Consider the following 72,089-nt stretch of genomic DNA (forward strand, 5'->3'; position numbering starts at 1 on the left):
TTTATATTGATAGTAAAGATATATTTTCTTGAATGTCCTTGCAGTGTATATTATTTTCTCTCCTTTTCGATATCTGCAAAAAATAAATTACAAAATGTTTGTTAGTTAGGAAGTGAGATCTTGATATACATCTAAGTAGATATAATATGATGTGAAAACTTACTCATTTCTTGTTAAGTTGGAATACAAAGGAGCATGGTAGTTCAATGTCTTCATTTTGTAAATCCATCCTCACTTGATGTAGCGTACATGATTTTTTGATCTTTAAGATTGCAATAATATCCTCGTTGAACCAAATATCAAGATCCACTATAGGATCTTTGCTGAAATCATTAAGATTCTGGTCTAAAGCAACTAGACTACTACCAACAAAATGCCATCGACTATAGTAAAAGCTAAGGATAAAATTTTGAGTAGCAATCATATATTTACAAGCTATAGAGTTTTGATCTATCTTACATATAATTTTTCCTTCTCTCCTTGTATCCCATTCTTCATCAACAAATTGTATGATATGATCATAAGTTAGTCTCTTCTCACTGAAAGCATGATTTTTGCTATTCTTATCTCCATATCAGAGAAGAAATCAATAAATATATTAATAGGCATAAACAAAGTAACTTTGCTTAGCCTACTTGAGATATTAGATTTTATTGCTTTTTGGATCTCAAAAAATATCTTACATCTATAGCCCTCACTAGTAGCTGGACTTGGCAAAGGCCACTCAAAGCTTGAAAAATCTGGCAAAGGAAGGAGGTTTATTGATCCCCATTGGCAACACCGCATAGGAATAACATAAGAATGGTCATAAAAGAATATTCCATTCTCTGCAAGCTCTGTCTTTTTTTTGCCTCTATACATTTCTTCTCCAATTGAACCATGTATAACATCAATAACATCAATAATAGACTCCACTGGTTGCCATTCCTCAAGATTAGAGGGATAGACATCTACAAGACAAAAAAATATTATAATGGAAAAACCTAAACCATGTTTAAGAAAGGAAAAACTTTAAGAATCAAATTCTTACCATTTGGTCTATGCATTGGAAGCTTTGAAGATCCAGGTTTCAAACATAGCTCTCTATGTATGAACACATGTTGCACTAGTATCTCTTTGATGCTATTCTTATTTGCTCCAAGCTTAAAATCTCGGATTCTGCCCTTCCAAGCAGAGATAAACGAGCTCTCATGTCTTTGCCTTTTTCCATGTTTTGCTTGTTGCATGGTGATCCAACTACCTTTGCTAATGATAGTAGGAATCCATCTTCCATCAGTTTGGAATGAGTTAAACACTGATATGGATGTGATTTGGGAGCTTGGACGCCTTGTTGAAGGTCAAATTTCTGTATCCATGGTAGAAGAGAGAGAGACATGCACAGAGAGAGAGAGAGAGAGAGAGAGAGAGAGAGAGAGAGAGAGAGAGAGAAAGAGAGGACTAGTCTACCATAACGAAGGGAAAAACAATACAGGAATAAAAGAAAAGAGGGAAAAAACCTGAGCGCCATGCTTTTCACTAATTTGAATTTCGATTACATCAGTCATTATCATTAATCTAGAAACATCATTAAATAAAAGTTAGCTGAGACTCTGTGCCATTAATGCAAAAGATGTCATAGTCACGAATATAAGAGACTAAAAATAGATAATAAAAATACAAATTCGTAATATTATTATATTTATATATTTTTGTAAAATAATTTTTTAATTTTTTAAAATAGAAGTTTCGTTACGGAGGCTTTGCTCTTATTGGTCTAGAGCACTCTCTCTCCACATCCTAAAAGGCATTTTCGAGACCTCAAAACTCCCCTAATGCCTTATGACCATCTCACCTTACAAGTTTGTACGAAGGATTAAATGAAAGTTTCATCAAATTCAAGGGCATCGATTTCATTTCAAAAACCTTTGCAAAGTTTTTACGAGGCAATTTCCAAATTTTACCACATTGATCAAAGTGACATTTAATACAATCAAAGCATTTGGAGAAGAATCATAACCATTGGTGCATGTCATCCTTCTTTATCATAGTGGAAAGACACTGATTTGTGAAACGAAAAAATACAATGTGGGAAGGTGAAGCAATATAGTGCAAGTTCCTTTTCATGCGATTTTGTTCATTTGGTGTGACATTCTAGAATCCCCACATGAAGATGCTCTTATTTAGGTTTTGTGATAAATAAGATTGGTAGAATTATCATGTTGAAGCTTTTGAAAATGTAAAACCTTCTAAAGTTGGAAGCACAAATAGAAATTAAAAAGTTTGCATATAGTTTCTTTCCAACTACCATGTAGGTTTGAAAGAAAAATGGTGATATGGTGTTTTGCTTTGATTTTCTAATCTTACTAGATATTCAAGTATATGTATTGTGGTCTTTTTTACTCCATTATTACAAGAGAAAAAATTCTTTATTGATATTGCATCCTTCATATTTTGTATTCTCTATTGCCAAAATTGATGTCTTCATATCTCACTCATTTAGTGTGATTTTGTGAACCTCTTTCCTCCATGAGTGTGGCTTCTCTCACAAATTTATCAGTTTCAAAGTGAAGAAAACAAAAAAGCATTTCAACCCACACATGTGTGTGTCTATGTGAGAACACACACAAAATTTCTCTAACACATTCTCAACTTTCAATCATAATTCTCTCCATAGCTAGTCTAGAAATTCTTTTTACGATCCTATATAGTTTGAAAAGTATCCATGAATCTTATAGACAATAATATAAAAAATCATTAATACTCAATAAGCTTAGACATGTTAGGAACCCTTATATATGTTAGGAAGCCTCCACGAAAACTAGCAAGGTAAAACACCTAACATCACTGATCCTAGGCCTTACTCATGTTAGAAAGCCAAATAAGCAATATATTAAACTATAAGGATTAACCTAAATGTGCTTACTTTCAACTCTAGAAGTGATTGGGAGACTCAGCTCATGGTAGCTTTGGGCCTATCGAATGGCTTAAAGGACTACAACATGGTAATCCCATCCCCATTGACTTATGGTACTCATGCCATTATGGCTATTGAGTTTCTAATCTCTAGTTCATGATTAGCAAGGCTAGCATATGGGAAAACAATGAAGTTTGTTCTAAGCATCTCAGAAAAAAAAAGGCTCTCGAAAACTTGCTTTTTGCCACGCATGCTCTAATATGCAGAAAAACACATAAGAAGACATGGTTCAACAAACACATCCAATGACAAGACTTTGAGCAAGGTGACCTAGTATTGCTTTACTTAATTAAAAAACATAAATAGAAGATGAAGTTTTGTGGACTAGGACCCTTCTACATTCACAATAATAGCATTAAGATGATCAACGTAGAGTTTGAAACCTTAGAAGATGAGTGCATGATCTATTTTAATGGTAGTCATATAAAGAAAGATTAGTCACCTAAACATTCAAAGCATAAGTTACCAATATATGTGTCTAACAAGGAAGTCAAAGTTGTATAAAGACTTATGCTCTCATCGTGATGATAGACATTATTTTCGTATTCTTACCTACAAGAAATGGATGAAAATCTGACAACCTGATTTAAATATTTTTACCTACAATGTATGGAGAAAATTGGAATAGCTTGAACTTGTGCCAACAAAATACAACTATCAACCCATATGAGAGATCACAATACTCTTTTTTAGGAAACTGTAAGATCCTAATGTTAATAAAATTACAAGCATTCCTCAAATATTCAATGTAATTCAAAATTGCAGGAATATTGGGAAGACATCTAGTTGGGAGAACTTCCAAGTTGATAACTAATTGTGACACCAATTTTTTAAGACATACACCTTAGCCTTCGTAATGTCATGATAATAATTGCTTTCATTATAAGTAGACTCTACTTATCCCTAAAACAAAGGCAAGAAAATTATATTAGGATAAAGCACAATCTCTAGCACAAGGAGGATAAAGAAGTGCCTGAGAGCCATTGAAGGCCCAACCAACGGGAGAAAAAGAAACCAGTCAATCGATTTCTCCTTGAAAAGAGACAAAGATGAGCATTAAGTGAGTTTCCCCAAGCTTTTTAAGAGCTTGTCAAAAAGAAAAAATAAGTGACCCCACCAATGAAATCAAGAAGGCCAAGGGCTTTTAGCCATAGCTACCAAACAAAGAGTCATCATCTTGAAGGGGTGATGGTTCCCCAAAACCATATTGTATTCTTCGGATAGTGTGTGAGCAATCAATGGGTTTGGATATCCTAAACATATAAACCAACTCCTTCTACACCAAAGCCCAATATGATCATGACCTTAGCAAGAAATCAATGGGTTTGGATACCTTGAACATCTAAGCCAACTCCTTCTGCACCAAAGCCCATTATGATCATGACCTTGGCACAAGCTTCTTCCAAACCAAGGAGCCAAAAAGATAAATCCATACCCAAACAAACACCTCTAGTTAAGTCAACTCTGGGATTAAAGGCGTCAAAACCAAGAAACTTGTGGCCAAAAGACATGTGTTGTTTGTCGAGGAAAGACACCAAAATCAACCAACACAAAAGAGCAACAACTCACTAGAAGAGCTAGCTACTAATCTATCTACAAAACCATTAGTTTGGAGGGAATTGACGCCACTACAAAGTTAGAGACAAAAACTAGTAGCAGCCCTATGTAGTTGCCCAGTCCAATAACTTGAGTCCAAAAGGAAAAGTAGTTAAACCATAAAAAGGCAAACAATGTCATGTTCAAATAGATGTTCATTCATCACACAAAACTTTTAAATAAACTACTACTTCCAAGCCATCCATGACAAGGATGAAGTCATCCTTAATTTCTAATAGTGATAAATCCACAAAACTAGCAATTATTGCATTCAAATCTAGAGTGGGATCAGAAGTGTCACAACCCCCAACTATGAGTCCTACCTCCAACTTAGCCACGAAACAAGCTTCCATAAAGTTGAAGTTGTGAAAGAGACAAAGTGTTTATTTTGGTTTGGTTTTACAAGCAAGAAATAAGTGAAGTTAAATTGAAACCCAAGATCACAAATTATATAAAGTTCCACCAATTTTAGAATGTGGACTATGTGTGGATGACAAATTCAAAAGTAAAAAGCTCATCATGGAGTGTAGTATATACTACTATGGTAGCTCTTGAAAAGTACCATTGATCATTGAATGTATACTAAGTTTCTTAAATCATATAAGATATCTAAGAGGATTGAATATGTGTGTGCAAACTCTAGAAGCTTTGGTCGAATAGCTATCATATTGATGGACATTGTAGAGGATGCACTCGGCCTAAGGAGTAAAAGCTTGCAACATGATCAAGGCCATACGGCATTGATAATCAACACTACAATGGTTGGACCTGCTTCTTCAATTAATCAGGATAGGTTGTTCTTTTTAGCTATATAGGAGGAGGATCAAGGTACAAGTGTTCTAGACAATGTTTTCCATGCTATAAATATATTCTTAGCTACACCATGATAGGGATTAAGCTTCCCTAAACTAAAGCTAACATAGCCATCTCCTTTACACTTCTTTTAAAACATATTAGCATTTTCATTTTAAAAAAAATCCGTGGATTGATCAATTTTTTAATTTTCATAAATTTGTTAAATTGGAAATTTTAAAATAATATATCTTTAATTGTTCTTGAATTGCAAAAGACCACATGAATTGTCAGTGTGAGACCTTTTACTTTAGATGGATATTACACTTAGGCTCAATTAAGAAAGGGTAAATAGATAAAAGTGTCAACAATATGTTCTCCAAGTTTTGTGTGAATAACACATGCAAAAGAACTTTTCCTAACTATATGCATGGTTTACATTGGCAAGACAAGAGAGTCATCATTTTCTGTCTACCTTTACAAATGCTTCATGTGACACTTTGGCTAATCCTCTCTTGCCGCATCAAAAGCTTGCCCTCGTATAAATGAAATGTTAGGATTCTTAAATACCCATGAACTATTAGTTACGAATAAGTTTGTATTAAAAACAAGGAACTATTGGTTCATGTCCCCTAGGAAACAAAAACTTGATTATTTGATATATGATGAGGGTGATGATAGTCCCCACAACTTCTCTTACATGTCAAAAACAACAAGGCAAGAAGGTTCAGATTTGTTCTATAGCCCTACCTCCATGTACAAGGCTTCTCTAATGTTACAAAGATGATGATAAGTTGAACAAGTTTTTGAAAAAAACTACAAGTGTACTTGCTGATAAATAGAAATGTGTGTGTGTGTGTATGTGTGTGTGTGTGTGTGTGTGTGAGAGAGAGAGAGAGAGAGAGAGAGAGAGAGAGAGAGAGAGAGTGTGTGTGTGTGTGGTGATGAATGGAGAAAGAAAAAATAATAATTTAATTATTTACATGACCAGCCATTTTAGCCTAGGTCCTCTTTCCTATTGCCTTCCTATTTGCATTGTGTCTTCACCCATGCCCGTCTACATTTACAAATTGCATAGGAGGGATCCAGGGACTTTTTTACAAGGATTTAGAGTGAGCTTTTATATTTAGAATGCGCCTTCCCTCTTTTGTACACACGCACACACACACAACACACACACACACACACACATAGAAAATCCAACTTTAATAATGCATAATGTCCCCATTCAAGAGAAAGAGACCCATTCCCCAATGGCCAAATACATCATTACCTAGCATACTCTCATTAACTCCATGTATGACGTTACAAAAACCACTTTTTGCTCAATTTGGAAAATGGTTAAAAATATAATGGTAAAAAGCAAGTGGATCCTTAAGGCCTTGCTAATGTAGGCCAAAACAACTAAAAATAAACTACACTAATCACACTCAAAAGAAGCTTTCTATTGAAAATAAGATCAAGGATCCATAGTAGCTTTTGTGCACAAAACTCCTACTTCTTGCACCAAACAATAACTTTTGTAGGGTATTGTAGATTCGAAGGATATCATGATGAAGACTAGTCATCAATAATGAAAATCAATGATGAGCAACATCTAAAGAACATCACACAAGATGGGAGCACAATGAGACAACTTCAACTGTAAATGACATTGAATTCATGAGTGACTCAAGAGCTCACATAAGAATCACCTAAAAATATGAAAATGGAATCACAAATATTAGGAGTATAAACTTGTGATATGTGGCAAATCATGTATAATAAAAATACGGTATAATTCCACTAATGCATTAGGTCACATGTATGCTCCTTATTTACCCTAATCCAACTCTCATCAACCAATTCTTTGGCCTTTAAAAAGTCAACAAATAGAATCAATATGAAGGTTCCTAAGCATACAAAGTATATAACATATTTGAGGCATTGCCTTGTTAACTAGTGGGTCACCATGGCCCTTCCAACTTGGCTTTACAATTGTTGTGGGCCCTTCTAGCCTTACCACCAACCATAGTCCCCCCAACCTACTTAAAGAGGGGACTACCTTGGAATGAATGCATGCATGAAGATAATTAAATAAGGAATCCAATTGTAAATGTGCAAACATGCAAGGTAGTATAAACTATTATTTAGAAAATGAAAATTTTCATTGTGTGCATTGAAATTTCTTTAACAACTAATACCCATGCATTCCACTTGACTAACCAAATTCCTATTTCTTATAGCATTGGTGTGCCTCTCATACACATGAACTTCCCACTTAATCCCAAATACTTGAAAGACTTAGAATAGAGAATATATTTTCTTATTAAATATAATAGATTTACATGCCACCATAAATGAATGAGGGAGGGGATGACATTGATCAAATGTGACTCTTTGATGTTGAGCTTGGTCCTATATCCAAGTACAATCAAACTTGCTTTTTTGGTTGTGTGAAGGAGCTAAATTTTTCATAGTGTTTGGCAGACTTTTGCATTGTAGTGATACCAAAGAGTAAAATACTACATTTCATGCATTATTCCCTAGTAGAATCATTCTATGGATGGGTGTACTTGACAATCAGATAGGTTTTCCAATTTGAGTAGTTTCGCACTAATGCAGGCCTAAAATTTAGTCACGGTTTTAAGGGAGTGTGATGATGGCTATCTCCTACTTGAGAGGGAAAATTGCATCATCATCTATTAGCCAAGTACAATATTGACCTGCCCATGCAATATCCCAGGGGCTTGGCATTAACATAAGATGAGCTAGCCATTAGCATTGGACCACACTACCCTTTTGAGGTATTGATCTGCCCATGCAATTTGCAAGGGGTTTGGCATTAACGTCAAGTGAGTTTTCCATTAGCATTAGATCACATTGTCTTTTTGAGGTAGAGTCGAGATATCAAGGTACCCCACATGAATGGATTCTAGACCTATCTTACTGTGGTCCAATTACAACTACTCAAATTGAAAAAACTAACATGAGCGGATTCCAGACCTATCTTATTGTGGTCCAATTGTACCTGCTCAAATTGAGAAAACTATCAAAATGATGGGATGCACTTATCCTTGAAATGACTGGATTGGGAATTATCCTCACTTTTCACCTGCACACACAAGGTAATTTTAGTTTTCCTTATTAGGGAGATTATACTAGCACGCCTATTTGAACATTTACAACCATGTTGCTAGTGTAATAATTCTTAAGCATGTGTTCCCGCCAAGAAAATTAGGCAATGGTCCAAAGCAAGTTATATGATTACGTCACCTATTGATATGCCCAACACTGGCCTTTTATTAGCCGCTATCTGAAGTACGCGTTAAATCCATGAAATTTGGTTATATACATGCCCCTCATCGTAATCATCATCATCATCATCATCTCTCTCTCTGTCTCTGAAATGGCGGGAAGCAGGGGATACAGAGCGACAGGCTACAGCGATGGAGCATCACGGGCGAACCACAGAGAGAGAGAGAGAGAGAGAGAGAGAGAGAGAGAGAGAGAGAGAGAGAGGTCATTTTTAAAAAGGTTTTTTTTAAAATAAAATGCAATCGAAGGAGAGAGAATAAATAGCTGGAGAGAGAGTGTACCCGGAGTGGAAACCAGGTTGCTGGATTCAAGAGCTCAAGCGAGTGATAACCACTACACCAAACCACCTGACTATCAAAGGTCCTACCCGGCGTGGAAACCGGTTCGCTGGATTCAAAGCTCAAAGTGCCAAACCAACTACACTACACGACCTGGTTCAAAGCTCAGAGTGCCAACCACTCGACTAACGTATCCGCATTCTACGTAGTGAGACTTGTGCACGTGGCAGAACTGATCTTACCAGGATTTGAACCTAGGTCGTCTGGATTTGACGGCCCGAAAGTGCGTCGTTAGTCCCTAGAACTTATCATAATTTGTTTGTTCTGCGATTATTCATTCGCTCTTAATCCGCATTGCCGTGCTCGTAATTCTGTGGACGAGGAGCATAAAGTTCGCTGCTTTTGTGATGTGGACATCGATCTTTCTGTCAAGATTATGGGCGACAAAAGTCCATTCAGAGCAAAACAGGATCAAACAACTTTTGATTTAGATATTCGCATACCATACAATTTGCTTCAGAACTTCAGGCAGATATTGACTTAGTTAAACTGGTTCAGAACGGTGGACATGCTGTAGCGTAAGAACGTGCTGCCCAAGAGGATTGCACAATTCAACGGATACTTGGCTTACAACATTTGAAACTCAATGTCCAGGAAGAACTCAGAGTCGAGGAGCAGGAAGATATGGATGCAGCTTACAGGAGATGGGTGGCTGTTGATATACGACTGACGCACACCTTATCAAGATTGCAGCAGTCATTCCGTAAACTAGAAACTTCTGACCATTCCATTCAATGTCAAAGCGATGCACCTCGTACGTGAAGCCCAACCACTTTACCTCCTCAATACAGTGCTTATCCTGAAAAGAGCACCACAACACCCATCCCAAAAGACTCCATATATAAGCATAAACTTTAAAGAGAGCCATTGGTTTTCCATGAGATTGACCTCAAACAGGAATTTGAATCTTAATATCCATGACCAAGATACCAAAATACTTGTTTACACAGCTTCTGTTAATTTGTTCATCACGATTTCTCTTCATAGAAACATTGAGATGTATAAGCATTTTGTGCATCTCATTGAATTAGTAATTTACAAGACTAGGGGGTACATGTACTCGCTATAACATTATTAACTAGTATAAAACAGAACCACAAGGTGCTTGTTCTATTAGATATGCTTAATGCGCCACCCTCGTAAGGTATCACCAATGATCTATGGTACTCAATGTTATAAGGCCCCCATTATGAGAAGAAGCCATATGCGGCCACATTGGTTGGATCCTAACTTGCATGTGAGATGAGGTCTAGGTGATCAAATGGCAAAAAGGTGATATTTGTGGCTCTAGCCTTTGGGTTGGATAAAGTAGTTGATCTAGTAGCAACTTGAGGCACACTACATCGAGTTGCAAGGTGCGAGAGTTATAACGGATCCCTCTTTTGGGATCTAGGGGTTCCAAAAACGATCTCTGATTGGGGGATCTCAGGGAGGCTAGCCAATAGCCCCCCTAATGAGGTTTCGAGAATAACACCCTTGTCCTAATGGTAAAGGAAAGTTCCTTAGAATACTTCCTAGCCAACCAAAGAAGGTTCATAATATGGTCGGACAAATAGACTAGACCACCTTTCTAGGCTATAAAAGGAAGACCCTTCCAAAGCCATCATCTATCTGTCTTTCACCTAGTCAGAGTTCTTCCAACTAGTCTTAAACTCTTCACCTATCATTTGTCTAGATCACCATCTAAGGTTCATAGTGGAACCGTAGAGATCAACATAGACATCTTTATATCAATTTGTTTGGAATGAGAGAAGTTTTTGTTCTTTTCATATTTGCTTATTCCTTGCTCAAATTCTATTTGCTATGTCGAGTTCAAAACTACACCTAAGAAAGCCCTATATTAGCCTTTCCAAGTCTAGCTTAGTCTTCTACTACTCCATTGAACATGGATGTATTCACATCTAACTCACAAATGGCTTGTATGAAAAATCATATACCTACACAAGATGACTAGTAAGGTTAGCACTAAATTTGTTTAACCCAACCCATTTCAACTTAATAACTTAAATATTGATTGGGAAAGCATGTACATCTTAGTGAAGTGTGTAGGAGGAGATGAACTATGAGTGCAAGAATGATGGAAATTGTAATGAAGACAAATGCAAGACTGGTTTACAAGAAAGGAGCACAAACCTGGAGAACCGTGGCCAAAGATCATATTGCAAGTTAGCTCCATAATCATGGGCACATTCGCTGAAGTTGAGCACTCAGTTTTTGCTATGTGTCATCCTTTAGGTTAGACCAGTGTGGTCCTCCATGAAGGTTGTCCATCTTTTCTCTCAGTTCTAATGCCAATTTATAGGCGGCCACACTTGTACATACTTTAGTTCACTCTTCAATATCTTGTACCTAGGTCCACAGTTTGGGAGTCTTGTTCATTTCTAACACTCTCCTGCATCCAGTCTCCTCATTGTTCACTCACCTTTGTGCCAGGAAGGTGCAGAGTTGTCAGGTACGAAAGGTATGATACGGTACGGTATGATAAAATATGGTACTAATTGGTACCTTATGATTTTATAAGGTACGGTACGATATTAGTACAAAAAAAAAACAAAAACTTGGTTATTTTGGATTATAGATAATAGAACACATGTTTAGAGCTAAAATAGCAATGTCACTTTAGTTAATAGGATGAATACGTGAGGATAATTGGGTGAAACCTCATGCACAAAATGTGTAACGCGCTACTAGAAGATAGATGGGAGTGTATATGTAATACATCATACAACAAAGTAAAGTGTAGGGTGGATGGATAAAGAGGCTCTTCATTTCGTATGTGTGTGTGTGTGTGTGTGGGGCGGGGGGAGATGCTCTTGGAATTGCATATTCATCTTGGAAGTTGGGAGAGAGAGAGAGTGAGAGAGACTTGAAATTGTGATAATAAACATAAGGCTTAGGAGTTGGAAGATATTATGTGGTCTAGTCTTCATAGGCCAAAAATAGCCTATTTTTTGGTATGAATTGGTATGGATATGTTCAGTACAAAACGAAGTTGTCCGTACATAGTACGAATGCGTTGGTGGAAGCGTTGCCATTGGGGCATGCCTCTCTCTTGCATCAGGAGACCTCACAATAAAGAACTTGATCATGTTCACAGATGCAACTACTGCTAAAGTCTGCTGCCACAGAAAACACAGCAGCTCATTGCCTCAAAATGGAGACACACCACATCAATTGATAGGGATGGTTGCCAGTCACATCGGCAATGTTGCCACGGTAAGCTAGATCTGAAATCTGCTGCCACACAGAGAGTCATCAGGGATGATGGAAGCACACAAAACTGGTGATGTCATATAGACCATTCTTTTGTGTAGTATTCATCTTTTTGTACTCTCCTTTTTCACCAGAGAGCTCCTACCTTTTCTCTCGTTGGCACCTTCTTTCCAGCTGTTTTCAGCCCTCCCATCCTTCCCTCATTGTTGCAACTGCAGTAGCCCCATGCATCACAAGTGCAGCATTTCACTGCAGCAGCCCCAAGTGAGATCACCAGTGCTGTGTTTTTCAATAGCAGCACCACTGCAGCACTTGCATTTTGTTGATCGACCCTGCATTTTGCAGGCATACTTTTATCCAAGATGAGCCTTTATATGAACCACTTGTGATCCACACGTGCGATCAATGCAACTGTCACAAATCAGCACTCTTTTTTGCTAATGATTCCTCACATGCCTAGCTCTTCAATGGACTAGTTTCGCTCCAATTGCTATGTCCTTAGTTGTTGCCACCAACCTTGATCAATGAGCTTTGAATCTATCTCAATTACACCTCAAACCAATGTGTCTTCAAGCACATAAAGATCCAATCATTCCAATGTTGACCAACATGACATTGAAAAATGCATCCATGGTCTCTCACTGCTCCCACATTGCAATCAATGAGAAATTCGTACAAATTTGAGTCCTAGATTGATCCAATTAGTCAAATGAGCCCAACCAATTGAACAACAATCTTGGAGTTTTGCCCCAACCAATGAGCCCTCGGCCTTGATTGTCCAACAATCTTAGACTTTTTCCCTACCCAATGCTGTAGGGACCGATTAGACACGGAGATTGAGGCAGACAGTCATTACATGCAGTGAGAGATAGAGAGAGTGTGAGAGAGCAGAGTAGAGAGTGAGCATGTTTTCAAGTACAATGACGAGTCAGCACCTTTAGGTTTTTAGATAGATATATATGTGTAAGTACAAGTGCTAAGGGTGTGTTCACACCCGAGTACATTTAAAAGGCACGAGGCCTTTATTCCCAACAACCTTCCACCTAAAGGCAATGTGCCTTAAGAGGAGAAAAGAATCAGCTAATTCTAGGTATGTACAAAGTTGAAATACATATATCTATCCAACTCCCATCCTCTGCGGCAATGAGCAAACCGCTCTGCTGGAAGACCCTTCGTGAGAAGGTCTGCAGGGTTATCATCTTTATGCACTTTGACAAGCTCAATGCTTTTGCTGTCAAGTACATCTCTAATGAAGTGGTACTTCACCTGTATGTGCTTTGTCTTTGCATGAAAGATAGGATTCCGTGCTAGCATGATAGCACTCTGACTATCACAATGGAGAACAAGTAACTCTGTGATGCCAAGCTCTCCCACCAGACGTGAAAGCCATAAAGTCTCCTTGCATGCCTCAGTGGCAGCCACATACTCTGCCTCTGTAGTAGACAATGCAACACACTTTAGTAGCCTGGAGATCCAAGAGATTGCTCCTCCTGTGAAAGTAAACATCTACCCAAAAGTAGACTTCCTGCAGTCCGCATGACCAGCATAATCTGCATCCGTAAAGCCAACAACAGATGCCTTCTGCTTTCCAAAGTAGATGCACAACTCCTTTGTGACTTTGAGGTATCTCATAATACCTTTCACTCCATCCCAATGCTTCTTGCTAGGGGTTGCCATGTATCTGCTAACCACTCCCACTGCAAAGGCAATGTCAGGATATGTAGCAACCATAGCATACATCAAACTGCCAACAACTGAAGCATATGGTATCTTGGCCATTTCAGCCTTCTCATCATTAGATGTAGGGCTGTCCTCCGCACTAAGTTTCACATATGGAGGCAATGGAACTCCAATTGTTTTCCCCCCCTCCATATTGAAACGCTGCAAAACTTTGGAGATACACTCCTGTTAAGATAGATAGTGTAAGCCTTTCGATCTATCTTTGAGTATTCGCATGCCAAGAATGTGATTTGCATCACCAAGATCCTTCATGTCAAAGCTGCCATAAAGACTTTGCTTCAATGAATCCAAGGCATGAGTATCCCTGCCAGCAATCAGCATGTCATCAACATACAAAACCAAGATAATCAGGCTGCCATCTGCGGCCTTCTTGGTGTACAAGCAGTGATCCACTTGACTTCTATGAAAGCCTTGGGACTGTATGAATGTATCAAACTTATGATACCATTCTCTTGGTGCTTGTTTCAGCCCATACAAACTCCTTTTGAGTTTGTATACCATTTTTTCCTTCCCTTGTTCAACAAACCCTTCAGGCTGTTGCATATATATATGTATCCAGATCACCATGTAAAAACACAGTCTTTACATCCATCTGTATGAGCTCCATATCCTCAAATGCAACCAAGCCCAAAATGGTTCTCAATGTAGTCATCTTGACTACAGGAGAGAAAATCTCATCAAAGTCAATTCCATGCTCCTGCTTGTACCCCTTTGCAACCAATCTTTCTTTGTACTTTAGTAAGGAACCGGAAGTGACCTTCATATTGTAAACCCATTTGCATGGAAGGGTTTTTTGCTCTTTAGGCAGCTGCACCAAGTCCCAAGTGCCATTTCTTTCAAGAGATTCCATCTCTGACAACATGGCTTTATACCGTTTCTTGCTGTCATGTCTATCCATTGCTTCCTTGAAGCAAGACGGTTCACCACAGTCTGTCAGCATGACATAATTAGCCACATTAATTGCACTAAGGAACAAACCTATCAGGTTGTCTAGTAGCCCTAGACGATCTCCTAACCCAATGGTCATTGTTTGCTGCTTGTTCCTGCAAATTTCCATTTTCAGCATGCTGTCCTGGCATTTCAGCCTGCAAATCAACATTAACAGCTTGCTGTCCTGGCTGTTCTTACACATGTAATGGCTCATTTTCATGGGCAATAGCTGGCTGATCATTTTCAGCATCATTTCCTACATTTACAGGTTCATTTATAGCAGGTATTTGCTGCTGTACAATAGGCTCATTTTGTTGTCCAAAAGGTATTTCTTCCCAGAATACAACCCTATGTACCTCCTCACTCTTTTCGGGCTGTTTGTGCATGCAATCTTCCTGGAAGATAACGCCATTGCTGCGTACTACTTTCCTTTTCTCGAGATCCCACAATCTATATCCCATTTCACTCTCGTCACCATATCCTAGGAAAATGCATTTATAGAACTTTGGCTCAAGTTTGCTGCGTATTTCTTTACGAATGTGCACAAAAGTCTCGCAGCCAAACACTTTCAGATGAGCATATGAAGGTGGGTTGCCTGACCACACTTCTTGGGGAGCTCTCCCCCCCAAAGACTTGTTTGGTGACCGATTAATTAAGTGAACGGCTATGATAACAGCCTCTATCCAAAAACCATGGGGTAATGCACAATGAGACAGCATCGTACGGACCTTATCTTGTATGGCTTGATTCATACGCTCTGCAACTCCATTTTGGGGTGGATTATGAGGGACAGTGAGCTCCCTCTTTATCCCTTTGCTATCACAAAATGCCTGAAAAGCCTTGGACACATATTCCCCACCATTGTCAAAGCGAATACACTTAAGTGTCTTATCTATATGATTTTTAGCCAATGCCAAGAATTTTTTAAACTTATCAAGCACTTCATCCTTGCTACGAATGGGATAAACCCATACCTTCTGTGTAGCATCATCGACAAAGGTGACAAAATATTTCTTTCACCCTAAAGATAATCCTGGAATTTGACATACATCCGAATGTACTAACTCTAGAGGAAAAGATTTCAAAGAAAGAGACTTTTTGTGAGACGTCTGTTCATGTTTGCCATAAATGCAATGATCACAATGCTCAAAATCAGCAAAATGAAGACAAGGCAAGTAACCCAAACAAGAAAGCACTTTCATTCCTATTTAACTCATGTGTCCCAACCGGCCATGCTACAAAGAAATGCTTGGTTGTTTGATCACGGCAACAACATGGTCACACACACTAGATACATGAAGTGGATACAAACTATCACTCTTGCAACCTTTGGCAATAACCCTAGATCCCTTACAGATATTCCATTTTCCATCACCAAAGGTGGTATGAAAACCATCATCATCTAGCTGCCCTGTGGTAATCAAGCTCTTCTTGAGCTGAGGTATATGTCATACATGCTAAAGTGTAAAGACATAGCCATGCTGAAACTATAACTGCACACTGCCAATACCTGCAATCTCATATGCATAGTTGTCCCCAAAATGGACAACACCATGTCGACCCTCGATATAGGCAAAAAACCACTCACGATGAAGGGTGACATGAATGAAAACATCTGAATCAAGAATCTAGGTATGCATATCATCATCTGTATCTGCAAGTAAAGCACGTGCACCAAAGTGTGAAGAGACAAAGAGTACATTACTCCCACTGTCACTATCATGAGTGACTACATTTACCTCTTCAATTTTTACACTGCTCTTCTTAGGTTGACTGTCATTCTTCTCTTCCTTGCTATCATCTGTCTTATTGCCTTTTCCTTTCTCTTTCTTTCATTTGTAGCAGTCACGTTTAAAGTAACCCTTCTTTCCACAATGATGGCATTCAACATCTTTGCCACGTGATTTACTGCGTCCCTTGCCATCATATTTGCCCTTTTGCTGTGATCGGCCCCTAGTATGCAAAGCACTGGAAGACTTGCTAGATGCATTGTCCTACCGATTCATCTCTTCCATAAGTAGAGTACTCTCTACATTAGCATACAACAGGATTACATTAGAATTGCTCATAGTAGTCTTAAATGTACTCTGGTAGAGTGCAAAGCAAGAAAGTAGCCTTAAATTCCTCATCAATCATGAACTCAAGGCAATTAGCTGGCTGAAAATGAAGTTAAACTCACTCAAGTGAGTAGACATTGCTGTACCCTCTTTCATATGCAAATCCATAAGCTTTTTCAGCTAATACACTTTGCTTGCAGCACTCTTCTGTGCATACAGTTCTTCTAGCCTAGTCCATATAGCATATGCAAAATCCAAACCTTCAATGTTGAAGAGCAAGGCATCAGAAATCGATAGCTCTATGGTTGAGCGTGCAAGCTCATTCAACTCATCCCAATCGTTCTAATCCATGTCCACGAGCTTTGCCCCTTTGGTTTTGATCGGCTTTGCCTGCTTCTTTTGTAACAGGATATTGTAGCACTGCTTTTGCTAAACTGCAAAATTATGTGCGCCTTCAAGCTTCTTTATGTGCATCAGATTACTGTTGTAATTGTTGCCAGCCATGATTTCAGCCCAAATGTGACAAAAAACCCAGCAAGTGTAGGCCCAAACTGTCACCCAAGTGACCAAGGAATGACCACGCAGAAGTACAGATTTTAGATCTGTAATTAAATTTTCAAGAGCACCAAACCATGTGCTACAGCATTATCCAATTGATTACAATTGTTCCAAGGGCATATGCATCACATTACATGAGAAATCCCAAAATTTCAGCTGCAATTTCTGTTATACATGTACCCACGGGCATAAAATTTGACACGAACAGTCAAAAGCCCCAAAATTTTGTGCTCAAAGCATCAAACACACATCTGCATTTCCTCTGTCATGCATAGGACATGCCAATTTTGCCAAAATAGAGCAATTTCAGCAAAACCCCCAAATTCTACCAAGTGTTGATGTCCAAATTGTGCGGAATTCAACCTGCATGTACATAAAATGACCAAATGCTGCACAAATTTTGCCCAAACTACAAAGCCCCAAATTGCACGGGGTCCAGTGTGCCTCAATGTCGAGAAATTGGGTAAATTTCAGCCCAATTTGTGCATGTACATTAAAAGCCCCAAATGTCGAAGGCAAGATTTCACAAATTCCTGCAATTTCTGAGACAAATTTTCTTGTCCTGCATCATATTCTCTAAATCTAGGAAAAGCCCCAAATTTTAAGAAATTTCACTCAGATGAGCAAAATTTCAACAATTTTGGCGAAATCCCCAATTCAAATGCGCACAATGTCTACAATTCCGACGCAGATGCCTCAATTTTGCATGAACAGTACTCAGTCTGAAGAAGCCCCAAATTTCTAGGCCAAAATTGCACAAATCTAGCCTTTTTGTGCCTGGCACGCGAAACCCCGTCAAAAAAGGGGTAGAAGTTGAATTTTTGGTTTTTAAAAAAATATTTAAAAAAAATGTGACAAGGTCTGTTGACCCTGTTCGATTGTCCTGCCACACGCGACTTGTCCCGACGAAACAAGCTGCACGCGCTGTCCGCGGGACCTATCCGTCGGCTGCTTGCCTGTAGCGTCGTCGTAGCCTGTGCAGCGCAGCACTGTGTCCCTGTTTCGCACAAGCCTACCTTTGTGTCACGCAGCAGTAGCCTTCTTGTTCGTTAGCACTGCAGTCGTCAGCTCGTTTGCAGCGTCGCCTGGTGTTTGTCAGTGCTGCAGCCCGTCGCACGCCTAGTCCATGCCTGTTGTTGTTGCCTGCTGCAGTCGAGTACTGCTCCCATGCCTGCAGCTCACGCCTCTGACTCTCCTGCTCGCCTTTGAGCTGTCTCATCACCACACTGGTCTTCTACCTCAGCCTGACGATCATCTGCATCACCTTACACTCTGATACGAGTTTGTAGGGACCGATTAGGCACTGAGATGGAGGTAGACACTTGTTACGCGCTGTGAGAGACAAAGAGAGTGTGAGAGAGCAGAGTAGAGAGTGAGCACATTTTCAGGTACAATGACGAGTCAGTACCTTTAGGTTTTTAGATAGATATATATGTGTAAGTACAAGTGCTAAGGGTGTGTTCACACTCGAGCACATTTAAAAGGCACGAGGCCTTTATTCCCAACAAATGTACTTTCAATTCACTGTCAAATTGAAGTAAATCAGACATGTAAACCTATTGTCCATATATCCTAATCTATGACATGCATTTTCCTAGAGATTGGATGCCGAATTTAATGCTTTCAATGACTGAAAATCAGATCTGCATGTCTAAATACATTTGCCCCTAATGTCTGCCCCGAATCTTCCATGATTTGGTGACCCAAAACAAGAGGCCAATTCGATGTTTTGTTTGAAATGTCTGCGGCAAGCAATTTTACACCCAAAATGACTGATTTTTTGCCAACCCTAGCCAATAATCTACTGTAAATGGAAAACCTAATTCTAATTTTCAGAAAAATAGAGCTTTCATAGCCTGAGAAAGAGAAAGAAAAAGAAAGAGATTGATTCTAGGCTGTCCAAGACCTCAAAATGGCTGGAAAACACTCTCCTCTTGCTGCTCATTGTGACAATTGCCCAAAAAGTATGATAGTTAGTACTGTGTTAAGCATCTATACAAAACTGCACACAATATACATAGTGTCTAGAACACTAATCATAGTAGATCCCAAAGCACATATACTCTTAGCATCTAGTACCTTAGGTAAACATAAAGCACACAAAGTAGCCATTAGATATTTGAGTGTATCTAACCGGAAGGAGTGGAAGTGCTACCCCCCTCTTGAGCATCAAGCAATGCTCCAAATTTGCATCATGTTGAGCTTGATGGAGTTACAACCAAGGTTGGCTCTAGCTGAAATGCCACAAGATAAAGCTGCAACCATTGAGGTGAATTTGCTAAGTCACCCTCTTCCATCTACTTCACATCCAATGGTGCATAGTTGTTAAACTTCATTAGGTAACAACATGAAACTTTGCATTTAACCTTCCTTTCCTTACCTGCCAAAATTTGATTAGGAATGAGGATCTCATCCAATTCCTCAACTTCCAACTAAACCTCATCAATAGCATCCACATGCACATCCCTATGCCAAGATCTCAATAGACTCCCATTAAATGCATTGTGAATCTAACAATGAACACAAAGCCTCCCTTGAAAAATCAAATATAAAATCCATGGCTATGATTTCCCATAGTCTATGATGAATAGGCAAAGGCTGTAACAAGCCCATTGCCTTTTAATGGTTAAATTTGACCTTTTGATAGACAATGCATGTCCCAACGTCTCGAAGCTGACCAATAAAAGAAATGTTTAGCTCCCTTAACAATAGCATCAATGCCCCTATACCCTACATATGGTGAAGCATGGCTTTCAATTCAGAGATGTGCCTATCTCAAGATAGATTGAGAAGTATTGCTATGGACCACCGAAAGAGATTTGGGATTATTGCACGATGACAAAAGTGACCAGCATGGCTCAACTAATTGACAATGCAACAACAACAAATGCATTGCTTCAGCAATGCAATAATCCCAAATCTCGTTGGGTGGTCCATAACAATACTTCTCAATCTATTCTGACATAGGCACATCTTTGAATGAAGTAATTGGCAATAGTGCTGCCCAAAACCTTCAGTCGTACTTCTCCAAGTTCTTAAATCCTTTAGCATCTAACTTATGCCAATCTATCCATTAATTGCATCGCAAATGTGTTTATCAACCATACAGAAGAGAGAACTTGTTTAAATTGTATCCAAGTGTTCAGTGTCTTCCCTTGCATTAAAAAAATGCTCCGCCACTATAATGCATTACCCTTAAAAAAGATGACTGCCTTGCATACTTTTGAAACTTCATGAAGTTGCACCCTGAATAAGCCGCATCAAACTGCTGCAAGAAAGTCAATGCTTTTAGCTTATCTTTCATACCATTGAAAGGACTCAAACTTCACTGTAGCTCCATCCTCATAATCTTTAGCTTTTTCCCTAAGAATGAGATTGTCATAAACTGGTGGCTCCAAATATGGAGGCACCAATCCTACATTTGCATTAGCGACACCCATATTGGGGTAAAGAAACTTTGCATTCCACACTATCCTACAAGGCCTCCCACATGTCCATACTAGCCTCATTGCAATCCTAGCTGGATGCCAATCTTTCCATGCATGCCATGTTGCATTTTTGGTTGTGCATCAAATAAAAGATTACCCCATAATTGCTGCTGCAAACTAGGCTGTCAACTGGCACCATAAGTTCCTTGCATACTAGGACCACCTCATGCATTCCCTTCCATGGCTTGAAACACTAAACCACCTTCGAAATAACTTGGATGTGCAAATGGTTTTTATATACTTGGCTGCCCAAATGCATGCTGAAAATTATTCCATTGTGCATGCATACTAACGCCATGGCCATGTAAAGACTATTGAATTGGATCCTCCTATGGGCACATTGGGCTATTGCCTATGAAATAGCATAGATTGATGCCGATGTAGATATGATCTTCTAACATGGGGTCTAAGGATTACATCAGAAAATTTCGGGTGTTGAGCAACTTGTGCCAGTACATTCACTGTATTCATCAATTGCACCTAAAGCATTGCATTTGTATCATCGTTGTCGCGTGACTTAAAAGTTCCACTAAAGGAGAGATTTACCAATGTAGTATCAATTTCATTAGTGTGCTATTGTCCAACATTGACATAGCCTTCAATTAAACATGCACGATGGAATAACTACTCCTCAACAGAGTGTTGGGGGTTAAAGGCCACCTGTGCCTAGCTGCCTACATTTATCTTGTACTTGCTGCCCGCACATATGTGCATTGCAAGTGGCAGCTTCCCATCATTGTCACTTTATTCTTTATTCTTTCTATGACAATAGAATAAGGGAAGGTTGGTCACACATTGTGACCGTTGGAGTTCCCACATACCATCTCTCTCTCTCTCTCTCTCTCTCTCTCTCTCTCTCTCTCTCGTTTGAACCTCCATAGCTCTTGCTTCCACTTGTGCTCTCACTCTTACTCCACCTTTCAACTAGTATCCAAGTAGACATTCGAGGAGCGTCACACAGACATTGATCATAGTCACTTTATTCTTTATTCTTTCTAAGATAATAGAATAAGGGAAGGCTGGTTACACATTGTGGCTGTTGGAGTTCCCACATATCGTCTTTCTCATTCTTGCTTGAACCTCCATAGCTCTTGCTTCTGCTTGTGGTCTCACTCTTGATCCACCTTTCAATTGGTATTTGAGCGGGGATTCGAGAAGCTTCATGTGTTGAGCTAACATAAGAATTACATGTTGAATTAGCCACTTAAAAAACCCCAAAAATGCTTAACTAATGAAAATTTTAAATTGGTGTGTGGTTCAAGAGAGTTTTCAAACGGTGTATGGTATGAGGTCCGAAGACTTTCTATAAATAGGCACGTTTCCCTCCATTCAACCCAAGCTCCTTTTTTTTAGATTTCAAAGGTCTCTAGCTTCATTGCCCACACCCCATTCGAGAGGATATCTCATCCGAAGCTACCCATTGCTGGCGACATCAGTCTGGCATATGTTTCCAACCTCCACCCTATTGTTCTCTCGCCTCTTCTAGCCATTGCCTTGTTAGTCCAGCTAGACAGTTGGTGCGTTCGCTGCTTGGAGACCCCTCTCCATAGTTGGCAACTACTTCTTGACCACTTCCTGCTGTTGACAACCATCCAAACATTGTCACTCTATTGTTTTTGCTATCGCTTGGCTGGGAGGACCACATCAGCATCTGCATTTTTCAGTTTTCTACAGTCACCTAATTTTTCTCTCTCCTCAGGTACCTGTGTTTTCAGTATTTTTCTCTCCTCACTATTTGCCTACATCAGATCTAGTTTTCATAGCTGTGTTTGTTGGTGTTTGACTATTGAAGGCTACCTTTGTTGTATTTCGGGATCCCTCATGAGTACGACGTACTCTCTTTCTCAGCACCTTTGTCTCGTGTTGAAAATCAAAGTAAGAGTATAAAGTTGTATGCACAAGAGGGAGAGAGAGCTCAAGTACAAGAAGGAAATCTTGCTTAGTAAGTTGCCCAAGATACAACTGGTATACTCTCTCTACACTTGGGAATGACCTCTAGGTTGTTTATATAGCGTCACCGTGGGTTAGGGTTAGGGTTTCCCTTGCCCTTTAGTTCATTCACATCTCACCTTCCCTCAAGCACCCTTGCTTACTCAAGGTTTCCATGCTACACTTCTAACACCCCCTCAATGCTAAGGATTACATAGTATATAAATGGTTCCTCCCCTCAATGAATCAATGGGATGCCTTTATAAAATAGGCTAAAAGGATATATATGGAAAGATGATACAACACATACTATGAAAGTCAGTCATTAGATGCTTTGAAGACATAATTGGCCTCCAATTCTTTGGGTACTTCAGGAGATTTTGAACATTTACTAGTGATATGCCTTGTTTATTTACATTTGTTGCACTTTGCTTTGTTGGGATATTTTTTCCAATAGTTGCTTACAATATATATATTTTTAAAAGGAACATTTAGTAGTCACAATATGGACTAAGATTTGGTGAAAACAATTAAGGTGTACTCGGACAAATAGATTAGATTAAGAGAAGTAAATGGTCTATGTGTGTATACCTGACACATAGAATTACAATGATCAACAGTGAGATGATGAGAGTTAGGCATTAAGGGGATATGCTTAAGATGAACCACTTAAAGACATAAAACATCTTCCACAACTAAGTTAAACCAAGATTATGATTAAGAAGTGGAGCATTAGTCCTTACAAGCACTCATCTCAATTTTATGCCTCAATTGAGATGTGAAATGTCGCGGTCTTTTAATGGACTTATTAATGCCTATTAGTATGTCCAGCCTGAAGAGGAAGCTTCTAGGTTTGAGACAACCTCTAGAGAAGATTAATCAATGATTAGAATCACTGTTAGTGACTTCCAGCGTGATTAAAGTTGGGAGTGGGAAAGCTTGAAGCTTTCTAGCTATGGCTCCTAGCAAGGTACAAAGTGAGGGTTTGCTCTATGTGAGCAACATAGAAGGAATTATGCCAAACCCATTTAGGGTAAGATAGCCCACTTGGAGGAATACAAGTGCCCCATGAAGACTCAAGGGATTACGCCCTATGCTACTTGCGCTACAGCTCGAATGCTCACACTGTCAGAGAATGCGCCAAATCTGCATTTTCAGCAATGCCGCCTTCTGACATGGACAATGTTGGCCTCTAAGGTGCTATGCTACTGCGCCTTGAGGTAAGAAAGAGACCCCCAGAAGAAACTGGGACCTAAAAAGCTCTCTTTTGCTCTCCCCAAGTCATCCAATAGAGCTAGATATGGCCTCGTGGAAGTTACTATACGTATATCCTCTACATCACGTGCGTTCAAGGCCAATTTATAAATATCCTTATCTATGAATTTTTCTTGAATAAAAGATAATCCTTTTCTATTCAATCTGTAAATAACCCCTTTGTATTACACCCTTATGTATGCAAAAAATGTATAAAAACGTTATTTTAAAATTATCTTATTTTGAACCCACATGATGCACACATATATTCATGAGTAAGTTACCTGAGGGTATGATAGACAACTATGGAGATTAAGAGATATGATGAAGAAATAAAACTCTCATGTGCACTTAGTGTGAGATGTGGATACAGGAAGCTCAATGGATCAAAGGTGGCTTTGATACCATGTTGGGAACCAGAGTGACTAGTGAGAGTATAAAGCTATGTGCACAAAAGGGAGAGAGAGCTCAAGTACAAGAAGGAAATCTTGCTTAGTAAGTTGCTTAAGGTACAACTAGTACACTCTCTCTACACTTAAGAGTAACCTCTATGGGCAAGGGTTAGGGCTTCCCTTGCCCTTCAGTTCATTCACACCTCACCTTCCCTCGTGCACCCTTGCTTACTTAGGGTTCCCATGCTACACTTCTAACACCTCGGTCCTCAAGACAAGAGTTCGGGGTACGGTTTTCATTTCTACATGGTTTGTTTGCTGCATGAGCATTGTATATTTAGTATTTAATCAATCATTCAAATTTCACTGTATTCATACATATATGAGATGTCACGAGCCGAATACGATCTCATCCTCATGTATTGAGCTCAATAGCAGATCAAAGATAAATTTGAGTTTTCCCCTTTAGATTTGGTGCACTAGTCTAATGATTTTACAAGAAGGATGGAAGCTCCACAAAGGACTAATCACCCTGACATGGAGTACAAACCATTTTCCTCTCTACCACAATCATCTCCCTCTCTACCTCTTTCATCTTTTCCATGCACTTCTCCACATTCATTCACTCCTATGTAAGATAAGCATGCTACTACTTCTCAATCTTTTGAGTCTACTTCCTCCTTTTGTACAAGATATTGGTGATGCCCAGGATGAACTCACTCTCCGTACTAGGTATTGGTTCATAAGCCCTGAAGAGGACATATTTTTCTTTTTGAACTCAAGAAAAGATAAGCAAAAGTTGCAAAAATCTATGGTAAGTGCTCATTCGTCTTTTCCTTCTGCTTTTACATCTCATGGTCAATATGATTTTAGTGATTCATCTATTTCTTCATTTGCATTTAATGAGAAAGAGAAACCTAACACATTTCCCACAACAACCCAATGATAAGTCCATTTAATCTGCCACACATCCCACCCACTAGTTCCAATGCACCTTTCTTTCAACCTCCACTAAGTATACCATACATATCTTCATGCATCATACCAAGGGGTCCTTCACCCTTAGGCCCACCTTTTAGGACCTCATCTTTTCCCCAATAATTGGGTAGTGTCTCCATGATGGAGATTCATCCTACCATCCCCACACTTTCGGGTTTTTCACGGCTTGAAAATACCACTCAGCCCACCACCACCAAGTATAGATCTGTTAGTACCACGATTTGCTTCCATGGTATTATCTAGTGGGCCTTTTGGTCATTTTATTGTGTCCCAACCGACCATTGAAAAGGGCTTACATGTCCTGGTGCCTCCACCTCCACCGGCACTTTATGCAAACATTCATATTCTAGTGCCTTCACATCAATCGATACCCATTGGATACTATTAGCCTATTTCTGCCTACCCACCTCCCCCTTCTAATTATTCCCCTCCCTCACCTCTTTCCTATTCTACTTACCCAACACCTCATAGTTTTTCCTCTTCATTAGCTAAACATGCCTTTAATGATAAGACACGTTTTAATGGGTGACACTTCACTACTTAGTCAAACCTGATGAGACATGTCCATGACTCCCAAAATCTATGGGATCTTCTGTAGGGGTTGAAACCCTAACTTAATCCCACACTTTTTTCATACGAGGTTGTCCACTCATGGAAGGCTAGAAAGGCCTCTGCTATTGTCGAGCTGATGCAAGGTCCATTATCTGAGTTCATTCATAACTTTGACACTTTGACTTAGCATCCCATTGTTGGGCACACTTGATTGATCACTATGCGACTCGGAATAGGACCCATTGCATCAATTTGGATCATTAGCTCCAAAAATTTAAAATCACTGACCGGGATGGCTTGAAAGTCAAGTTGGCTGAGTATTGGTTCATTGTGGTTTCATCCGCCTTTGCAAAACTTGGTAGGCTATTGGGCAGCCGATGTGCATCCTTTGTTTGATGCCTTGGCCTCTCTAGGGTGACCACTTGGACTCCCTTGACAAGATAACCATGGCCTCTATGGTCTTGGTAGGCCATTGGGCAATCACTTTGCACCCTTTGTTCGATGCCTTGGCTGCGTTGGGGTGGGGTGCCTAGGGGTGAAAACAATATGGCAAACGTTGAAAGAGAAGAAAAACTCAAAACATAGAAGAAGATGATGATGAAGCACTAAATCATGCTAAGTGAACCAAGCTCATAAATCGGAGAAAGCTCAAAAGATGACCGCATCATCCTGTTTGAATCAAAAGGTAATATCTAAAAAAATCTAAAGGAAATCTGCACTATGAACGGAGTGAAACGCAATCCTTCGGGTGGTAGGCTATTAACAATGACTAGAAGTGGAGAACAATTGTCAAGGGAGTAATATGTAGTCCTTTGAAGCCGTCACAAAAGATTACCAACTGTCGAAGACTGATGCCAAAGCCAGGAAGTGTATCAAATTCCCAAATGCAGCTAACAAGATGATGCTTGGAGCAGGGAGATTGCCGTCTGATGGAGAGGGGCCTCTAAGTCTGCAAATGTAGGATAGAAGCACTGATGCCAACTACTATGGAGTGATGCTAGGCGTGGAGGAGCCAAGAGACCACAAAATGCAAATCACAAATCAAGACAATCTCTAGAGATGACAACAAATGGAGAGGGAGGTCGCCAAGTGAGAAGAAGTTCTCCATTGCCAAACGCTAGTAGGAGGAGATGCCAGATGCTGATGGTACTGATGCCAAGTGGAGAATAACCTCCCAGACAGTCAAATGTAAGGTGGAGATGATTCCTGGAGGAGGAGGAGGAGCTGACGCCAGGCAGGATGAACTTCAAAATGCGAGCCTGATGCTAACAAGACAGGGTGCCTAAAGCAGAGGAGCGAAGATGGTGGAAGGAGAGAAAAGAATGATGGAGAGTATCAGAAGAATGACTGATGGTGATGAGAGTCTTAGAAGAATAACTAATGATGATGAGAGTGTTTGATGGATGTGTGAAAGAATGACAAAGACTACCCATAAATAGGTAGACACTGTCTAGGATGGCTCCCTAGACAATATAGGGTGGTGCCCCAAATGTGGCAGCTGGCCCCTTTTTAGGGATGTACATTGAGTGAAACCCTAAAACTGAAGGGAAAGATATGAGTTGAATGCACTAAGTGAATGGGTTTCTCAACACTTGGCCTTCCCAAGGGAGGCTGTGCCCATAGAATTGCATAAGTCAATGTAGACCAACTCTAGTAGTATAGAAGCCTTGCAAGTAGCAACCTGTAGATACGGCTGCCTATGTTGCTTGCTCCTTAAACAACTAGGGCAAAGAGTGTAAATGGGAGGAAAATTGAGAAGTCCCTCAACCATCTTCTTTTGAGAAGCCCACCTGATAGCATCAAAGTTGAGGTGCCCATATTGCACATGCCAAAGCATTCCTAGCTTGTAGGAAGTTCTTGCGAGACGAAGGCTGTTAGCATAAAAAGTCCACCATGTCCAAAGAACCACTCTTGTAGAAACATCCTCCAAAGTCAGTACATCTTCTGTGGACACAATATGGGTACCTAGCTATGTAAGACCATGAACAAACAATAGGTTAAAACCCAAATCTAATACATAGAGAACTTTGCCTAAAGAATGTTGCCAATCTAGCTATAGGAGAATGGTCCCCACTCCACGCACGAGTATAGAAGGATTGTCGCTAATGGTGACAAATCTAACAAATTGACAAACTGAAATAGGCAAGCTAACAAAAACTCCAATACAACAAGCACCAAAGCATTGTAGCCTCTCAATTGGATTTACCTTCAAATATCCACATTCATCCTATGTCCCATGTAAGTCATTTGAAGGAATACTTGGGGCATGGTAAATTGATTATCCCAATCAAGGACATTTTGTACACAATTATGATTCAATACATTCCATTTGCACCTAAACCAGTCCAATATTACATGATCCCATCATGCCATTTATCCTAGATATTTCATCAAGTGCAAGAACCGCATGAAAACAGGGACAACATGGGAGTCACCTTGCTTACTCAAGAGACGCTTCGACTTTGTCACTTAGGATAATACTAAGGACAGCAATCATTCATACGGGGAAAGTGTTATATCCTTAGACATCTTGGATAGGCACCTGTAGCATTGGCTACAACCACTAACCATTCAACCACTAGGTTTGAACACCACCTCATGCTAAGAGGTCTTGTAGTGTGAACACGCCCTAAAGGCTAGTGTAGTTAAGGAATCGTATAAAAAGGATTCAGGGGCTCAGTTGTGCTATACCTCATGCGATCACCAATGTTGAAGTCTCCACGCACCGGGTTGTTATGGACTAATGGTATGGAAACATCAATCCTTGCAATCGGAGCTTGGCCCGATAAGTTGCTGGCCCCAAGCTCGAATGTAAGCCGGTTTGCTCTACACCAGGAGATGAATCCAATCCTTACGTCTTTAAATTTCTTTCCATGCTTGCTGGCCCCAAGGTCGAATGGAAGCCTATTTGGCTCTATGTTAGGAGATGAATCCAATGCTTACCGCTTTATGTTTCTTTCCATGCTTGGCTTGGGCCATATCATGCATGTAGGTTAGAGGTCTGTGCAGATGTCTCATAGATGGCAACAAAAAGAGGAATGATAATTTGCAGCTACTTTACTTCTTATACCCAGTTCATGAAGTGTGCATTTTAAATGTTCTATTAATGTTACAGCTTTGTGTTCTCATACATGCAATATGTATCTCATTGCCAACTTAACAACCTAGATGATTAACAAACTCTGATTAGTGTTGCATGTCCCTTCCGCTATGGCCCATGTTGCTTTTAGTGTGCTTCTGTTGGCTGTCCTTACATTCTTCAGTTATTCTTGCATGTATCTTGCAATCTCCAACTCTATGTGGGTGGCAACTATACTACTAGTACGAGATTGAGTTTTTGGTTTGTGTCTGATTTTTATGTGACCTCAGTTAGTGCAATGTGCAGGAGCAGATGAAGAGGCACAGACCTAGAGAACGGTAACTAAAGAGTGTACTGCAGCTTGATCACAAGTTCATGTCAATTACAACTTGAATTTCTTCTTGTTAAATGGCAAACCGAGAACTCAAGTCAATGTTGTTGATTTTTCTTTTTAAGTATGTATGATGTGCGATTACACCTCCTATCATTCATATGTTGCATTTCTAAGCCCAGCTACATGTGAATATTCTCATGTCATGTTAAAAAATAACTTGTGGCTTAAGCAATACTTTACATCGGTCCATGGCAGCACCCATTTTACCAATTCAAGACATGGAATGTCTTCCAATACTTACCATGTGAAACATGCTGAGTGGTGCATCAAAAATTGCATCAACTTCTGCAGCATTTGGAAGAGGCTTGAACTTGTTCCTCTCAGACAACACAGCAACCACAGGTGTAACCCTCAAACGCTTCTGTGGAAAATTTGATGCAAATTGTAACAAAGTCATTGTAGGCTCTCCAAAAAGCAAGCTTGCCATCAAACATTGAGTTCAGAAGAAACCTGTGAGACAAATGGTTCAAGAACAGTGAGAACTTTCACAAGTGAAGGATCCAGACCAATTTCTTCCTTTGCTTCCCTAAGCGCGGTTGCAGCATCATCGGCATCTCCTTTGTCCCTTTTGCCTCCCGGTAGTGCAACTTCACCTGCAGCATGAGTTCTACAGCTAAGCTCAGGCCTTCCTTTAAAGAAAGCCAAATCCAATTACTATTGCTTTGTTCAAAATGCATCAACAACATGCTCATTTTTCGTCGAGTTTAAAAATTACTATTGGTTTCAAAGTCATTTTTCATCAGAAACACACATAGCACAAACAAAGAAGAAAGAGAACTCTGAAGTGAATGAATCAGTGCTGTAAATGAATGTAAGAAAGTACAAAATGCTTAAAGACAGAGCAATGGGAGCAGTAAAAGAGTGATGTCCAGGAACAAATCTCAAGGTTTGTAACCACCAGTCAGAGCTGAAAATGGAAGGGCAACAAGCTGGAAACCAAAATGCAGCAATGTACTGCCTGAAAGAGTATGAAGCTGGACGCAGCTGGCAGATGATAGTTGGGTGTCTGGCGGCCTGTGCAACAGCCAAACACAGGCTGGAAACTGTCGCCTAGGGTGCTGGACACCATGGCAGCCTGCTGCAGCAGTAAACGCAGGAACCAGGGGCAGCAGCCAGGCAGGATGTTCTTCCTCTTCTTTCTATTGAATACATTTGTTTTCATGCTTTCACTTCCATTGCACACTCTAACATGGTCTTAGATGTCTAGAATCCTAAATTCTAGTGCTGATTTATATTCATTTTGCACTGTAGCAGGTTTTGTGTGGCTGCTGTAGCAAACTTGGAGAGGGATGTGTTGTGTTTTTGCCTTCCACAGCCTACTCTCCACCTGGGTGATGTGTTGGTCTAGGCAGAATTGCATCACATTATCTTTACTTCTCTGTCTCAGCTGCATATTTTGGCTGGTTAGACCTGTTGTCCCTGTGTTCTCTCTCTGCTCCTCATCATCTACCGCTTGGCAACCTGTTTCCTAGCTAGGTGGATTGCGTGTAAAGTTTGGCCACCTATTTCGTGCCTCGACCAGGTGCTATAACATCTGCATTTTTGCTAGCTGCAATAGGGTTTCACCTTTCTATCTAGCATTTTGGGCCAAACTATTATCGAGTATTGCTCCTACCTCTCCATCAACCTACATTTTACCTTTTTTCTACATTTCCATGCTTGTGTTTTTGTATCAGCTTCATGGCATTTGTAGTTGTTACTTCACTCTTGTTTATTAACCTCAATGAAGAAGGATGCAGATTTCAAGCGAGAGCGTGCAAATACGAAGTGCCCGAGATATTCAGCAAGTGATTTCACTTTTCAAGTTACATTATATTAAAAAATTAGGCACACAATGTGCAAGTAATTTGGGTGCATTATTATTTTGTAATATTATGTGAGCGCCAGGCTCACTCATGCAAATTAGATAAAAAAGTGGCTAGAGTGCCCAACTTATGGTGGGAGGAAACCCTAAGCCCAACCCTATGTATAAAAAGTGAGTACAATGCCCAATTTATGGGAGGAAACCCTAAATCCGACCCTGTGTATAAAAGCCACAATGCTCATTCTTATGGGCACAACTTTGAGAGCAACCCTTCTCCTTGTTAGGCTAAAATATACATTATAAGCTTACAACATTCAATTGGCTATTTATAATAGCCCCAAAACATTAAATTGCCAAACTTTCCCAGAGAATTACCAAAGTGTCCCCTGATTTTGAGAGAATCAACATCTCTAAATATAAGGCTGCCCACCACTCAACCTAAACCGTGCCTTGCAAATTGCTGGTGCACCTTGTCTACTACTGTTTATGCCCCTCTTCAAGAAGATACCTCAATTCATGGTATTGTCCATAATAACACCATACTTTCAGCGCATGGATAACCACCAACAATTCCTTCTCTTGGGTGATGTAACGTGTTTGAACATTGGTGAGCTTACGGCTCTCAAATGTGATATATCAACCACCCTCATAAAGAACATGAACCTCAAAAGGATTATTCGAATTGATTATCTACAACATTAGTGTAGTAATAACCAGCAATTTCAATGTTTGAAAACATTGATCAAGCTCATTAATCCAAACAACTAGCGAACTAATATACTTTTTCTTGCTTTGAATACCCATAAGTAAATGTGTCAAGGGTTTAGCAATATGAGCATGGTCCTTTATGAACTTTTGAAAAATTCTAATAAAACTTAAGAAAGATTTTAGAACCTTTTTGGAATCAATGTGAATACTATCACTCGAGATGACATGTCCAAGATATAATAAGTCCATCTGAAAACTTTCACACTTGGATAGTTTTGCAAACAATTGACACGTAAGACCATACACAAATGTTTCACATGTTCCTCCAACGACTTACTATAAATAAGGATATCATTGAGAAAAAAGATTATTCACTTTTTAAAATACAAACAAAATAAGTCATTTATCACCTCCTAGAAAGTTATGAGAGCATTGGTTATAAATCCAAAAGACACAACCAGAAATTGATCATGTCCAATAATAATCCAAAATATAGCTAGGACTAAAAGTTAATAAGTTTGGATGAAAAGATATTGGCATATTCATATAAGATCAAATCCAAATACTTATTTACATTTGAATTCATATTAACATTATTATTAAAAGAAATTAAATTACATTGTGAATCAAATGATTGAAAATTTTCAATGAAACAAATATAAGTAATAATATTTAAATTAAAAAAACAATCATTAAAGTCCAGTGTTGAAATCATATGTACATTATTTTTTGTGATTCTTAAGGATAAACAGTCCTTGATCACATGGATACAACCATCAAGTTGAAAAGAAAGTACATAAGTTTTGTAGTCAATGTACCGAGAGCCATATTTATAAAAAAAACCATGGCATGCCAAAAGTGACATTAACATGGTTATGGCTCATAAGTCAAAATTCCATAAGTTGATAGTCCCATTAGATCGAAAGATCCAAACTCAGTACCATCTGATCCCAATGATCCAGAGTAAGGCCTATAAAGAAATACCCTAACATAGAGACATAAATGGAAGCGTACAACAAGGTATAAACTCAACAAAGCGTAGTTACTGTTAGGGTAACTCCAAGACAATGAACATAACGAAAGATCAAAATAAATGAGTGAATATTGAACCTACAATGCTTATGTAGTAAAAAAATCGTACAAGGAATAAAAGTTGTATCCCATACTCTCATGTCTCAAGGACTGAGGCAAAGGTGATGAGCTAGAGTGTCAATGTCGTACTCTTAACAGATCTCAAATCGCAACATGGCAACTCCAAGGTGTCAGACAACAGCAAACACAACATGGCAACACGTGAGAGAGAAACATCAAACACAGATTCAACTAATGATGTCGCTATCTATACAACCACCTGCACAATAAATACAGATTAGAGTGATGCCATGGCAGCATGTAAGGCAACCTACAACAACAAACGTAGGCTTCGTGCAATCATCTGAGATAGGGCAACAACCAGCACATACAAATGCAACAATGGAGTGTCATGCGACAGTTGGCGACAATAGATATATGGACAACAAATAGTCGAGGCTAGACAACAATTGTTCATGGTGTGGACTCCACGATAAAGCCTAGAAACAGGCTCCGAATGAATGTAGACTTGAAACCTGAAACCTGCAAAAACGAGATTAGGCTGAATGGAGAACACCCTACCTATTTATAAAAGTTTTGGAACCTCATACAATGCATCTTTTTAAACTCTCTCGAGCTGTGTACCATTTTAGGATTTTCATTAATTAAGAATTTTTGGGGTTGTTTAAGAGGCTAATTCAGCATGTAAAGCTTTATTTAGCTCAATACCTCCTCTCAAGCCCAAGAAATGAGCTAGATAGGAAGATCGACCCAAATTTTTGTATGGTTTTGCTTTTGTTTTTTATTTTATCCCAAGGCGTCCCACCCCAAAGCAACCAAGGCATTGGACAAAGGGTACATAATGGCTGCCCAATGGCCTTTCAAGGCTATAGAGGCAATGGTTATCTTACCAAGGGAGTCCAAGTGGTCAACCCAAAGAATTCATGGCATTGAACAAAGGATGTACATCAACTGCCTAGATGCCTACTAAGTCCTCCAAAGGCAAGTAACACCACAATAAACTTTTTTTAAAAGGTATTTCAAAAAATGTAGATTGCAGACGATTAAGTGACAGATAGGAAATTGAGGGGAGAACCCAAAGGCTTTCACAAAATAAGCAAGCTATCCCTACCACTATTAGGTGTCGATGATGAAGGAATACACAAAGGATATGTAAAGTAAATATGGTGAGTATGTGAAGAGGCTAAAAAATGTGTAAAAAGCAAGCTATCAAAGCTACGCATGCAAGGGAGATTGGCATGGGAAGATGCCAATTAGCCACTCCTTTACAAAACAGAATATCAATGATCAATGCACTGGAGTTATGCAAAAGGCAAGGTAAGTGTAATCATGCTCATGCAAAATGCTATGCAGTAGTGTCACTTGGATAGTACTCTTACAAGATAATTATTCACTTATCCAAGTACCCTTTTACAATCATATCATCCTAATGATACAGATGAAGATATTAAGTAGAATATATATAATATCTAAAAAAGATGAAGATACTAAGTACAATATACATAATATCTTAAAAAAATATTAACAATATCCTCTCACCACCAAGAGAAGAAAGTCATCCCCTCTCAAAGTGAAAGGGAAAGCTGGAGGGAATCACCCGCTTCCTGTTAATTTAAAGAAGTAGGGAAGGTGTACCCAGGCCAATCTTGGGTAGAATATACTATAACATCGATTGATGGCCTTGGTTAATATATCTACAAAATTGTCTAAGGAAGGTACAAAGCTCTAGGCGGATGGAACCTGCTCTCTAGTAAAGTAAAAATGGACTCCCATATATCACATCCATGGTGTAATGATCGGATTGTCTGCAAGAACAATGGCATTCTGGTTGTCATAGTAGACAACGGTAAAAGAGTCACATGGAAACTGAAGTGTTGCTAATAAGTTCCTCAAGTAGATAGCCTTCGTGGAATCATAAAAAAGAGCCATATTCTCAACCTCGACCATGAAAGCCACCACTATCTTCTACTTATGACTGGCCCAAGACATAGATTACCATTCCCAAGGTAAAGAGGTAACTGCCATAAGAATGCCAGTGTCAAGATCTCTTGTCTAATTAGAGTCGATGTACCCTTGAAAACATAAAGCAAAACCATAAGTCATGCCATAAGAATATGTATACCGCAAATATCTCAAAACACGAAGACATGCAATCCAATGTGGCATCCTAGATGGAGTGAAATACTAAGCAAGAAAACTAACCGACGAAGCTAAATCTAGCCTAGTGTGAATTCACCAAAGGAGTTTTCCTGCCACAAATCTATAGATATGTTCATCAAACCTAGGATAAAGTGAAAAACTACAAGCCAACAATTAAAAAATGCATCGTATGGAGTTCTCTAAGAAATAGCTATATGCACCAATTGAAGATGTACACCGAAGTATTAATAGCCTCGACCCAAAAGGCGCTCAGGGAGCTCTACTGCAAACAACATGGAGTGTGCCATACTCATGGTGGTCCAATTTCTACGCTCTATGACTCCATTCTATGAAGGGAAGTTGGTAGAGGCAAGCTAGCATGAGATATTGTCACCAGAATGAGAAATGAATATATAAACTTAATGATTTAATTAAACATAACAAAGATTCTTAATTAAAATAAACTTTAATTCTAGTACAACTAGCTCTTGGCATGTTGACCATTGCACTAATAGTGTAGGATTTGAGACTAGAGTCTGAGGTATGTAGTGGACAAGTGTGCAGGCCATGTGGTACATGGCCAAGGCTAAAGAAACAAGGTGCAATGTGAAAGTTTCATTAAATTGAAAGTTTATACCTTAGAATTGAGTTACATTGAAAGTTTCCCCTAATAAGCAACTCACGTGTAGGGCACTTAAGTTATTAAGCAGGCCCTAAGCTAAAGCTTTGCCCAGTGAGCAACTCACTTATGATTAATCACTAAGTCATTAATAAGTCCTTAATCAAAAACATGATATGATTAAGGCATAGAAATATGAATTGGGAAACGAGAATGAGGAACGGGGATGCCAAACCTAGAAAATCAGAACATGGAAACAAGAATGACATTTAAAAAATTAAAATTCATGAAAAAAATTTAATATTTCACTCATAACCATGTAGAGTGTTAAAACCAAGGTATAAAATCCACAAGGATAATTTTTTTAAGTTTTAACTTTAAAGATATCATGCATCTTTTTAAAACTAGTCATGGCTCATTATAAATTGAATTACAACTTACAAGGCTCAAGAGTTAAGCTATTCAATTATAAAATGCATAATACATATGCCATAAGACAATGAACAAAGAACTAAACTTTAAAGTCTAAGCTGAAAGAACATGCCCATTGCCCCATTGCCAAGTAACTTAAAAGACTACAAATATGAAGTCTAATCTTTGAAAGAACATGCTCATTGCCCCAAAAAAGAGTACAAATATGAAGTCTAATATCTAGATTGAAGCAAAATGTGGCATGCCAAAATAGCCCAAAGGGAAATTGCAAGACTGCAAGTACAATTAATATAATATCGTTATGGCATGATGGTCCAAGTGTCACACTGTCATCAATGATCATAATATCATATACAATGTACATGTATCATGAGACTCATGATAAGCAAACTAAATTAAAGATCATCATCATGATCTGAGGTTGCTCTAGCTACTCCTGAAGTGCCAGCCTAATCATCATGTGTACCATCAACTACTGTTGTATCTTTGTCAACATCAGCATGTGTCTCCTCTTCTTACTACATCTTCCACTTTGTGGATGGATCAGGCTTTGTTGTCATATCATCACATAATATTCTCAAATTAGCACTAACAAATGCTAGATCATTTGACCTCTCCACACCAAGATGGTTCCTCTTCTTTGAAGCAATGCAAGTGTATATACTTCACAACTACTCCAAACAATAGGAGTTAACAATTATTTCATCTATCAGACATCTCATGCTACTTCATCCTCATCAGCCAAATATGCCTTCAATGACAAGACTCATTTTAATGAATCAAACTTTACTACTTAGTCAAACTTGATGAGACATATCCTTGACTCCCAGAACCTATGGGATATTGTGCAAGGGTTGGAACCCCAACCTGATCCTGCACTTGTTTCATATGAGGTCGTCCACTCCTGGAAGGCTAGGAATGCATCCGCTATTGTTAAGCTAATGTAGGCTTATTGCTTGAGTTTCATTCTCAGCTTCAGCATTTTGATTTAGTATCCGAGCATTGGGCACACTTGACTAATTGCTATATGACTTGCGATAGGACCCATCACATAAATCTAGACCCTGAGGTTCAAATCTTTTAAATCAATGATCGGGATGACTTGAAAGTCAAGTTGGCTAACTATCGGCGCCTTCTCATCGAGTTCTCTATTACAAAGGCTCCTAAGTCCTTAGACAATCAAGTCACGTTGTTCTTTAATAAGCTGCCACAAAAATACTTCCATTCTATGCAGTAAGTAATCTCACAACCCACCATGCCCACAGTCTATGAATTTGAGTATCAGCTACTTTATTACACTTGTCTATTTGATCAGTTTCATAGTATAATCTCTACTGAGGAGACTCTCATTGCTTCTTTTGGAAGGGGCAACAAAGGGAAGGATAAAAAAAACCAAACTCAAATCAAAATCAAAACCAAGGTAGTGAGATCCAAGGGAATACCCAATTTTTCTTAAACCTGAGTGGTAGAATGTGCCGAAAAAGAATAGATATTGTTAGCATTGTCAAAAGACTCGCCATTTTGGCGACAATTTTTTATCAAAGGCAAGAGGCATGGCACCAAAATCCAAAAATCCGACCCCCATTCCCCAGTCGAGCAATCCCTTGTAAGGAAGGCAAGGCGGTAGCAACCCTCAATTAGGGCAGTGGTGAGGCCAGACCCATGCTACCACTAATTAGCCATCACAGTGTACATTGTTCTCAATACCAAAGGACATGTCAGATTGATCTGCAGAGGCTCGTATCATCTTCATAGAGATAGTTGAGGATGCAAATCTCGTCCCCATTTGTGAGTTGCCTCAACTTGATGAGATGACTACAAAGATACACTCATCATAGTCGACTGCTTCAGCTATTGCTTGGATTATCGACAATGGAGCTACTCATCATATGACCCCCATCTCAGATATTTTCATCTCCCTAGCCCCTGCAACCAAAATATTACAAATTGAAAACAACTCCTCGATCAAGATTCAAGCTCACAATCGCATCAGTTTTGTCACTAACCAAGGCCCAAATCTCACTTCATTGGATGATGTATATTATGTCCCCCAACTTGGAGTGAACTTGTTATCCATTTAGCAGCTTTATCAATTGGGCAAGCGGTCTTCTTTACAACAACCACAATCAAGATCCTTGATCCTCAAACTAGTTTAGTGGTCGCTCACAGTGAGATACAACTTAATGGCCTATACCACATGACCTGTCTTCTTTCTGAGCTAACAACTAAGGGCTCTAAGAGCTATTGCTTCCAAGCTTTAGCCACTGCACGGAAGCCTACGGACACTAATCGTCTATGGCATTTTTGCTTAGGACATCTCAGATACGATTCTCTTTATGAGTTGTCACATCGTCAAATGGTTGAAGGCCTTCCATGCCTAGAGCTATCTCAAGATATCTCTAAAGCATATCAACTCAAGAAACAATACCAGATCCAATTTCCTCAACAATCCATACATAGAGCTAAGGTGTCACTTACATTGATTTATATTGATCTTTGTGGACCGACATCCACTGCTACCTTAAACGGCACATTGTACTTCTTTTTGATAGTGGATGGTCATTCTAGATATATGTGGGTGCACTTTCTTAGGCATGAGTACGCATTTATCTATTCTCTGCTTGGTTCATAAACAAACTGTTGTTGTGTAGGAATATACATGAGGCGTAATAGTGGTGGCAAGTGTACATCCCACGAGTTTTTCAAGTTTCAACTAGAATATGCCATCTCTCACCAACTTACCTCTACCACCTTCCCCTCTCAAAATGGAATCATAGAGTATAGGAACCACACCATCATGAACATGGCACGCTCTAGAGCTCCTTAAGTGCCTTTGGGTCGAGGCTATTAACACTTCAGTGAACATCCTCAATTGGTGCCCAACTACAACTATCCCTCAGAGGACTCCATATGAGGCATTTTTTGGCTCTCAACGTGCTATTTCCCACTTTAGAGTATCTGGGAGTCATACATACAAACACACCCCTAATGAAAAGATAAAAAATTCACTCCCCAAGTTGATCTCCTAATTTTTGTAGGTCGCACTTTGTCAAAGGCCTAAACAATGCAAAAAGTCTGTGTTCTTCATGACAAATTTGCTCTAGACAATAAGATGAGTGTGGTCTTCTCTTCTTAAAGCCTCTGAGTCCTCTCTTTTGGTGATGATACCAAGTGAGAGTGCACAATGAAAGAATTGGTGATGATACCAAGTGAGAGTGCACAATGAAAGAAGAACATGAACACAAAGAGAGAAGAGAAGAGAAAGACCGCAATGAAAAAAGAGAATGGAAGTGATAAGTCTACACTTGAACTCGAAAAGAATGTTGAATACAATGTGAATCCCTGCACGCAGCCCAATGCGTCAATGAGGGCACTGGTTCAAACTAATGACAAATGGCAGCATGGGAAGTCAAGAGTGTGCTAAACCTATAGAAGATGAATGACAGCCAGCAACTAGGCGATGGCTACTCATAGCCAAAGGCTGCCAAAGTTGGCCGACTGCTGTATAGAGTCTAGGTATGCAATTCAACTGGTCGACTGCATAAAATAATGGAGAAGTATGTTATCACCATCACAAAATGCTGATCAGTTCAAATTCAGCATGAACACACTAAAAGTGTAATGCACTATAACGCACACTCTAGACTGGGTAGAAGCAATCAGAGTTCCCATGTCTCCATCAAACTTTGACAGAGCCCATAACCGAGAGATGACAGATTGACATAGTGCACACTAACACATAGAAGGTGGCATTTCTAACGCCGTTCAAGTTGTTGAGTTTTCCTGGTGCTTGTGTTTGAACCAGCGTTCTTCTCATGGTACTTCTCGTGATTAATAGTATAGCTGATGCACATTTTGCTCAAGTCATAAGTCGTCATCGCGCCTCTTGATAGCAGTCGTGTAAAACAAGTCGTGATGAAGCACTACTGATTTGTGTGTGGCAGCGACTCAGCATTCAGAATTCACGGCTGTAGATAAGCCCGCCTAAATAAAGCTTATTTTCTAACTATAATGTTTATACACATACGACTAGACTGTTTATCCCCATGGTTGAGCTGTTACCTGAATGAGAAGACAGGGATTTCGTCCTTCTTGTGAGGATAACTCGGATTTCTCCTTCTTCGCTCTGGAACAAGCAAAGAAGAACTGCAGCTCTCTCTCTTGCAAGAGTAAGCCACAGATCAGTTCGAGGAGGAGCACTGTTGTGCGGGTAGTTGCCGTTAGATGATTGTGAGGTGGATGGTGTGCATGAAAGAGAAGATACAGTGCGCCGCCGCTCTTCTTCCGTGAGCTTCCAAGACTGCAGGGTGCTCCAGGCGTGGTCGCTGTCGGGAAGGAAGGGCTTGTTGTCTGTCGCCATAGCCTATGGTTCGCTGGCAGCTGCCTCAGAATAACAACAACAACAACAACATCATCGTTGTCATGGCCGCGTTTGTCGTCCGTAACAGAAAAGGGGCGGAGGCAGGTGATTTTGAACATACCACGTGAGCAGAGCGGCGGATGTCGAAAAACCACCTCCTCGGTCCTTGGACATGCCCCCAGCAGCCAGCTCCTTGTCGGCGACTGGGAAAAATGTATTTCGCCGGCGTCCCAAATCCCGACTCCCAGTCCGCCGACTAAGGCCTTGGTAATTACCCTTCAAAGAAAGAAGGGGAAATTTCTTATAAACCTTTAAAAGGAAAGTCAACCTTGAAAAACAACCTTTCTTACTCAAAGGGTTCATAACAAAGACATTTTCAAAAGAAGAGTAAAGATTCCTTTTACCCTTCTAAAATTAAATTTGGATTTTAAATATTATGTTTATATTTTATATATTTAAGAATGATATAATTAATGACTTATTGTTAAAAAAAGCTTCTTAATGTTAAATTAACGATTGTTTATCCTTCTTTTTAAGCCTTTCCAGACTCCCTGGGATTCGACGGGCTGAGTCACCCTATCTCGTGGTCGCCAATGAGAGTGGAGTTTTGAGCCCGGGATATGCCTAAAATTTGCCAAAAAATCCAAAATTTAGGGGAAAAATATTCGACATCGAAGGCGACGGCTACAGCTAGGACAATTTTAAGCCCCAAGTGAAAGACGGCTTTTAAAAGGCGCTCGAGCGACACTTGTGGATTTTTGATAATTTTTTCGACTGCCGTACGGGATGCCAAGAGCTGCCAATCAGTGCGGGATGCCGAGACGGACACGCAGGATTTTTCAGAGGCTGAAATGGAGCTCGGATGCGGAAGAGGCCAAAAATTGGCCAAGATTTGAAAGGGTGGACGAATTTAAGACCAAAGGGGGCGTGCCCTTTGGGACTTTAACCCCCCCTCCCTCATTTTGGAAAAAAAACGTGGCGTGAAGAAGATGGCGACGGCTGAGAATGGCGTCGAAAAATGCCCCCTTCCCCCCCCCCCCAAATCATGAATGGAGGCTGCAAAGAACCTATCTAACAGACATTGGGCACCAACTTCTCCCTCTTTCCTGATTCTATCGCCGGTCTTCACGCGGGATATGGCTCTTTGGATGAAGAGATTAAAATCTAGTCTTTCTCTCTCCTCCCTCTCTCTCCTCTCTATGGGCTGTTCATGTGCACCATCTTGAAGGAGGAATCGATAAGGAGAATGAAGAAAATGGTGATGGAGATTGATAGAGATGCTGAAGATATCGCCGGTCTTCTCGCGGGATATGGCTGTCTGGATGAAGAGATTATAATCTAGTCTTTCTCTCTCCTCTCTATGGGTTGTTCATGTGCACCATCTTGAAGGAGGAATCGGGAAGGAGAATGAAGAAAATGGTGATGGAGATTGATGGAGATGCTGAAGATTGATGTGCAGCATTGGATTGAGAGCAATGGAGGCTCCTTTGCTGGTTATGCAGTCATTTAAGGTGTCTCGAGTTTCGTAAAAACACGGTATGACCATTTCTATGAAGGAAATGAAGGTTTTTTGATAGTTTATGATGATAATGATGTTCTTATTGGATGAAAATTTGTTTGAGTGTTGGTTGCATCATGATTAATTGCTATTCATCAGAAAATTTTGATTTTGCAATGATTCACATGCATTATTTAATTCTCGAAAACCCGAAATGCGGTTTTTAAGCGGTAAAATGGTAGTTTTTCCGTTTCGAATGGGTAAAATGTGTTCCTATGGGGGAAAAATGGGAGATAAATTGAATGTTAGTATGCTAAAGTGATTGAAACAAGAAAAATAAGAAAATAGCATATTTTATTGCCAAATAAATCAAGAAAATGGGGATAATAAGGAAAAAATAGAAATACGTCTCACAAAAATAAGAAAAAATATAATGATTGTTTATGGATGTATGGTAGTGGCAAAGCATGAGATTTAGCCTCAGTTTGCCCTATCTCCTTGTCAAAGTTTGTGATTTATCGCTTTTTATACATCAAAACATGACAAAATGAACCTCTACAACTATGCAACGAAAGCAATACCTAAACGTAGGGGGGTAGGATGTTTGAATGGTGCAATTTGCGTGTTGATTGTTGCTGATTTTTTTATGCATATTATGATATAGAGTTTGTTGTATTTTAATTAAGAGGATAGTAGCATGGGTGTTGTCTCGGTGCTATCCTTGTATCGCCGCAACGAGTTAGTGAATGAGCATTGGAAAGCCTAGTTGTGCACAACACGTTTCTGATTGAAAATTATGTTTAAGCACTTTAGGATCATCCACTTTTGCATGTACATGTCAACCATGGTACAAGAATAAAAAGGACTGGATGCATAGCACTTGTTTTCGATTATGATGACCCACGCTTGAGTGTGGAAAGGCATCCTAAGCCATATGATAGACGTTCGTTTCTTGGGGGATTATTTGGTAAGTTTTCATAACTATCCATGACTTCTGAATGCTTTGTATCCACTTAAAATGAATAAAATGAAAAAAATGGTTACTTCTTAGTTCAGTAAGCACTCAATAGAGCTCAACTAAGCCTTGGGAATCTCCTCAACAAGCCGAGAGCAAGCTAGAATAAGTTGGGAGAAGAGAAGACTCAATGCATATCTCAGGAGGAAGAAACAATAGCTACCATGAAACCTTGAGCTGGATCTTTATAGTTGGTCTGAAGCAATGGATGAAGAAGCTCCTCGAATACCCGCTCAGATATCAGTTGAAAAAGGTAAAGTTTGAGTGGAAGCACACAAGTGGAAGCAAGTTCTATGGAGAGAGAGATATATATTTTTTTAATCAAAAGAACAGATTGTGAAAATTTTTCCTTTGTGTAAGAAGAGTACCCTTAGGTTATAGCCCTTTTAAAAACTAAGGCTCACCCTTCAAAACCAATGCCCCACCACACCAAAAATTTTGAGCCTCAAGGGCACATGAAAATTTTACATTACCCATATTTATACTTCATATCTATTTACACTATCTATGTATACTTCTAGAGCCCCACCCCCCTCAAGTCAATTGGCTTGAGTAGACATGTCAAGCATAGTAAAGTCCCAAGGTTGGCCATAGTGTTACAATGGGCATAGAAGCGATGACAACAAGGAGAGAGAACAAGATCATTAATTGTGAGAGGAGAGGGAAAGCATCTGTAGTTCTGCTCCTCCATTCATTTCTCACTACATTTTTTTGCTTCGAGAAGTCACGTGGATCCACCTGATTCTCATACTCCAAGTTCCTACTTCTGCACTTACCTTTTTGTTGACTTCACCAACTCACCTAGATCTATTGACCTAAGCATGCCCCAACTCCTATTCTATACTACTTTGCAATTGAAATATTTATCAAACCTATTACCCATCCTATATGATGCAAATACAATACACCCCAAACCTAAAATATATGCATACTCTAAAATTCATATGTATTGGAGTGTATTGTGGTGTTTGCATACATTCCATGCATAATACACCATAGATCCCTATGGTACATGTATGTTGCCTTGAAAATAGTCATTACTACCTCTAATATTATTCTTGCCTCAAACTATGAGAGCATAAGAGGCATAGGTTGCATCAACATTCTTTTTGTTAACCTCTTCAATGAGCAAAGCTTCCTCTACATCAAAGCATGTAAAACCTCTCACAAGGTGTGAAGAGCATTAGTGCATATGGCAGTATGAAGCATGCCCCATGACTCATAGAGAGTGTCAAGTCAACACAGACTTAACATTGTCATGAACAACCCAAGGACAACATCTAACCTACCAAGAGAGCAGGCCTCATGGTGGCATCTACAATGCCCATGCCCTTAAAAACCTGCAAGAAACACCCTTCCTCTCAACAAGAAACCATGCTCACACACACAAGAATCTGGCACACAAGAAATATGACCATCATCTTCATCCTCACTCTCTCCTTCTTCCATGGAAGAGATAAAGCAAGAAAGCATAAGAAGGAAAGAGAGTAGGAGTTGTGCCAATGCAAGAGAGAAAAGAAGATACGTTGTCGGAGGGGTTTTTGTCGAAAGGTCGAATCCATCGGGGATCAGAAGTAGAAGGAAGTAGAGATAGGAGATGGAAGAGAAGATAGAGAATACACACAGTGGTAAACACTACAAAGCCAAAGCACAATGAATTGAATCAATATGTATTGAAAGAACCTGGAATCTTCACACTACTTAGAAGCACTCTCCAGGCATTAGTTCTCCTGGAGCTTCTTCGTAGAACAAAACGTGCCTCAAAATTACAACTCCTTATCTGCTGCTCGGAACCCAAATCTAATGGCTCCGTTGGCACCGAAAGAAAGGGGGGTAAAACTTTAGGACACCTGCTCACGGATCTCCCAGATCACTCCTTTTTCTTTCAGTTCAATCTGCAATTTTCAGCCTGTTTACAGCGATCGCGACGCATGCGATTTCGTCAATCTATCCTCTTAAGAAAATCCCATAATTGGATGAAAAAGCAACTAGCTTTTTTGCATGCCATCCTAATCTAGAAGCTTTTTCTAACTTTTTTGGATTTTTATAATAAATAATATTAAAAAATAGGCTAAAATGATCCAAAAATCTAGTATTTTTAGATAATCCATGCAACTCACACTAGTGCTAATGGCTCAAATCACATTGACTCTCTAGATCAATAAAGAAGTCGGATAATGATGCATTCCATACTTTTTCACATTGTGTCCTCATAACATCATGACATCCACCCCCTCCGAACCTCTACATCTTCCGATATGCACCAAAATCCTAGTTGTCACTGGATTCTGAGTCCTCCTCATCCTCTGCAACCATATCCTTTATTTCTTCATCTTCCATATCTTCTTGGATAGCCCCTGTATCATGACCACTATTTTCTTCCAATTCTGGCAACTCATAGATAGTAGATTCTCCCCTTTTGAATAATTTGATTCTTTTCCTTGCTACTACTGAAAGTTTGATGGTTGTCCCATCCAGCTCATTTAATGCATAAGTAGCATTATCAAACATCTATCTTATCACATAGGGTCCAAACCATCTTTTGGAAACTTTATGCATGGCACTATGCTGGTTGTCTAAATTGCTATCATAAACCAATACCCAATCCCCAACTTGTATGGTTCTTGGTCTCAGTCTATGTCTTTTGTCAAATTGTTTCTTGTTCTGTATCCTTGCTACCCTTAACATTGAAATTGCTGCCTCTATGTCTTCTGACTTTCTTTCCAACTATCTAATGCATAAAGCCAACAACTCCTCTCGATTCAACTCCTCCTCCCAAGGTAACACACTCCATGTGACTGTTATCTCTTCTATCGGTATGATAGGTTTTTGACCATACATAAATTCTACAGGCATATATCCTGTAACAGTACAATGAGTTGTTCTGTCGGCTCACAAAGCATAAGGGAGCAATCGTAGCCACTCTTTTACCTTCTCTCCACATGCTTTTGCCAATGCCTTCACAATAGGTGGATGACCTCTTTCATTTTTTCCATTTCCTTCAGGGTTATAGGCTGAAGTTAAAGCAAGCTTTATCCCCAACCATGCAAAGAAATCATGAGCTTCATCTGCATCCAGCTCACCCCTACATGCTGTAATTTTTCCCACACAACCATACCGACGAAAGGTCTATTCTAAGAGAAAAGTATACACATCATTTGTTGTCTTAGTCCGTAAAGCTTTCCGTTCCACTTGATTAGTCAAGTCTTCACGCGCAAGCACAAGATACCTCATTTGCCAAAGGCCTGTTGGCATTGTGACCAAATCCATCACCCACTTAAAATGAAGAGACAATGGATATGTGGGCTGCAATCCATGTTGATGTCTCACAAATGAATACATTTGACATGTCCTACATGTTTCCACAAAGTGAGCAATATCCTTATACATACCCTACCACCAATATCTTTCTTTCATCTTTGCAAAAGTATCCCAGACACCTCTATGACCAGCCCACAAGTTTTCATGAAATTCTTGCATAACATTTACTTGTGAAGCTCTGTCACCAAAAACTCGCAATGGCATACCCTGTTTCTTTTTAGCATGTTTCCATAAGTATCCATCTTTTAAGAAAAACCCATACACTTTCCTCTTGATTTTATTAAACTCATCTGACCATTCATCTCTGTTTGTTAATGTACTGAGGTATTGACCAATTCTCAGCCACTCTCCTGCATATTTGTCTTCCAAAAACACTTCTATACAAGATACAAAACATTTAAAGTGTCTCCTCTTTGTTGACCAAGCTTCTATTAATGTTGTAGCAACACCTTGCATTGCTAAATTCACTCTTGCAACATCATTTTCAGCCATAAGAAAATCATCTTCTTCCTCCTCATCCATTATCCCATCTTCATTCTCATAACATGCTCGAGATAACATGTCTGCCACTGGTGGGTTATCTCTTCTTGTAGGTTATCTCTTCCTGGAATATGCTGAAATTCAGGGTTCAAAGATTTGATATATGCAATCCATCGGAGCATAGCAATGTTCGGAGTAGCACAACTAGTAATCATACCCAATACTGGCAAACAATCAGTCTCAATGACTACATGAGCACCCATAAAATACTCCTTATCACATTTAAGGGTTGTCACAATTCCCCATAAATCTCTTTTAACCTGTGGATATCTTCTCTATCATTCAGTCAATACTTTAGTACCAAAGTGAATTGCATTTCTTTGCCCTTTCTCATCATCTTGCCCAATTGCCCATCCAATCCTGATTGGGCTTGTATCAACAGTCATAATGATAGGCTTTCCATGTGAATAATCAACCTTTCTCAATGTAGGAGTAGATTTTAAGAGTTGCTTCAATTTCTTCATTGCTTTCTGATGCTTCCTTTCCCAATGAAATTTTTTGACCTTTCCTTAGAAGCTGATAAAGAGCATAGGCTACATGTGCAAAGTAAGGAATCCATATCAAATAGAGCACACATGCACCCAAGAATCTATGCACCTCTAATACATTCGTGCATACTTCTTGCATTCTATCAATCCCATCTATTTTTGCTAGTGATGGCCTTCGCCATAAGGCCCACACATATGCCCAACAATCAAAACTTCTTCAACTCCAAAGACAGACTTTTGTCCAGAAAGAGTTAAATGCACCTCTTCTAGACGTGTCAAAATCCTCTCACAATCCACAATATGGTTTGCAACAAATTGTCTGCATCCATCTCTTCATTCTTTTCATCCATTGCACACCCTTTGATTGGAGCTTCATCCAAGAAGGGCATAGTCAATTGTGGTATAAAATCTCTGAGTACCCTATTCATAGCATTTGTCATGTGTGCCACTAAGTTTGTTGCTCCTTGTGGGAGAGTACACATCCGTACTAACCCCAAGGGAGTCTTCATGGTTGTGATATCCCTGCTTTCAATTGCAAGCTGAAACTGATCATAACCCGAGTAAAGATCACCCAAAGAATAGATTGCTCTGCCTGCAAAAGCCTTTGCAAATTCATCAACCATAGGACCTGCACCCACATTTCTTATGGTTACTTTATTGACCGGTTGCATGTCTTGAATAAATCTCAAAGCTCCATTCTTTTTGGGCATAGTAAACCAACGATTTGAGTACGGGGTTGAAGAAGGCTCCAAGATCTTCATGCGAATCTTTTCATTTACCAAATCCATTAGCTTTGGCAAGTAAGCTTTAGGCACTAGAATAGGCCTCAAGTTCCATGGTACATGTGGCACCGTAAATATGACCATAGGAGAGACAACATTTCGATCCACACAACCTATTTCACTTGGTCGAAATGCAAATTCCTTCCCATGTCTAGCCAACATCTGCATAAAACAGTCTTTTTCAGTAGGCAAAAGAAACCCTTTTACCCCAACTTTCAATTCCTGTAATGTTTCAGATGTAAATTGATGACCTATATCATTAGGATCTCGTAAGCTTGGCTGCATTGACACTTTTTCATACATACTCTCACTCTCTGGTGGAAGTGGCAAAGCAATTGGTTTCACCTTTTTGTCAACTGTCTTATACTTTGTCTCCACAAGTGCTTCAACCCATTGTAATCCTTCCTCTTGAGCAAACAATGCTATAACATCATACATGTCCAAAGAACATACTGACAACACTTTGTTTTCAGCCTCATTTTCTGCATCTATAGCTGTCGAAATTTCAGCCATAGTGTCATTAATATTCAACCCATAAAACATGCATGAAATGCCTTCATTTTCAGCTAATAGTCCCAATACTCTCAGTTCCTTAGTAGTCCGTTTCATAGATATTCGTTCAGCCCTGCACATAGCTTCCATAGCTTAAACCAACATGAATTGTTTGCTATAAACTGAGAATTACCAATAGTAAATACATGCTTCATTTCATCAAGAGGCGAGTACACCCTCTGAACAGCACTACTATAGCCCTGCATTATAGCAGTGCTTAGTGAAAATCCAGGTCTTTGAATTTCCTTGCATTTGGAACCAAAGGAGACTCTCGAAGCGTATCCCGATTTCTAGGATGATTAACACAAACAGTAAGAAATTGGACTGCTTTTCTCCCATCCTTGCTTCTGATACTTGCATAAGCAGAACCATCATCAAGCACCTTTTTTTCCATATGCACACCTGTAATATAGGGCTGTCCCAAAATCACAGTATATGAGGAATTATCTTGCACAAAGAAGTGTTGCTCTTCCTATACATCACCAATCGTCACTTTTACATTAGGACATGCAGCATAGAGCTCCCTTGAAGAATTATTTGCAGCCCTCATTCGCCAACCATGATCAGTGTCTACAGGCCATGCACCATTTTCATACAATCCATGTTCAATGACATTTATCTCAGACCCATGGTCAAGTAAAGCAACACAAGGAGTTTCACCCTCCCCTATTTTCACTACCGGTTCAGTGGTAGCTCAAGCCCAATGATTTCTTGTGTAGTGACTTCGAGGATTAAATCCTAGAGTCTCTTCTCCATATTGTTGCATTTGCCTTACTCCACCATGCATATTGCTACAAGACAATGCATTTTCAACCACTTTCTTCTCTTTTCCACATGCTGCCCAATGATTAGTAGCATCCTGCATAGACAATCCTATACTTACTTCATGCTCATATTCAGTCCGAATACCCAACAAACCAGTTTCCTCTTCAAATTGCAACAATGCACTAGTGGTATCACCAAGAAACTGATGCTTCCTTTTAATTATATCATTGATCTCATCATGAAATTCTCACTTGGCAATGCCAAGCACCTCTCCCAAGGTAAATTCCACTTGACTGTTTAAGATCCGTTCTTCAAGAACCTTCTTAATATCTGTGGCTATCTCAATGTCAGATTGCAACTTATATCTTGGTTGCTTGCCCTTCTTTTTGCCCTCTTGTTTGTTATCCTGTTTTTGCTCCTGACTGACCTCTTCCATAATATGCTTGGGAGGTGGCTGATTTGCAGCTTTAGGCTGATCCACACTTCTTCTTGTCATTCTTTTAGATGTCCATGCAATATCTTCATCTCTTTTTCGTTTTTCTTCCACAAGTACATCTGTGTTTGAACCTTTGCTAAATATGCATACACTGAATATGCATCTACCAGTGATTCCCAACTAGTTATGCCACGAATGTCTTGCCCTGCATGAGACATTTTACTATCAGTGACCTTTCTCTTTTCAGGTGCATGTAAAGCATGTGTCCATATTTCAGCCCTTGGACCAACCATCACTTGGCCATGCATTCTATCCAACTATAGACTAAAAGTAGAAGCATGTACCACCACATAAGCATTTTGGATAGCCAAGTCTTCCAACAACTTCTGCATACCTCCCTTTCCAAAATTCAAAGCAAGAGGCAATCCCGTTTCTTGTGCATGGATCTTGCCATCTTTCCAAAAGATGAGCTGTCATGCCAAGGCCTCCTGATAGGTAGCACAATCCTTTCTCTCGTGCTACAAACTGTCACACCACATACATATTTTTCGACCGGCTTAGGGGCTGTTGTCCGTCCCCTTTCCTCTTGTTCTTTTTTGTCCAATTTTGCAACCTTCAATTGAAAATCCCACATGCCTTTGACCAATTCATCTAAGATATCTTCCCTAACAAAGGGAACAATAGCAGGTACAACCATAGGGTTAGCCACAGAAGTAGGTGGCTTATTGGATACATCAACTGTCTTGCCCGTAATAGTGGGCAAGCTAGAGACATGCAATCTTTCTCTTCTTCTATGCTTCTTCACAAGTGCAGTAACAGCTTTCTTGACATGTCTCCACTCTATTTTCAAACCTATCTCTGTAGTTTGATCCTCCAGCAAATCATCAAGCTTCTCTTGAAGCTTAGGATCAACTGCTTGTAGAAACAATTCAATTTTTTGACTTGCAAGAGCTTGCTGTTCTGCAAGATCCAACTGCTCAAATCGACTTTCAAATTCTCTTAACAATTCCGTATAGCCATAAGACCCTTATTGGGTTGTAAAACCCACTCTTGAAAAGTCTTGTGTGTAATCAAATTGATGTCCTCAATGTAAAATTCTTCCTTGAGTGTCTTCTTGAAGGCTACCCAGTCAACATCCTGCAAGTATAATTTAGTAATCTGTGCTTTTAGTTCATGAACAGTAACACGTAAAAAATACCGGCTCCATGCAGATTGAGCCACCCCAAAGAATTTCATCTTTTGAGCATAGGTATGTACATATGCAAATACATTTCTGCCATTGAATAACTTCACCTCACGCTCAACTGCTTGCAAAGCATTCATCACAGCACTTTCTATTTGAGTTGAAGCTGGCATCACTTGTTGTCGTTGTTGTACCTGCATAAGCATATTCATATTTTGCACCAAACTATTGCAAAACATCACTGGAGCATGTATTCAAAGATTCTCACATATTGTCTTTCCTTCTTCTGATGACCTTTCACGTTGGGTTCACCAATGTCGGAGGGGTTTTTGTTGAAATGTTGAATCCACCGAGGATCAGAAGTAGAAGGAAGTAGAGATAGGAGATGGAAGAGAATATAGAGAATACACAAGTGGTAAACACTACAAAGACAAAGCACAATGAATTGAATCAATATGTATTGAAAGAACTTGGAATCTTTGCACTACTCAGAAGCACTCTCCAGGCATTAGTTCTCCTGGAGCTTCTTCATAGAACAAAACGTGCCTCAAAATTACAGCTCCTTCTCTGCTGCTCGGAACCCAAATCTGATGGCTCCGTTGGCTCCGAAAGGGGGGTAAAACTCTACGACACGTCCTCACAGATCTCCTAGATCACTCCTTCTTCTTATTTCAGTTCAATTTGCAGATTTCAGCCTGTTTACAGTGATCGCGACGCACTCAATTTCGTCAATCTATCCGTGTTAAGAAAATCCCATAATTGGCTGAAAAAGCAACTAGCTTTTTGGCATGCCATCCTAATCTAGAAGCTTTTTCTAAATTTTTTAAATTTTTACAATAAATAATATCAAAAATAGGTTAAAATTATCCAAAAATCTAGTATTTTTAGATCATCCATGCAACTCACACTAGTACTAATGGCTCAGATCACATTGACTCTCTAGATCAATAAAGAAGTTGGATGATGATGCATTCCATACTTTTTCACATTGTGTCCTCATAACATCACGACAACGTGCAAGAAGCTAGATAAAGGAGAGGAAGAGAAGTTGTAACTCCCCAAACCACCTTTTCCCACAAATTGCATGGCTCTTCATTTCTACATTTTCATATTCCTTTAAGGGTTTGTTTTACATGAGCATTCTTAGACCCTTTCAACTTTTGCAAAACACACACACTACATCTCATGCTCATGGCTTTACAATGCAGACCCACTAAAATACCATGGAAAATTACAAAGAATATTTTCAATGATAGCTGCTTGAATTTTTTTTTTGCCAATGTAGACCACATTTTGTGCCTTTTTCTTGCATAAATTTTGGGTTATCATGTCATCAAAGACAAATCTTCTACATTGTAAGCTGGCTACAAATAGAATGAAACTCATTCAAGTGAGTAGCCATAGGAATTCATTCCTTCATATGAAGGTCCACAAGCTTCTTGAGCTAGTGCAATTGTAAAGTTCGAGTTGTATGCTTATCATAAAGATCACATATCTTTTCCCATAGCTTCCATGAACCACTAGTAGTGTCAATGACATTAAATTATACTTGCTTAGATAAAGATAAAACAATCATGGACTTGCATAGCTAATTAAGTTCCTTTCAATTATGAATGTCAATATCTTCTGGCTTTATACTTTGCATTTCAATGGCTTAACTTGCTTCTTTTGGACCAAGACTTACCAAATTTGTGTCTTTCAATAGTTTAAATTATTGCCATCCAACTTGTCAATGTTAAAGTTAGCATTTTTACTAGAATTAGTAGAAGGACCTACCATAAGGATTGCATCATAAATAGAATATGGGTTGCTATAATCTCAGTAAAACAACCCCAAAACTAAGCCAAAAGCAAAGCACTGTATTGCTTTCCACAAAATAGAAGTAGTAAAGTTATTAAAACACATGTTTGCCCTCACTAAAATAGCTCAAAGGTGAAATATACTAGTGCTTTCCATAAAGTTGCAGTAAATGAGAAGTCAATCATAGGCAAATGTCCAAAACAAAATGCTCAGACTACTAGGAAATTCTAAGTTAACAATCATACTTACAATGCAACTAGTAGTGACCAATGAAGAGCATACAGCTCCAAGGACCAAACACTCTAAAAAATAACTAGAAAAGTTTCAGATATATAGATGCATCCCAAACCAAGGAGTAACAAAATACATGAGCTAATTGTGCATAAGTGCTATATGTGCATAGGAGATATCCAAGCGACAGAGAGGGATGGACTGCCACCTACTACAGTGTACAAGTGTGTGGGCATTGGGTACAAAGTAAATATAGACAGCTAAGCACATGTGACCTTTAACCCCCAACAACCCCCCACTTAAAGGAAAATCTTCCCAGAAAAATAGAATATGTATGTACTAGTATAATTGGATAAGGAAAGACATCATCCCATCCATCAACTTCTTAAGGAAGGAATAATGTTCCATGAGGAGACTTTTAGTGAGTAGATTAGAAAGATTCTCATCTGTAGAGATCTTGACAAGCTCTATGTGCTTATTAATCACCTCTCCGATGAAGTGATAACACACCTCAATGTGCCTAGTCTTTGCATGAAAGACCATATTGCATGCCAACTTGATGGCACTCATAGAATTCGAATGTAGGGTAGGAATCATAAAAATAATACCAAGGTCTACAACTAGATGACCTAACCATGGGGCCTCGTTACAAGCCTCAATGGTGGTTGTAATGTGCTCAGTAGAAGTAATAGACAAGGTAGTGCATTCTTGCTCCCTAGACATCCAAGAAATAGCACCTCTTGCAAAGATGAAGACATAGCTAGAAGTGGCACTTCCTAATGTCTACATATCTTGTCTAATTCGTAGCTTGTGACTCTAACATCCTGGTTGCCGATATAAAGGCACAAGTTTGTAGTGCCCTTAAGGTATCTCATGACACCCTTCATGATGTTCCAATGTCATCAGCTTGGTGTCACCATCTAAGGGGTCACAACTCCCATTGCAAATGCTATGCTAGGTCTAGTGGCTATCATGGCATATATCAAGCTGCCCACTATGGATGCATATGAAATGTTAGCCATCTCAGCCTTCTCATGCTTTTTAGCTTTCTTTAATTAGGTTTTATTTCACTTAAATGCATCCAATCAAAAGCAATAAAGCATAGCTCTATATCATCTTGTGCTTGGCAATTTGACAAGAATAATTGAGAGCTGAAGTGTAGTAAGGGAGGATGCAAGTGACTAGTGAAGAAGGGATGTCGTCAATCTAAGGCAAGGAAGGTTTTCATCAATCCACATCAAGAAGGAATATGTATGTTGCATAAGACAAGTATAGCTCACCCATCCTTTGCTTTGACTTGTGGCATTTCTTTTCTTCTTGAATCCTTAGGATTGTTGAATGGGCTACATATAGGGAATTGGAGAGGAGACCCAAGGAATTATAGACCTTAGGTAGGAGATTTCATAGGTGATAATTCCCCAAGGCATTATAGACCTTAGGCAGGAGATTTCATAGGCGATAATTCCCCTACTAGAGCGAATAACTATATTGAGATTTTTTTACACTACCAATACAAGTGTGAAGGTTGATATTGCAGACAAAGGGGAGGCTCAATAATAAGCCTCACCCCCACCCCCAACCCACCCCTTTTGTATTGTGAAATAGATTGGTGTTGTAGTATTTGTGAAGAGCACCCTGCCACAACACCAATCGAACCACAAACCGACTAGGTAGAGGCTGCAAGCACACTTGTTGGCCACAAAAACCTACAAGAAATCTTTCTTCTTCATCGACAACCATGCCTCAAAACATACAAGGGAATAGAAGGCACACAAGAAATTTGTCACTAATGCCATCCTCACCCTCCTCACCCTCTTCCTCTTCCTTACTCTCCATGAGATGTTGCAAAGGAGCACAAGAGAGAAAGAAACAAGAATGAGAAATGAGAGTTATGCCAAATGAGGGAGAGAGGGAAATGAAGCGTGAGAGGAAAATATAAAGGAAGAGAGAGGTTATAACCACCTCAACCTCCCACCTCCTCAAATCACCTGACAAGCCTCTTCCTTTTCCTTTCTTGATATCTAAAATTGAATTTGCATACATCTTGGGTAAGGTCTAAAGACCCTTTATTTTTGGAATGGGACAAAAAGGTGTTTGACGATCCCTTTTCCTTTCATATTTTAAATTGTGAGCCTTTTGGACTACACATTTTACATTGCTTCATAAATGATTTTTTACAAGAGAGTACAAAAGCAAAATGCCATTTCATAAAAGATATTCCCATGTTGAGCACATTTTGGTGCCTATATTTGCATTGATTTCCTGATTATCAAGTTGCCATGGTGGGGGTAATAATTAACCCTCCTCTAGGAGTGTTAACCCACACAAAGTAATGAGTTGGCGAAGATTGTGATTAGGGTATAGCTAACCTATGGTTGCCATAATGGCAGGCCAAATCACAATCATGGCTCTTGTCAATACATCATCCACTTGTGGAAACACAACGTGGTCCCAAAAAACATGATTACAATTCCCTTTTGCATAATGTTGATACCTTCAAAAAGCATGATGACAATTGCTCCTTTTGGCAACACAATCATTGCCTCCAAAAAAGCATGATGGTGATTCATGATGCTTCTACTCATGATTATGAATCTTTGATCATGATTTCCACCAATGTTCTAGGATCATCATTGCCTTCAAAATTTCATATTCATGAGTCTCTCATACATCATGATTATAAGCCCATGTCCTAATCACATGTCTATCAAAGTTATGATAACAAGCCTCTCAATTTCCATGATTGATAGTGTCACAAGTTTTATGATTATCAATACATTGATTTCCATGATCATAAGTGCATCATCATCACAATCTCACGATTACAAGCCTATCATGACCGCGAGTCTCTTATGATCACCAATCTCATGATCATGAGTCTACTATGTCCTAATTGTGAGTTTGCTAAATCATGATTACAAGCTTGTTTAATGATCATAATTTCCACCCACATTCTATGATCATGATTGCCTTTAATATTAGATGATCATGAGTCTCAAATTCATGATTACATGATCATGAATTTGTTCTAGATCATGGTCATGAGCGTATTCCAATTCATGATCACAAGCCAATTATGTATGGCAACATGGCCATAAGTCTATGATGCATGCTTGTGATTGGATTTAATCTTGATTATGAGTTCTTTTTGGATGATGCCTTGATCTTGAGAATACATCCTGATCGTGAGTGATGACACATGTGATTAGGGTTGACAACACTTACAGATAGAAAGGCCATGGTAGTTAGTGCTCATAAAAGGTAGGCTCATTCATGTCTCATTCATAGTTGCTCCACACTACTTGTTTGCATAAGGCTTTGATACCCACCCTGTACTATTCATGTTGGGCGGCATGTAATAGCTACTCCTACAGCACTTGCATATACCCCCTTCTTGCTCCTTGGCATCTCCTAGCATACAAGTCCCTATCTAGAGACCTCTTATGTCTGATGCTAGTCCTAGCAATCCAAAGTGGTAACCCAACTCCCTTGGTGAAGAGCCAGCACAGATAACCTTGGGTGAGATCTAGTGTGTAATAATTTAACTTGTATTGGATAAATTAATACTTAGAATTTGATTGCTACTTAGAATCCCCAAATAGTGCAAACATTTCTTACAATGCAAAGCAGTATGACTAAATATATTTATGCATGAGTGCTCATTTAAGCCCTGAGCTTACAAGCATAGGTTGTTCCACTTGATTTAAGCCATAGTCCTTATTCTTGGGTCTTGGGTCTTACAAATGAGATGCCTTTCATCAAGCTATTTCATTCCCAATTGAGATAACAAGTCAATGCCTCTAATTTTGAGCATTAAAGTCTTTCTTTTTAGAAAGGCTTAAGTATAACTAAATTATCTTGTTGTCTCAATTCCATCAAGGCACCTTGCTATCCAATTCTCTAGCAAAAAAGGTTATGTTTTTCCTAATCCTTACTAGTTTGAGAGGTTAACATCTCCCTGTTAGTCGATTTTATAAGATAACTAGGATGATGTCTAACCAATGTTCCTAGTTATCTTCATTTCCCTTGAGATTTTATTCTCTTTACCACATAAAGGTATATTTTCAAAGATGAATTAATAATGAACTTCCTGAATCAGTATAAAACATCCATTCAATTAAGAAGTTCTAAGCATGGACTAGGTACCATCATGTGAGGGGTATTCCCATTGGAATTTCCTGCTAAGCACATATATTTCTAATCTATCTACTTGTCTCTCAGGATATCAACTAGTAAAAATCTAATTATTTTTAAATTAATTCATCAAGATTACTCTCAAAATACAAAGAAAGAACCTAGAGTTGAATTGGCATGATAGTAACGTTTCTTGCACACACTACCTCTCATCTAGCTCCAATATCTCTTCACTTTAGGGCCATCTTATTAGAGCTTCCTTTGTCTCACTTCCCTTTTGGTCTTTGTTGGGCTTGTCCTTCCTCAAATCAAGGCTCGTTGAGGGTAGAAGGATAAGTTCCAAAGGTTTGATTATTATGAGGAGTAAGCATTGGTAGCAAGATGAGAGAAAACATGAAGGATTTTGGTTAGAAGGACAAGCTCGAAGGAAGTATAGCATTGGCTTGAGTAGAGAGAAGTTTTTAGCTCATGAGAGTTACAGGCTTAGTAGCAAGGTAAGAGGGAATACATGAGATCTTTATGGAGAAGGTGGATACAAGGATTGAGTTGAACTTGAAGTAGGTGGATGGAATGAGATATGGCAAGGGAACTTGTGAAGAGGAAGATGCAGTGAAGGTCTTCAAACCACAAACATGACCCTCAAATTCTCATACTCTCTCGTCTTTATATATTCTCACTCTAATTTTTACTCCTTCTTGTACTATATTTCTTCTCGATCTTTTCACCCTCTCCTTTTATATCTCTCTCTTTATCTCTTCACTCTCTCCCCCTATATCTCTATAACCCTCTCTCTTTATCTTCTTCCTCTCTCCATCTATACTTTTATTACTCTCTATCTCATTCTATATATATATATCTTGTTGAGTAGGGTGAGACAATCTTTGGGACAATCTTGTCCATATAAGGCCTCTCATTCTTTGGGACAAGGCCTCTCTATCTCCCAAAGAAGTTGAGTAGGGTGAGACAATCTTGTCCATACAAGGCCTAAAATGGAGTCATCTTAATGCTTTGGTGGTGAGAGGAATTGTAAGTAGATTCCACTCACATGGTAGATATTTCATCCACCATTGGGCTCTCTACAATAGTACGCCCTTAAAGTGTCTTCTATGATGTAATGGACTCCTTAGTTTTTCTATCAATTTACGTGTAATATGCTATACTCAAATATAGTTGGGTACCAGTACTTTCAAATAAGCCTAGATTTCCTTGACAAACAACCTTGCAATGTATAAAGCCTTGCAGTTTGTCTTGATGGGAATAAAATGAGCAACCTTCATTAGCATATCCATAATTATCATGATATAGTTGTATGCTCCTTAGATTGAAGGTAATGCTACCATAAAATCCATGCTAATGAATTCCCACTTCATCTTAGGAATATTAAGAAATTAAAGTTTCCATGGCATTTTGACATACTTGCTTTTACCCTTTGATAACTTAGGCATTCAGGGATATACTTAAATACATCACCTCCAAGATTTTCCTAATGATAGCTTTTCTTAACTACATTGAGTGTCTTAGCACAACTAGGATGTCTTGTGAATGAAGAGTCATGTGCTTAGAGGTGATATACTTAAGTACATCACCTTTAAGCTTTTCCAATGGATAGCTTTTCTTAACTACATTGAATGTCTTAGCACAACTAGGATGTTGCAAGAATGGAGAGTCATGTGCTTCCTAGAGAAGCTTCTTTCTCAATTCATGGCTAGAAGAGATGCATAATCTCTTTTCTCAAAGTACACAAGCTCTTTCTCAATGGAGAAGTCTTGGTACTTAAGTTGCAACTTAGGATCTTCATCCTTAAGTTGGACATCCCTTTTTAACTGTTGATACTTAGGGTCCTTTTTGTAGCTTCTTCCTTTGCATTTGAATGATAAGCTTACTTGATATTAACACTATAGCAACTAATGATTCTTCCCTTGAGGGTTCTTCTATAATGAGAGCATTTAGGAATGCCTTGTAGCTCAAAAGCATTCACAACTACATTCTCCTTGCCTAGCTTGTATTTAATCCCAAAGTTGTTTTAATGTAAAAATTCAATCCACCTTCATTATCTCGTGTGGTAATGTATCCACAACTTGAGAGTGCAGATCATAGCCAACATGTAGAGAATGGAATAACATGGGAAAAATAAGAGAAAATACTCGGGTACATGGGCAGGGGTATAAAAGATATAAAGGGCATAGTTAGGGCATCAATTATTTTCATAATTAAGTCTCTTCATCTTTCTCTATAGCTTTTATGGCTTCTGTTCTCTCTTACTCTCCTTTCCTGTCTTTCTCTCTCTTTCTCAAGTATTTCTTCCCCCTATTCTCTCCTATTCTCTCTCCTCTTTATATTATTCTCTCTCTTCTCTTCTTCCTCTCCAGTCCTCTTCATTACAATTGGTATTAGAGCCTTGGTCGTCTCTTCTTTTCCTTTTCTCATATACAATTACCAAAAAACAAAAACCCTAGTTAGATAGGTACAACAGGGATAGGAGTTGTAAGAAGCCTTAATGGAGTACCACAGGGTATTGATAGCCTTTCTTGAAGACCTTGCAGGAGGATTGGACTAAATTGGAGGTAGTAAGACCCAACTTAGCAACTCGTATTCAAGTTTCCAATCATTTTTGGAGGTATTTTGGTCCAAAAAGGATTACAAGACTAGCAAGAGTTTAGTTGTGGCTACTTTTTTCAAAAGAGTTATTCTTCTTCTCTTCTTGAAGCTTTCCTAGAGTTTGCAACAAGAGATATCTACACTTCTTCTTGACCTTCATCCTATAGCAAGAGTGTACCACACGCTGCCTTTCAAGGCATCTTAGGGAGGAGACTAACCACCATTGAGTGGGGCTTCACCCCCATTTTTGATCATGCAAGACAACATCACATTTTTAGTCTATTTGTGCAGAACTTGTGGCTATTTTTTGAGGCATTAGAATGCCTTGAGAATTGATAGCATCTACTTTAGTAGAAATAGTACAAGTTGAGGTGCTTTGACAAATTTTGAATGATCCCCAATGTGTGAAGCATCACCAGGATGACTTGAAGTAGTTGGTTGCATTGATTGGGTGTTGATCCTGTTGATCTTGCTTGCTCTAAATCTTGTGCATCTGGGTGGCCATATCTTGGAGACTCCCAAACAAAGGCCTCCAATGTAGAAATGATGTCTCGCTCCATCCCCTTTCTAAGTGTCTTTACCCTCATATCTACTCTTCAGGTTTTTCCTGCAAGGTAAGACTTAAAATATTGAACCTATCCAACCATTGGTGGAGGTGAAAAATATGGCAGAGTAGGGGGCTGTGGCAAGGGTTCTTTCCTTGTTATCATAAGTTTATAGTCCATGTGTTTTAACTCCAACTCTACTATATCTTTGGAGTCCACAAGCTTTGGTAGCTTTGTAACATTGGTCATGATAGCAGAGATAGTTGCTTCTTTTGCATGTAGAACCTCTTTAAGAGCCCTGGCCTCGAATCTAATTTTCACATTTGGGTTGGCAATAATAGCATTCATAGAGCCATCTATACACAACTGATTAACAAGAGGAATCCAAAGGTAGTTCGAGATCCACAAAGGTCCTGAAAAGATCTATCGTATAGGTATCTATTGATGCAATGGTTGATGGCTAGAACCATTCAATTGGATGAAAGAAATATCTTGCACGCAAGTTGGCATACAGAGTGATGGAGCTTGTTGATATGGGGCATCCCAAGCAAAGGGCAATTGAAATTATAGATGTAGAATTTTGGAATAACAAGTGTATTCAAAATGTGCTTATGATTAAACAAGACCACATGCCATTCGTGAAGGAGCTCATTATAGAACTCCCTTTTCCAATCATTGTTTTATCATCTTGTGATTATATTGGGGACTCAGTATAAAATGGGCTCATTGGAGAGCTTTCTTCTCTTATGATGAGTGCATTGATTGTTGAGTATTGAAATGACTTGTTTTTTGGCTGATTTTTGTTGTTTTTGAGAGCTGAATGGTTGATTTTATGAGATGATTGATTAGTTTGGAAGTGGTTTGAGAGTGTTTTGGATGATATTGATTGTGTTTTGGAAGTTTATGATGTTTATCAGTGGTTCTGTGATGTTCTGATAGGTTCTGATTGGTTATGTATACCTTCTGTATAGCTTCTGTTTTGATCTGTTTTGTTCTGATTGCCTTCTGTAAGGAGGGATGGAGTATTGATTGATGAAGATTGAGATCTTGTGAAAGTTTATTGAATGGTTTTTGAGAGTTTGGGATGTTTTGAGTATGAGTTAATTGGTTTTGATGACCTTCTGTAACCTTCTGTAGGTCTTCTGTAGAGCTTCTGTCTCTGTTCTGTTCTGTTCTGTACTGTAGGTGTTCTGGTACTGTTCTGTAGACTGTTCTGTATGCTTCTGTATGTGTTCTGATGGATGAGAGTGTAGCTTGGGAAAGTTTTCTAGCCTTGGAAAGAGGTGAATACAAGTGCAAAAGAGCTGAAAGAAGTAGCTGCTGAAGACTCAAGTGAAGACTAGAGTGAAGTGACAGTAGTGAGTTATGAAAGGACACTGTAGTGGCTCTGGTGACTCTTCATATCAGACATACCTCTTGGGAGGGGTATCCACGACCTAAGAGGGATTATTGAGAGTGATTTTGAGAGATTGTAGTGAGGATATGATGTATTATTGATGGAGAGAGAGAGAGAGAGTCAGAGATAGCCAATTCTATTGAAATAGAGTGATTGTATATGAGAGATTGAGAGAGAAGACTATGAAGATATTGAAGATGAATACTATGTGATGTATTTCCATTCAAAGATTGTGTATTCATTTTCTTTCTTTGTTCTATTGATGGATTTTGTGAAGATATTGAAGAATATGGTTGATTCTATCAAATCCATGGGAGATCTACATGATGCTGTATGAAGATTTGTTGTACCTGGTGTTCTTTTCTTCATTGTGATCATATGAAACATAATAAACAAGCTTGTTGATGTTACAAGATAGATTTTCTTGCAAGATAATTCCCTTTTCCTTGGTGTTCCTCTTGGGGCTCCATGTTTTTGGTGCACAGCTGGGGAAACTTGCCATCAACAAGCACCAGAAGAGGCTGAAAATGAAGGTCAGCTTTTCTCTAATGAAAAGATTCTGAAGATGTTGCAAAAACAAACAAGGGAAATGCTGGATGTTAAGAAGGTGATCAACTCTTCAGGAGTTTCCTTTTCCATGATCACTGATCCCGTATGGAAGATAGTCTGTCAGTTTCTCCAGGACATGTTTATGCCAGCCAAAACGCCATCCCAGTACTTGTCCAAAGAGCTTTTCACAGCTTCCAGGATGGTGTTGAAAGGAGTTGCTATTGATTGGAGCACTTACCTCCTCACTAAAATGAATCAACATTTCGTCAAAGTCACCAGGGGTAATGTTACCAATGTCACATATGGATCATACTTGCCTGCCTTCTTGACCTATTCAGGTTTCCAAAAGAGTGTGCCTCCACCTCCTCCATCAGATCCAGTACCTCCTCCATCAGATCCAGTACCTCCTCCTCCACCTTCAGATGAGTCAGAACCCATTGACATAGAGGATGATGATTCTCCGCCTCCCCTGGTCATCCAGCGCAAATGCTTGAAGCGGGTAGCGGATAAAGCTCCTTCAATACTTCCTTCAGTGCCCATTCCTGCTACCTCTGGCAGTGATCTCCCTAGGTATCTCACTTGTAATAACCTGTTCAGAGCACATCGAGAAGGTTCATTGGACATATCAGTTCCCTCACTGAACAGTCTAGTCTCAGGAGATGCAATTCCTTTCCTCTGTAAAGATATTCAGAGTTCCATTGAATTGTCAGTGAGACAGCCTATGTTCAACAGCTGTACGCGTCCTTTTATGAAGAGCTCATGCAGTCTAAGAACCAGTTGCATAAGGCAACACCCGAGTTAGCTTCTGCTAAGGATACCCTAGCAGATTTGTTTAAGCAAATGGAACAACAAACCCAACTGGTTGCCACCCAGAGAGATGAGATCTCTTCTTTGAAGATCCAGTTACTAGAGGCTCAATCAGAGGTTACTAGACTTCTAAAGGAGAAGGAGAGGATGTCCAGAGAAGCGCAGGAGTTCCAAACTCTCTTAGATGACAAACTTTCCGCCTTACAGACTGCTAATGACACAGTGGAATCCCAAGCCTTCCAAATCAAGCAGTTGCAAGATCAACTAGCAAAGTCACGGTGTGTTCCTCCAAGCCCTAATGTTCCCTTGATCCCTTCTCTCTCACAGCAGGACTTGGCTGCTCTTTAGAGACAGGCTACCTTGTGTCCTCTATTCCAAGGTAAAGTGGAAAGATTGCAATCCAGAATGGATTTGTTATGGTCTACATTTGAGCAGTTTCAAGAATATGTTCCACCAGACCATTCTTTCTTTGTCCACTACCAATGACAGAAGTTGGCCTTCTACATGAAGCTTTCCACGATGGATTTACCTCTTCCAGAGGATGGATGGAGTGGGGCTTGGTCTGCTGAGTTGTTGACAGAGGTAGTCAGGATGGTGTTTGAAGATTCTGTCACGATAGATACCATGTTGATGTCCTACATGTATTTAGGAGGAGACTTGTTAATTCCAGATGAGGTGGATATGGCATGGTATGTGGGGGATGTGGTTCTACAAGCTGTTTTGTATGTCAACCATTTGGAGTTGCGCATAGCTGACATGTTCCAGAGTTACTCCTCCAAAGTGGCTGATTGTCATGATAATTCCTGGCATACCATGATTGATTCTGTGGTCCTGAATCAAAGACAAAACACAGCTCCTACCTATGCCCAGAGTACTAATCAACTGAGGATGGATCTCTTAGCTTATCTTTCAAAACATAATCCATTTGATTCTACCTTCTTTGATGCCTATCATAGACGATCTCTCTTAGGACCTTCTGTTCCTACCCTTTTATATTACCAACAAATGGCTCACCGATATGATGTATATCTTTCCCTTTGTCAATCTAATTCCACAACTATTTTACCCCTTCTTTTCCAACCTTCATCTTTCCCTTAAATTCCCATTTTTACATACTGCTCCTTTATTGAGGATCGAGTATTTTCCCCTTCTCCACCCTGTGCTTCTCCATCCATTCATGTACCCTCCACATTTTCTCTTTATCAGTTAACACCCTTCCTTAGTGATTCCCTACAAATTTCTGCCACTCCTTCTTTAAATCATTCTTCCTTTTATGATTTTGCCTATCCCTCACTTCATTCACTTTTCCTTATTCCACTTCCCTCTCCTAACACTTCTATATCTCAACCACCTCAGTTGGTTAGTGACTATGATGGGTTTGATCATCAGATTTCCAGAAGAAGGGGATGGAGCTCGAATGATTCCCTTACAGGACCTCAGATCAATTGGCCAGTAATTCCAGGAGAATGGACAACTGCCAGTCAAGCTTATCAGAACTATATTCATTTTGCTCAGCAGTATTCACAGTTTGCAGATCCTTCAGTGCGATTAACCACTCACTTTGCTTGGTACCTGGCGTATATGCATAGGCACTCTCATAATGATTCCAAGCCTATTACAAAGTTGTGCATGAATGTCAATGTGAGCATTGATTCCCAGCAGCTGGATATATTGTATTTTCATGCCCTTTGTTTGCCTAGCAGATACCTGGTCCTGTTGGAAAGGATATGCTGTCTTCAGTTTTTTCAAAATCCTCCCAAAACATTTGTAGATGAATCCTTGTCTATGGATCATTTCCGACAACATCAATCTTTTAAGAGGGATCATCTTCATTGATACCTTTCCAATGTATGGTGGATGCTTTTTAATGAAAATCTCTCTTTTTTGAGGAGTCATTCAGATGCTTGTGTTGTGTGTAGTGTTTGCGTTGTGAGTTCATTTATGTAATACGAACGTGGTGGTTGCCTATTGGATTGGATTTTGTATGAGCTACATTTTGAAGAATTGGGGTGTTGGGGTCATGGTTGGAGAGTTGAAGCTGATGCTGATGAAGAAGAAGAAAACTCTTATATCCTTTATAAAGTTGTTGTGATTTTTAGTTTGATAAGAAGTATTAATGTATAAAGGGTTTTCCTTTCGTTGTATTTTTATATCAGATACAGGTGATAAGTTGGGGTCGTGGTGGAGGGACTATTTTTGAAGCGATATTGAAGCTTAAAGTTGAGCTTTTACCTGAATTTGTATTCCCTTTTTCCTGGGTCGCGAGGACGCTTCCTTATTAAGTGTGGGGATATGTTGAGTATTGAAATGACTTGTTTTTTGGCTGATTTTTGTTATTTTTGAGAGGTGAATGGTTGATTTTATGAGATGATTGATTAGTTTGGAAGTGGTTTGAGAGTGTTTTGGATTATATTGATTGTGTTTTGGAAGTTTATGATGTTTATCAGTGGTTCTGTGATGTTTTGATAGGTTCTGATTGGTTCTGTATACCTTCTGTATAGCTTCTGTTTTGATCTGTTTTGTTCTGATTGCCTTCTGTAAGGAGGGATGGAGTATTGATTGATGAAGATTGAGATCTTGTGAAAGTTTATTGAATGGTTTTTGAGAGTTTGGGATGGTTTGACTATGAGTTAAGTGGTTTTGATGACCTTTTGTAACCTTCTGTAGGTCTTCTGTAGAGCTTCTGTCTCTGTTCTGTTCTGTTCTGTACTGTAGGTGTTCTGGTACTGTTCTGTATGCTTCTGTATGTGTTCTGATGGATGAGAGTGTAGCTTGGGAAAGTTTTCTAGCCTTGGAAAGAGGTGAATACAAGTGCAAAAGAGCTGAAAGAAGTGAAAGAAGTAGATGCTGAAGACTCAAGTGAAGATTAGAGTGAAGTGACAGTAGTGAGCTATGAAAGGACACTGTAGTGGCTCTGGTGACTCTTCATATCAAACATACCTCTTGGGAGGGGTATCCACGACCTAAGAGGGATTATTGAGAGTGATTTTGAGATATTGTAGTGAGGATATGATGTATTATTGATGGAGAGAGAGAGAGAGAGTCAGAGATAGCCAATTCTATTGAAACAGAGTGATTGTATATGAGAGATTGAGAGAGAAGACTATGAAGATATTGAAGATGAATACTATGTGATGTATTTCCATTCAAAGATGGTGTATTCCTTTTATTTCTTTATTCTATTGATGGATTTTGTGAAGATATTGAAGAATATGGTTGATTCTATCAAATCCGTGGGAGATCTACATGATGCTGCATGAAGATTTGTTGTGCTTGGTGTTCTTTTCTTCATTGTGATCATATGAAACATAATAAACAAGCTTGTTGATGTTACAAGATAGATTTTCTTGCAAGAGAATTCCCTTTTCCTTGGTGTTCCTCTTGGGGCTCCACTGATGAGATTGTAATCTTGCTTTCTTTAGAGTGAATTAGTCAAGGGATCTTCATCAAGGGGTAGCTTGAAAGAAAGTAAGGAAGTTGGAAGATATTTTGCCTTTCTGTCACAACTATGATGTCCATGAAGTGATCAAGTTGATGATAAGCTTATTGACATATCTAAGGATGGATTTGTGAGATTGCTTATGGACAATAGTGGAACTAAGGATGTATCCTCGTAGCCAATATTTTGCATTAGTTTCTTGAGAAATTAGATAACACATAAGAAATTCATAAACTAGTTGTAAATGTTGCCATGAAGGGTCCGTTGTAGGCTCTTTCTCTTCCATGTTAAAGGGATTACCATCCATAGCATCATGCAGTGGAATAAGAAATGACCTAAATAGATTAAGGGATATCATTCTGAAACTATCCTAAAAAGTAGCTTTATTGAGCTTTGTTGTTCTTGATGCCACAAACCGAAGCTTGAGTAAGGGTTTCATCCCCAAACCGAAGCTTGAGATAGGTAGGGGATTTTTTGTTTTTAATCGTTGCAACAAGTATTTTGGTTTTTTGATGATTAGGAAAGTAGGAGAAATCATTTCAGTATTTTACTTTTGATTTTTGTTGCATTTAGAGTAGGATAAAACCAAGAAATTGAAGTAGGGAGCTTTAGGGTTGCTACTGTGAAATAGGCCCAAACACGGAAAAAATGGGAAAGAAAAGTGCTTAGAGATGTTAGAATCACGTGAGAAGTGATAGGGAAGATTAAGGTTGAGTCCAATAAGGGTTTAAGACCTTAAGAAGCAAAGAAAGACCTCATTTTCACTTGTGGCATTGAGAGAGAGAGAGAGAGAGAGAGAGAGAGAGAGAGAGAGAGAGAGAGAGCTTGAGCTTGGATAGCTAGGGTTTCCAGCTATGAATCGATCGACACCCACTGGTGTTGGTAGCGCATCCTAGGTATATACAAACATTCCCCTATGCTCATAGTTGCATTTTGGAAGTCCTCAACTACTGGCTTGCTCATAATCATGTCATTGATTCAATTTTTTTTCATTTTGATCCCTCAACTGAGAATCGGACCACCTTATTAGTGTTCATCCCCATAATCAAATGCTTGGACACCCTACACACGTCTGATTCCAAGTTTTGGACGGCCAACAATCGGACCACTGCCATGCGTCCAATCCTGAGGATTGGACATTCGGACTTGTGACCTTGTTTGATTTTGGAAATTGGACACTCGATCCACCCTGTTCGATTTTGGCAATCGGACACACTCAAATTGGACTAACCCATCCTGTCCAATTTCAAAAATTGGACATCCCATAATCGGACACGAAAATCATACCATTCAGAATCAAACAACTAAAATCGAACACCTATCAAATCGGACGTCCAATTCTTGAAATCAGACACTACAAAATTGACATATCAAAATTGGCAAATTTAGCGTGTCTAGGACAATGGAGAGTATAACTCGCAATAGGAGAATTCATTGAAAGCCTTATAGGCAAATCTAACCCTAGAAATCACAATCGAATGACCAAGAATAGTGTTGACACTCATATCAACACATTTGACATGCTTAGAGCCATAGGCTAACCAACAGACTGCAATTTGACCTTGAATGAGTTGAACAATGCAGCATAGACCCTAATCACAAGCAAGAACGGCCAAGAATTGAGCTTAGAGCCCCATCAAGCAGAGTACATAGACGAGAGTGCAATAGTTACAATTGTCACTTTGTATTCACACCCACATTGTTTTCCAGCACTTGAAGTGTACTTAAGAAAAGCTGAAAGCCTGATTTCGCATGATGCACGGACATAGATCAAGTGAGTGTAAGTTGAGGACCGTTTGTAAATAATAAGGAACTCACTTAGACTCAATAATCAAAACAAACCCACCAGTAGGAGAAGACCCTGAAACATAGTTGAGTGATCGAGAACCCCAAGTATAGAACCAAGCAAGGACGTGACACAAGAGTTAGATGCAGCAAAGGAACGACACCATTGGAGGAGTGGATCTAGCAAAGAGCTTGACCTAGGTAATTTCCTGATGGAAATCCAACAGTTAGTTACCAATTACGATTTGCAGACCTGGATGGACCACCATGGTAGGCCAGCCGAGAACATCATAGCTGACCTCGAAGAGGAGAGGAAGCTAGTGCAAAAGATCTTGCAGAGCATAACAACCTACAATCAAGAGCAACAAGCTAGAAGCTTATGTCAAAATATAGAAATGAGTGAGATTCAGTGATTGCTAGCCCTAGCAAGCAGAAATAGGACAAGACCTGACGTAGAGAGGGAAAGAGCGCTAGAAGGCAATCTCACATTGAGCGAGCTTCTTACAAAGTGATTGCCAGACAACTCATCAGTAGAGTAGAGTGCCGTTGCATTGGCAACCTTGTTGCTTGCAGGATTAGGAGTTAACCAGGGCTCTAAGAGCCAATCGAGAATCCCTATCATGGTTAAGTAGCTAGACAAGTACCAGCCAAATGATGACCCATACAGCTTTGTAGAGCAGTTCTAGCAAGTCTGCGAGGCCAATGACCTCACTGATCTCACTCGGCACTCACAAGCCTTTGATCTATGCTTAGGCAATAAGGGAAGGACTTGGTACACTAGCTTAGATGTCGTAGAACGTAACAATTTCAACCATCTCAAGAACCTCTTTATTAAGCGATTCTCGAAAGCGGGGTATTCAAACAACCTGATTATACGGCTCATGAACGTGAAGCAAAGAGAGAACAAGGATATCAGGGATTATGTGACCCATGTGAGGAGTCTCTTTAACAAAATCCCGACAAATGAACGACCCACGAAAAGAGCGGTGTCCATGGTCTTCATCAATGGACTGCTAAGTGAGGAACTCTACAAGGCCTTGATAGGCAACTCAAGCTTGTAGCGAGACGTGCTAACTAGAGGCCATTCGAGTGGATGACCAGCTCAAGGAGAGGAGCTCTAGGAGATCAAACCAAGACGAGGCTAGCTCTAGAACCTTAGAAAGGGAAACCACATCCAGCGAACGGTCAGTCCCAAACAGCCAGGATAAGGGAAAGAGCGCTGAGGAGAACTAGGAGCTAGCAAAGATGAAGATGGAGACATCAAGGCTATAAGAAATGGTGAGGAGACCAATGTGCCCACACATCCAGTGCATGTATTGTGGCGGAAACCACTTGACAGCTAAGTGTCATGACCCTAGGTCTTGACCTTACGCCAATTGCAGTAGGTTCGATCATGATGCCATGCATTGTAGACTACTAAGACGAGTCGCATACTCTCAACCTTACAACCAGCCTTACCTAGAGAATAGGTTGCCAAAAATTTTTGAGAGGGGAGCCCCATTGGCTCTCCTGACACCTAATGATGCTAAACTGGCCATTCCTAGGATGGAAATAAATCCCACGAGCATCCCCCAGCCACCTAGACCTTTCGTAACCCATCCAACAAGTGACGCTCGAGGAGCCAAATGACGACGAGCTCTATGTGAACCCTTAGATCTCATATGACAAAGAGGGCAATCCAATCCTCACAGATTATTGACTAGTGCCGATCATGGCGCTAGGTAGAGGGAGAGGCTTAGGGAGGCAGATCCAAGAGCCGATTTCTTATTAGAATAGCAGTCACCTAGGACACATCTCCTCATGCTGCCCCGAACAAGAGTAGGCTAATCGAGAAAAGGTCAATCTTAGATGCCTAGAGTGTGGAATCACTCACTTGTTTACCAAATGCCCTAGATAGAAACCACCCTCTAGTGTGGCAAACAAGCCATTAGTATCATTAGGGCTGTTTGGAGTTGAGACATTTAACAGAGAGGACACATCCATCCTGTTACAGGTCATGACTCGGACATAGATGAAGGAGGCCAATAGACTTAGCAATCTAGATACAACCTTGATAAGAAAAAAGAGCCATAGGTGAAGGAAGAAGAGGACGAAGGCCAAGGTCATGATTAAAACGGAGGGTGCTAGGACATTGCCCAAAAGAAAGAAAGTCAACAACGTAGAGGTAGAGACATCCGCTCCAAGGACTGCTGAGAAGGGGAGTGCTAGGGTGGGGGAGTACCCCAACCCAAAACACTAGCTCAAAGCCATAGAGAAGGTCAAGGAGTGGGTGAACGAGGCCTAAGAGCACTTTAAGGACATTGAGCCCATCTTGGAGGATGAGATCAATAATCTCTCAAGCGTAAGTACACCAACTTTGCCTCCATGACCAAAGTCGAAAGATGTGTTTTTATACCACAAGCAGTGCCACTTAGACGGAGTTTAAATGCTATAGGCCAACAAACCATCCAAGGCCATTGGCCAAGGAATGCTAGAATAGAAGAAGAGCAGGCAACTAGCAATCTTCTTACAATGCTAGTGACCATTCAAGTGTCTCTAAGCTTAGGAGATCTACTTAGGTGGCATTCGACACTATGGTAATAACTAAAGCAGTGGATTGAAGGAAAAATGGAGCAAGGGGTAACTGATCTACATGATCATGATGCGGTAACTCAGATACCCAGTCTGACACTACACTTGGTGCCCAAGCCCTTACATGCTAATGCTTTTTGGGAGGGCGTAGAGATGCATGCAGTCCTACCGGTCCTAGCATTAGGAGTTGCCACATGAAAAGGGATTGTGGACACAGGAGTAGGAGTCAATGTGCTTAGCCATGCAGTACTCCAGGCTTGGGGTAACCCACATGTTGAGAATTCTAGGTTTAATGTTACACTAGAAAATGGAATGAAAGTTAGGCCATTCAGAGTATTGAAGAATTGGCCATTGAAGATCGCAGGTGTCCAGTTTTCTGGGAACTTCATTGTCATGAAGGGAGTGGATTAGGGCATCCTATTAGGCCAACCCTAGATGCACAATGCACGAGTCATAGAAGACTAAGGCAATGGTTTGATCCTCCTAGGAAACCAAATGGAAGTAGTGAGGGTAGAGATGGATACTTGGAAGACTATGCCAATTGACTTAGATGCCATCTTAGCCATGCTGAAGGGTGATGCACAAATTAGAAAATTGAACAGGCCACTCATCAAGTATATCCCTTGTCTTGAAGATGAGTGAGATTGGATGCATGTGCTTGCCACAATTGATCGGCCATTCTTGGATAGTGAGGAGCATGAGCAAGCCACTAAGGAAATTGGTAAGCCTAGTGATGCACCCCCAATACCAATTTGCATGATGGCAAGGAACTCACACAATAACCCAACCCTGTCAAGGTACGAGTGGCCACCATCATGGAAATTGAAGATGAAGATGAGGAAGTGGTGGCACCTACCTACCTATGCATATCAGTGACTGTCCAGAAGACACATGTCTTTGACACGCTCATTGACAAGGGGGCTGACTGTAACATCCTTA

The 72,089-nt window shown here is 39.6% G+C and overlaps 1 protein-coding gene across 1 annotated transcript; it reads right to left on the reverse strand.

Annotated features, from left to right (window-relative positions):
• Positions 1-9,388: 9,388 nt before the first annotated feature.
• On the reverse strand, positions 9,389-37,875 carry LOC148016731 (nudix hydrolase 11-like). The gene is made up of 5 exons (XM_087663918.1): positions 37,798-37,875; positions 30,520-30,700; positions 30,012-30,154; positions 29,803-29,922; positions 9,389-9,775 (listed from the first exon to the last, which is right to left on the reverse strand). Exons 1-5 carry the CDS (start codon positions 37,873-37,875, stop codon positions 9,578-9,580), a joined length of 720 nt encoding a protein of 239 aa, XP_087520044.1. The 3' UTR covers positions 9,389-9,577.
• Positions 37,876-72,089: the final 34,214 nt, after the last annotated feature.

The sequence above is a fragment of the Lygodium microphyllum genome, chromosome 23, assembly GCF_053477565.2.
Source record: "Lygodium microphyllum isolate KBCC chromosome 23, Lygodium_microphyllum_v1.1.10, whole genome shotgun sequence".
Lineage (NCBI taxonomy): Eukaryota > Viridiplantae > Streptophyta > Polypodiopsida > Schizaeales > Lygodiaceae > Lygodium > Lygodium microphyllum.

Bases quoted from the DNA above. Each gene is read 5' to 3' on its own strand.
- LOC148016731 (XM_087663918.1), bottom strand. From the start codon at position 37,875: ATGGCGAGTCTTTTGACAATGCTAACAATATCTATTCTTTTTCGGCAC. The intron at 29,923-30,011 runs GTTTCTTCTGAA...AATTTTCCACAG, and splicing joins TTGAACCATTTGTCTCACAG to AAGCGTTTGAGGGTTACACC. The intron at 9,776-29,802 runs GTAAGTATTGGA...TGCTCTTTTCAG, and splicing joins CACTCAGCATGTTTCACATG to GATAAGCACTGTATTGAGGA.